At 35.9% G+C, this 72,089-nt stretch overlaps 3 protein-coding genes and 1 pseudogene across 3 annotated transcripts in view; 3 read left to right on the forward strand and 1 right to left on the reverse strand.

Moving 5' to 3' along the window:
- The first annotated feature begins 12,454 nt into the window (after nucleotides 1-12,454).
- On the forward strand, nucleotides 12,455-16,626 carry LOC137400449 (adhesion G protein-coupled receptor E2-like; annotated as a pseudogene).
- Nucleotides 16,627-18,937: 2,311 nt separating this feature from the next.
- On the reverse strand, nucleotides 18,938-48,937 carry LOC137401136 (protein O-mannosyl-transferase 2-like). The gene is made up of 19 exons (XM_068087509.1): nucleotides 48,782-48,937; nucleotides 48,309-48,393; nucleotides 47,924-48,028; nucleotides 44,444-44,552; nucleotides 43,534-43,636; nucleotides 41,047-41,112; nucleotides 35,997-36,090; nucleotides 35,731-35,837; nucleotides 35,083-35,165; nucleotides 32,678-32,781; nucleotides 31,023-31,156; nucleotides 29,798-29,882; nucleotides 27,806-27,957; nucleotides 24,795-24,892; nucleotides 23,871-24,022; nucleotides 23,065-23,215; nucleotides 22,758-22,910; nucleotides 22,041-22,146; nucleotides 18,938-19,703 (listed from the first exon to the last, which is right to left on the reverse strand). Exons 1-19 carry the CDS (start codon nucleotides 48,889-48,891, stop codon nucleotides 19,607-19,609), a joined length of 2,094 nt encoding a protein of 697 aa, XP_067943610.1. The 5' UTR covers nucleotides 48,892-48,937; the 3' UTR covers nucleotides 18,938-19,606.
- An 11,155-nt stretch (nucleotides 48,938-60,092) lies between these two features.
- Nucleotides 60,093-64,648, forward strand: LOC137401144 (DNA-directed RNA polymerase II subunit RPB9-like). Its single transcript, XM_068087518.1, has 4 exons — nucleotides 60,093-60,221; nucleotides 60,654-60,708; nucleotides 62,988-63,061; nucleotides 63,954-64,648. The coding sequence occupies exons 1-4, from the start codon at nucleotides 60,151-60,153 to the stop codon at nucleotides 64,141-64,143; spliced, it is 390 nt and encodes a 129-aa protein (XP_067943619.1). The 5' UTR covers nucleotides 60,093-60,150; the 3' UTR covers nucleotides 64,144-64,648.
- Nucleotides 64,649-69,943: 5,295 nt separating this feature from the next.
- Nucleotides 69,944-72,089, forward strand: part of LOC137401142 (homeobox protein SIX6-like) — a 7,243-nt gene continuing 5,097 nt past the window's right edge. The window contains exons 1-2 of the mRNA XM_068087516.1: nucleotides 69,944-70,028; nucleotides 70,956-71,137. Coding sequence (XP_067943617.1) covers nucleotides 69,953-70,028; nucleotides 70,956-71,137 — 258 coding nt within the window. The 5' untranslated portion in view covers nucleotides 69,944-69,952. The remainder of the gene's footprint in view (nucleotides 70,029-70,955; nucleotides 71,138-72,089) is intronic.

Here is a 72,089-nt window from a genome sequence, read left to right on the forward strand (position 1 = left end):
CAATTCGCTTCATTGATATGTTAGATACCATGGCAATAACATGGTGACCCAACTTGCCCCATTTGATTTTGGTCGGTGACCCAACTTACCCCATGTGTGGGGTAAGTTGGGCCAGGAGAAAGGTTTTCTGGTATCATTTCTGACTGATTAACTATTAGCATTGCATCAACAAGAAATTGGGCTATTGCATATAACATGTTAATCTATCTCTACAACAAAAAGTCTGAACCTCTGATACTTATTTTGGCCACAAGATTCAACAAACTAATTTTTGACCCAACTTGCCCCGTCTTCCCGTATAGAATATTTGAGTTGAACAGAGATGCTGATATTACCTGATATGAATTGCAGCACCCAGTAGACCAAATCCCGTATCCATGCAACCCCTCAGTTCCAGCTGTGTTAAGTTATCATGGGAGGAACCAGTGTTTACCAATGGAAAACTGGAGCGTTATGAGGTTAGATATATGATTCTGCTACCACTTGTAGCTACATTACTTGTAATCACTTGTCATCACTTTAGCTAGGTAGCTACTACCATCTAACAATTTTATACAGAGCATTCCAGGTATTTTCCGAAAAATTCCAGAAATGTTGGTCACAACGTGTGACAGAATGAACGTTGGCATTCATTGCAATGTGTTAATGCGCCAATGCATTAATGTGCGGACACTTTTTAACGCTACAGTAACGTTGTGCAAAACTTTCTACACACAACTTACGTACAGCATTTAGCAAATAATCTCACACAATATGTTACACAATATTCCACAAATATTCCTTCCAAGACGCGGCCTCAAAGATACTAGCTAACAGAAAACTAATAGGGTATAAATGTGTAGAAACTTTTAAACATTTTGATAACGTTTAACAGAATGTTCATTTAATGAATTGAGTACAATGTCACTATAATGTCCTGTGTATAACCTTCCCATATCATGTCTTTTTCAAGCTATGCTATTGGTAAATGCACCAATGGTAGCAGGATATAATCCCACGACCAAACAAGAGTGGAACGATTGATTGGGAGAATTATGATAAATTCACATGTGCACACAACTCCCGAAAAATTATCCGTTAACGGCCATTACCAAACCTTTGCAACGAAATCCTATTGTGCTGAAATGTGCTGTACACTATATGACTTTATTGTACCACTGCGAGTAAAGAAGTGAGTGCCTACTCATACCATAATCTCAAACAACACAAGATAGACAAAAGGGGCACAGCCAATGACATAAGAGTAAGGCTTACTGCCAGTAATGAACATATAACAAAGGCAAACCACAATTATGTAACAATGCCCCGCTACAAGTGCAAGCTGTATGTCATGACTCTCTTCTCTCACCACAGCTCCCCCTGATCCTATAGATCACAAAACTCTTTTTTCCTTTTACTCTACGTAAAAATCTGCTAGCCACTTTGGCGGCCCACGATCTCGTGTTTCACTTCTACTGGTAACTGTGTTATCTACCACTGATACTGGCGGGTGACTATTACTGCGTACGGCCAAATCACTATGCCTTTCAACATCTGCCAAATCTGCTTCTACACATTCATCATTCTGGATAATTTCAATTTCCCTGCTATCGTTGTCCTCACTTTCTCTGCAAGCGTGACGCAGATCTGCCACATGATGAGTCATCTTGTCAACTTCCACAGCAGTGTTTGATACTAGTGCAGTCACTGTACCTAACTTCCATACAGATGTGCACTTTACATTTGCTGGCTTGACATATACCTGATCACCTACTCTGAATGGGTTACAGGTCACGTCTCACTGTCGTCGCATACCATCTCCCTCTCCAACTAATCTATGCAGCCTAGGCACATACGCATACAACTTCTTTGCCGGCACCACTCCTTAGGTGAATTAGGTAAATTGTCGTAGTAGATTACCATGTCACTGATACTACCATCCGAGCGTGCAGCCATACGCTTGATTCTCCTGTGGATTCTCTCAACTATTCCATTGCCAGATGCGCGATATGCACAACTATATATGTGTTCTACTCCCCATGTTTGCAACAATGACTCAAAACGATTGCAACGAAAGCAGGGTCCATTGTCTGAAAGCACTTTGACAGGAGGCCCTCTTTCTCTAAACACGCGAGCTAGCTGTAGTGACACTGCATCTGCTGTCTCATTTTGTAGTCTTACCCATATTGAAAATCTGCTTGGACCCAAATCTATAATAGTTAGATATGGTACATTCCTGTAGTGACATATATCTGTAGCAAGCCGTTCCCAAACTCCTTCTACCTCCAAATTTCCCTTAGTCCATTGCATGGGGGCAGGATCCACCCTTTGACATGCCGGGCAATTTTCAACAATGTTTTTTACAGACTTCCTGCTCACGCGTTTACCTAACCTTTGCTCAGCAATATACAATGTTCTGTCGATCCCAAAATGGTGCAGGTCATGGGTTTTCCTCAAATCGTCATAACTAGCGGCATTATCCACTACTGCTACATTGGCCACTTTAGTAGTATTCACTAACCATTTCTGCCTCACCCTGGTTAACACGTCAGCTTTGTTGCTGGATGAGTTAACCAATTTGATGGTTAACTCCACCTCACACTTATCAATCAGCTGTGCAATTAGCCCCAACCTACGCCTCACTATCATTTCGCACAACCCGCTAACCTTCGGTCGATGACTATCCGTTATAACAGACTGCACCCATGCATAAACTGACTTGGAATCGGTTACTACAGTTAATCTTTTCAGGTTCCATTTCATGGCCAAATTTTATCCCTTTACCACAGCATCCAATTCTGCTACATTTATGTCTGCTCCATCATCCTCTTTCCTTAACCAAGACGCATCCTCAACCACAACATCACCTACTTCTATACAAACCCCAATAGCAATGCTACTAGCATCACACCGAACTGTTCCATGGCCACAGCCTGACACCGTCCATACACCTCCGGCGGGATCATGTTCCTCTATGTATTTCAATGTCTCATGAAGCATCCCTACCACATCATTTGGTATGTCGCTATCCTACTCAACTACATTTGCTGAACGCTTCATATAACTGCAGGACACGCGCAGCCAGCCCGCTACTGGATAATGGCCGATTAGTTTGCCACAAACAGAAAACAGCTTTCGTTTTGTAACTTTAGTGCCCACTGCTGGCAAGGGTCCATCTTTTGACCATCTCACTTCAGCACCATTTGTAGTCACCCTTAACCCTAATACCCGTGCATCAGACAATGGTACAGGTTCCTTTGTGACTAACCCAAAACTTGACAAATGATGCTGCACTCGCTTTGCAGACACAACAGCCTCATTAACAAAAATTTCGTCGACATAATGATCAGTACCTTTGGCCACAATTTCGTCTAACGCTAAAACTTTTTGTAGTATAACTGACATAATTTTTGGAGCCACATTTAACCCAAACCCCATTCGAGTCATGACATACTACTTACCCTTGTAGTTCACAGCCTGAAACCTATAGAGGTCTCCATGTACATGTAACTGCAGGTAAGCTTTCTTTAAATCCAAAACACATGCATTGTCACCAAGTTTGCGCCAATTCGTTAGTTTATCCTGGCACAGTGCGACATCACACCCTGAATGATTGCTAATGTAACTGTTTAATTCTTTGCTATAGTCCATCACAGGGCGAACTTTGGTTGGTTTGTTTGGCTGGGCGGCAGCCATTAGCGGTATGACTCCTGTTACCTTTTCATGTAATTTCTCATTGTGAGGCTGTAGCCATCCATTGTTAATCCATTGATCTACTTCCAGTCTACACCAAGTCTTATAATGGCATCCATACCGAGAATCATGGAACTGCCACACACCAAATACGGCGCCACGAGTTTATTTGTTCAGGCACATACATTTTTATGTTAAACGGTTCGAAATAGTTGTTCACTCAAACTTTGCTGTAAGATTTATGACTTGCCCAAAAATATGCTTAAAAATGTTTTCGAAAGCTTTTGTTTTCAGTTAACTTGTGCAGTATTCACTTGAAAAGCACCAGTTAATGTCTTCATGAAACATATTAGCTTCTTTAGTAAGTATAGACAAGTAGGATGATGAGAATACTGGCTATATTCTCGCTTTGATGCTCTATAGACATTGATCTAATATTGAAATAGCTGCACTGATATATGGGTTTACTCACACAGTACCGGTGTAGCAGAAAGACAGGTTGGATAACCACCGGAGATGAAAGCGTGAAGAGTGCGCAAGTTTGTGGTTTCAAACCAAACACATGGGTCGGATGTGTAATAAGAGCAATCAATAATGCTAAGGAGCCAGGAGATGAGTCTGTTCTCTTGGCTACCAGCACTTTATGTGATGGTAAGTTTGAGATCCTCAAGTCAAACTGTTTAACAAGTTTGAGATGTCCATTAATGATTTTGTGCGACTGCTACTGGTTGTTGACAGTTGTTTTAGTAAATAATATTTTGAAGCGTTCGCTGCTTATACTACATTAGGAACAATTTTGTTACTTTGATGAACACATCTGCAATTTGATAAATTAGTTTCTACTCTGTGGTAGTAAGCAGAGATGATCACTTGAGTTAACATGCTTGAGTCAGCCTTAATGCTCATCTCACAAATGAATTGAATTGATTCTCTCTGGTATCTTTTACTTACTGCAGAGTTGAATTGACTAGCCAGATCTTACCAGTAAGAATTGAATTGACTAGCCATATCTTACCAGTAGGAATTGAATTGACTAGCCAGATCTTACCAGTAAGAATTGAATTGACTAGCCATATCTTACCAGTAAGAATTGAATTGACTAGCCAGATCTTACCAGTAAGAACTGAATCGGCTCTTTATTGTCGCCATAGACGAATTGACTTGATTCTCGATTTTCAGTAAGCGAAATGATTCGAGTCAAAATGCACCAATGCTTTCCTTTATTATTTCTACCGTTTATGGTTATTATTGCGTTGACGAAAAGCCCATCACGAACAGTGATATTTTAAGTAAACCAATTTGTTATTTGTTGTGCACCAGAGTGACGATGTCAGTGCAGTCCAGTATATCCAGTCACTCATGTTTCCACTAGACCTCGATATCACTACCTGTATTTTTTGGTTGATAGTATGTACTACGCGCTAATATATGATAGCTCTCTGATTTACCTGCGCACTGACAATAAGCTTATTCCTGCTGTTTTTATCATGGTGTAGTAATTCTGTTATGCATACATGTGCATGCTAGTTATCCAGATAGATATGGTTTTTTACAACTATATTGTCACGCATATATTTATTGTTTTGTTTTTATGACTATTGAATACTCACCTTAACTCGTACCCTATGGAAAGTCTTTATGCCGGCTCACCTTAGCACCTAGACTAAAACACTGATCACAAAGTACAGAGTTGAAAGATTCGCCAAAAACTTTGCCACAATAGATTCCGGATGTTGGGCTATCATTTTACCAAGTAAAAATGAACCAGTTAGTTTTACCTTTACTCAGAAATCACTGCATAAAATAGCAGTTTTCAAATTTGTTATTACTGGTTTAGGATGGGTGAAAAGAACATTTTTAAACAGTGACCTAAACGTAATTCTGCTAGTGAAATTCTTCAATGCTGGACCTAAGGTATTGCTGACTACTAAATTTGTATATTAAAGGGGGGGGGTGTCTAAAGGTGTGCATGTTGGTCAAACTTTAAAGATGATAATTCTTTTTATTTGCAGCTAGTTTCACTAAACTAGAAAACATATTAAACTTTTTTATATGACAGAAACTTTAGCTTCTACAACAAAAATATCAAGTGTATGAGAGCAAAAAATTGTCGGCATGACTTAATTCCATCCAAATGAGCAATAAAGTCCGTAGTGAAAGAGATAGTATTTGTCGTACAAACAGTCAAGAGACTGAGAATATGCGTGTGGATAAGTTAGTGATTGTGGTTTGTTATTATTCTGATTTATTGTAATTTCCCTGCAATTTAAATACAGCATTTTAATAGCAATATGCATCTATTTTTTGTAAACAAAAGTGACACAAACTGCTCTGAAATAGCAAAGTTATATATTTCTAAGAATTTTGAGCTTGATTGATAATAATTATTATAAACATATTGCTTTGTACATTTATATTTTTACCATCTAATAATAAAACCGCTCGTGGTCTTACAGTAGTAAGGTAGTAGTAGGACTAGTTGTTAGTAGTAATATCCTTGGAAAAATGAACTGCAGATTGCTAGTTTTAGTTCTTATTCCTGTAGTTGAACTCCCTAAAAATGTGAAATAGGTATGTATGTACATTACACTATTTTATATTTTGATTAATACCTCTTTTTCCTCTGATAAATCGATCTCTGCAGGATTTCTTTTGAGATGTTTATGAAGCCCTGATGTGTTTGAATCTTTATAGGATACATTTCTTCCACATTTTTTACAAATAGGCTGGTTAAATTACTCATCTTCTGTTTTAAAGCCAAAATAAGACCACACCACACTTTTAGACTTTGTGGCTGGTGGTGTAACCAAAAGTGGCAAAACTTCTTCTGCAGCCATGTTTTAACAGCCGTGCGCAAGTGCTTTAGTTCTATTTCCTGTCTCGAGTTTGGAAATAGCTAGGTTGAGACGAGATCGATCCGGGACGAGACAGGTCGACACCCGAGATGTCTCGTTCCACCTCTAGAGTTGATTTTGTCTATTTAGGAAAATTAAACTGATTCATTAAAGTAAGAATAGTTAAAGAACTGATAATTGAATTGTTGTGTTTAGCAATGAATTGTGAATTGAATCAACTCTTGCATGACCTATGATGCAAGAGTATGGGGAATTGAATTTGTAATTTTTTACAATCGAATTGAAGCGAGTCATTTTTAAAGCCTTATAAACATCTCTGGTACCAAGTCTAAAGGCTACTACGAGATTCTGAAATTACCTCCCACCTAAGATTTGGCCTCGTTACTTAATCAGGCTTATAGAATTATGAATGTAAGTTTTTAAGAGCGAGCTATATTTTATTGCTTTAACTCGACACAAGGACATACAGACAAACATAATACAGACAAACACTGAGACTTACATTGTATATATGTAAACGAGAAAATGAATAATGGAGTCAAGTTTTTCAGAGTAAGCTGTACTTTAGCTTACAGTTTATTATAAAGCTGTTTGATACTTTGATAAATCTGAAGAGCTTTGTGTAATCAATGATATACAGCCCCCACAAGGATAGGCGACGGGCATCATGTAGGCGGGGCTTAATGATCGAGCTCTGTTGGGATGAACCCGAGCATGGCACGCGCACAAACAAATATGCTGAACAAAGCCCCTTGTAAATTTACAAACATTATGAACAATAGTGGTTATTTTACTGATCTGTTGGTTTCATTTTGTTGTCAAATAATTATAGTTGCCCAATATTGTCACCGTTATGATCAGTCAGTTGCCGTTCCCAAGCATTCACGATATTAATAGTCGCAATCGCAAAATAGCCCAAATTCGGTTTTATATTTAGATTTTGAGTATGAAAACTACATTCTACAGTTTTGCCTGCTGTCCCATCTTATTGGCCAGGTAAAACAATGTGACAAAGATGAAAGACTTTGTCATTTTATATTAGGGGTGACAAAATATTAGTCAAAAACTAGGAAAAAAAGGTTGTGTTCGAGTGATTTTGGGTAAATTATATTTAACTTTAAGCATATACTACGACACCTACCAATTTCAAAATTAGTAAAAGTAGATAGTTTGAAATGTTTTGTTTTCCGTGGATCCATCTTTTTAGTTAGGTGTTACCTCTACATTGTAGAAATTCAAGGTTTGCTATTGTGAATTGCGGGGTCTACTCACTGAATGAGCTAATGACACGATAACAGCAAGTCGTGTTTTCTAAAACCTAACAAGGCAACGCGACTGCCCCCCCCTGAGAATTCTGTTAGCTCCGAAATCCAGGCTATCATGATCCTAACAGAGTACGATCATTAAATCCTGCCCACATAATAGCCGTTGCCTCTCCTTTGGGGCTGTATATCATTGGTGTAACCGTAGCAGCTTGCAAATAAAAATCAAAGTAACCAGAGATGTTGATAAACTGATAAACTGTGGATCATTTGCTGCTGATAAAAGATTCTATTAAGTAAGAGATGAACCTTTTAGTTCCAGGAGCTCCTGAGAACATAACCATCAATCAGCCAACAGAAATAATATCTGCGTCTGGTAAAAGAGAATGGGAATTCATTGCGAGCTGGCAGGTATCACAGTTTACAGATCTTCAGTTCTTCATGTTGTTTGGTTTCATAGAACACATAGAAATCTGTATGTTTCTTTGTTAATGGATAGTTTTCAATATTGTAAAAAATAACTGATGAACATTACACAACTTGTTGACTTGTAGAATTCCTTTCCATGTAACTTACATGCTTTATATCATTCTACTCCTGTATATCTTATCAGAGTAGTTTGATAGATTAGAAAAAGAGCTAAAAACACCTGTGGTAGTTTGAAATTTAAGTAAGACAAAGGAAATCGAAGGAACAACAGATTTTACTACTTACAGATTTGAATGGGAAATTATTAGCTAGGTTTTGGCAATATCTATCAAGGCAACCAACACTTTAGAACATCATACAGGTTACAATTACAGATTAGATTACAGTTTGTCACTGCATCTTAACCAAGTTACAGTAGTCTCAATTGTTTTATTTCCTTCTATTCATTAGCAAATCTAAGCTGGAGTTAAACATGAGCTATTCTCTATGCTCTTGTTATAATTCTAAATTATATGTCACCTCATACTAGCATAAGAAAAACAAACCTTGGCTGTTAATATTCTAAAATTGTTACAGATTGGTTTAGGAATTTTAAAGGGTAACAAAATAGCTTGATTGTTTTACAGGCACCAAAAGCGCTAAACTGTAAATCACTCGCAGCATTGGAGCCATACAAGTACATGTTAAATGATAGAGTTTTGAATGCTGTTGCTATGAACAATGCTACTTTCAAAGTAGCTGCTGGAACCAAATTTAAGTTTTCAGTTCAAACAGTAAACGATGGGAACTTTTCATCTGTCTGGAAAAGTATGACGGAAATTTCTCCAGATGCAGGTGAGACACAGGTATCACACAATTTCTGCCTTCGCTGCACTCGTAACAAATTGGAGATTTAGATTTTTTTTTGATAAACAGATAATTATGGGTAAATGAAGTAAGCAGGCAGCAGGGCTATATCATAAGACAAGAAAAGATTTGTTTGGTCTATGACTGGTTCTAATAATATTTTTCTACCAAACTCCAGCAACTTAAAGTGCTATACGTTGTTTTAATACCACGCAATTAAAAAGCATTCAATGTAGGCCATGACGCAGATACTTTGGTCTAAGCAGTTGTAAATGTTTTGAGCTGTAAAGAAAGCGTCGTTATAGTATTCCTGAAGTGAAATACAGCAATCTTTTTGAATGCGTATAGTATAGTTAGCTATTGCGGTTTTAGCTCCAAGCAGACCTACAGCAGTAACTCTTTTAACCAGATCTCCAGAATGTGTTATATTGAAGTGGAGAAGACCTTTATACAGCAATGGTAACATTACATCATATGAGGTAAACCATATGAGGCTTATTAAGTGTTGTTATTTATGAAGAAGTGCCACTCTTGCTTGTTGCATTGGAGTTGCCTTGACTTAGTTTCGCAGCGAGTTCAGCTAGCTTACTTTGGAGAAGTACCTTGACTTTATTTTCAGTTTTAGCTGTAGCCTAATTGTTTAGTGAGAAATAGAAATACTTGTGCTAATATCTTGTAAAACAAGCAAATCAATATGAAAATTAGACCAAATGGTAAAAAGTCCCATTTAATCAACAGTACAAATGCTCTGGAACAAAAAGATGGATACAAACAACCAATTCAACTTTACACAAAGTAAAGATCTGCGGCTACCAACCGTCTTCCCAAGTGAACTGTGATGTTCGTGCAAACAACCATGCAACAGACCCTGGTGATGTCTTTAGTACTAAAGTTGTCTTCACATTTTCACGAGGTAATATTGAAGCAGGATAAGGAACGCTCATGACTTACGATACCAGTCAGCACACACGTATTGGTGACACCTTTCAGCAATTAGATAAACTTGCAGTTGAATTGTATGAGAAACACCTTTTTCATATTTCACTTTCCTTTCAAAGATTACCATTCTAAAGAATGTAAAAAAACATTACATGATTTTGAGTCATTCTGCACTGGAATTTTAGACACGCTACACCTGCTTGCAATTGCTAGACTTGTTATTGCTAAAATGAGTATAAGTGGATTTAGCATCAGAAGGCTTGACATGGTAGACTTGGTGTTGATGGTCTTGACATTGGTGGACTTGACATTGGTAAATTAGAAACTGATAAATTTAAAATGTTTAGACTTGACATTAGTGGACTTGACATTGTTACACTTGACATTAGAACTTGACATTGATAGGCTTGGCTCGGTAACTTGACATTGGTAGACTTGACACCTGTAATATTGAAATTAATAGATTTTGCATTGGCTGAATTGGCATTAGTAGATTTAAAATGTATAGACTTAATATTGGTAGGCTTGACATGATAAACTTGATGTTGATGGACTTGACATTGATGGACTTGACATTGGTAGACATTGGTAGTAGAGTGATAGAGTAGTATTGATGAACAGGTGACTTGACTTAACGCTGTTAAGTTTATGTTAGTATACTTACATTGCTCAATTTGATACTATAAAAATGACTTAAGTAAGATGCTGCTTGGTAGCTGTGCCACCTCTAACAACCACCACACACAAGATATACACAACAAGTACCCCTATGAAAGTTCATTCATCAACAAAAGCTCACAATTCTACCACTTCTGCCGTCACTCTGAGACCTTCAACCATCAAGTCACCATTTGGTATGTACGGCATGATCAGTGCACCTAGTTTTCTCTTTAAACCTAAGTTAGAAAGACCATATCATAAACAATTTAAATCTTTTAGGTAAAAACAAGCCATGCCCTGGTGATAACAGCACTTGCTCACAACATGCATATTGCATACTAGAAGACCGATATCGATGTCTATGTAAACCAGGTTTTATTGGAGATGGGCAAATGTGCAAAGGTAAGGAAATACATAATTTTAAACTCTCGACAATTAGGATGGCTACTACACAATAATATCATTCATAATTTCTGTTTTTAATTAAATTAAATGGCCAACATGCTGCCTGTAGTGGTGTATTCTATCTGGTCAGCTCTAATTAAATGTGAATTGCTCAAACTTTAAAGGTTGACTAGCAACAAAATTCACATTTCCGTTATTTGATATGAAAAGATTCACCATGTCTTACTCTGTTGTGTTGTACAGTAGGTGCAAAATATGTGGAAAGGTGATTACAAGCTCTTAAAAGCTCAAAAACGAACAGTTAATCGCAGCCACACGAGACCGCCGTAGTTTGGATTCGCTTTCCAAAACAGCTTAAATGTGATGTAGTTGTGAGAGATGGTTTCTGTTTACACTTTCATGCAACCTTATTTGTCGAAATATTTTCACAAATATACTTCACGCATTCAATAAAACTCTGTCTATTGTTCTTACGTGTCTGTTTTATTTTCATTGTAATGCTGCCACTTTTAGCACTGATATCTTATAACTTACCGTAAAAAATCGTTAAACTTTTTAACCTTAGCTCGAAGGAGTACATATCATTGTCTGATAATCATGACGAGCCTGTTGGTTACCTGTGATAGTCGAAAAGTGCTGCAAAAATTATTTCCGAAGTATTGGGTCACATGATCAGATTACGACTTGACGATTGAATAATGACAAAACAAAACTGTAAAGTAGCCAGCATCTATATTTGATACGGTGTTTTCGGTAGAACCCGAAGTGTTTGTCATAAACTAGTACTACGATAAGTTTTATATTGAGCTTTTTATTGGCCTTTCAATTCACGTGAGAACATACGTGACAAGACAATAACCAAATTTCGTGGTTACGTCATCGAAATACAGAGATTCCAATCTACGGCGGCTTTTCGTTTTTGAGCTTTTAAGAGCTTGTAATCACATTTCCACATATTTGGCACCTACAACACAACAGAGTAAGACATGGTTAATCTTATGATACCAAATAACTGTAATGTGAATTTTTTTGCAAGTCAACCTTTAACTTTATTGTGCAAGTGTCACCTTGCTTTGAGAAGTTTTCCATAAATTTCTTAAGCAGTTCATCAGTTAAACAACTGATATTACTAAAAATATAGATGTAATATAAATGTAGAACATAGTGAATAAAAAACCATAATGAAAAGATTGCAAGTAGTAATGTTTTGCACAATAAACTCTCAAAAGGCTGCAAAACATGCATGGCTTTGCATCATGGTACAAGCTGAGTGTGGTAGAAGAACCTTTGAGTTAAGAGTGAAGTCAGCACACTGGCTCTACTCAAACTTTATGACCATAACTAACTTAATTGTGAGTAAGTTTGTATAATATATTACAGATGTTGATGAGTGTGCAGCCCTTCAAGACAACTGTGACAGCAATGCTGATTGCATCAACACATTTGGTTCATTTAGATGCGTGTGTAAAAAAGGATACAGAGGGAATGGCAGAAACTGTACAGGTACGTATATAGGCTGAGGAATATAAAAGGTAGCTCAAAATGGAGTAATGGGGTTGATGACCTAGAGAGTGCTTGACCTCCTTCAATTATATGGATTTTGCAGATATAGATGAATGCCAAGAACAGGGAGACAACTGTGACGCAAATGCTCTGTGTATCAACACTCCGGGATCGTTCCAGTGCAAATGCAAACCATCTTATTCTGGAAATGGTTTGAATTGTGAAGGTGGTTAATGATCAATCTTAACAGTAGTAGGTTAAAAGAATACTTTGATCTGTGAAGTCCTTGAAAAGGGGATTATTTCTGCGTTTTAAATCAGGGCATGGCAAGTCAAACGAGCCACTAAATTACTATATCTAAACGTTTTGGTAAGCACAAAGCAAACATTTTTTACTTCACTACATTTTACATTTGGTTTGTTCTGGCTGTTTTCAATCTATAATGTGCAGAAGTTTTGAAAACAGGCTACATGGTCTTCCCTCCAATCCACTCTCACTCATTCTTTTTGCGCTATTGTCTTTCTCAACCTGTCATTGTATTATCATGCTCTCTTGTTTTGCTATCATTTTCAGTTTCTACCCTTGCTATTAGATTAAACTAGAGGGTTGCATTGTACCATCCTGAGAATTGATTTGTTAAAAATTTAATTGTATGCAAAAAATATTAATTTAGAGAAATGAGGCATTTGCGATGATCATTATCTACTGGGTTTTATGCTAAACCCATTTTTATAAGTGAATTTGGGCATAACTTTAAGAGGAAATGAATGACAATGAAATTTCTACCAGTGTCCAATGGGAGTAGTCATTATCTGCAAGTTATGCCGTCATCAAATAAATATTTTTTTAAACTTTTAAATAATTTAATAACTATTTGCAGGTTCATTCCATCACCTTCAGTATAACTTTTGTGGGTAGGGAAAAATTGCTGTTTAAGGCTGGTTGGCATTCTATCACATTGGGGTTGTCTTCTCGCCAATTATAGTCAACTATGCGTACCATAAAGCAATAAGGATGCTAAGGCAACACGGATATGTTTGGGCAAATTGCTGCTGTGAAATTTTCTCGATATTTTGCCAAGCATCCACGACAGTCTGCCCAATGTGCAGTGCTTCAACAATGGTGGTTGTTGCAGTTTGCTTGATTTATATTTCATTTCAGGATAGTTACTGCGGGAATAGTATTTTATCATTTTAGCAGTCGCATTCAGTAATGTGAACACTATATGGCAAACTTTCACCGATGTTAACCCGGACAATTTTATGATAGCGTAAATAATATTATCGCAGACAATCACTGATATATTGTGAGATTAATGCCGACATACTGGGATATAGTGTAAACCAGCTATCAGCAGCCGGTCAGTTTTCGGTGTATTGCTAACGTCATCAGGAAACTCTCTTTAACAGCTGGTCTGCCATGTGCAGGAGGTGCTTTAACATGCTCAGTCCATGCTCTGTGTGGATTCAATACTCGACTCTTCAGGTACTATTGCCGATGTAAGGATGGATTTACTGGAGATGGGAAAAGTTGTACAGGTGTGTATTCGCTATGCACTATTAATATACATATAGAATCATGTGTGCTCAATTGCAGCAACTGCCATAAACAAAAATCTTTTGAGTATGTGTCTTAGTCATATTCTTTGGGTTTCAGATATTGATGAATGCAAAGCCAAGTTAGACAACTGTCATGAAAATGCTCAATGCATCAACACGATTGGATCTTTTAGTTGCGCATGCAATCAGTTCCACTCTGGCAATGGTGTCAATTGTACAGGTATGTGTAAGGTTCAGAGAAGATCTTTCATGTGCGGGTACTCAGTCTAAGGCTAAAGAATGGTACAGCCTGTGCAGGCCCTCATCTTTTACAAAGGTCATACTTTTCGGTATGATATAACAGTATGAGAAGGTTATGTTAGTTGAATAAGAGCTTAGAAAACTAATAAATGGTGGCATCTGTAAAGATTGGTCGAAGAAAAGAGCTTAAAAGTTTATTAGCCTGTAGAAACAAACTAGCCAACAAGTTAGAGACTGTCAGAGCAGTTGTTGTTACTAGTGTGGAAGTGCTCGTGAGCACTTCTTCGAAGGTTGAATACATTGTCCGCAGAGGCTGTGTGTCTTTTTTATGAGCAACACAATATCTCTGTGATCTAGACATGTCTGAGTCCAGTTGCAAGGAGTAATTTAAGGTTGAATGCTATTTTTTTTAAATATGACCCCAACCTTGTGCTCACAGGTCAGGTGTTCTAGACCTTTAACCAGCAGCTGCTTCCTTTTATGGAAATGTCAATATAATTATTGAGGCTGAGGTAGCTGTAAGAACTATCGAAGGCTTGCACATGATGTGGCTAGGAGAGGCGTGTATAGAGCTTTAACTTTGCATTCTTTTTATATTTTCAAAAATAATCTACACTCTTGTGATTATAACCAGTCTGATACACTTTGAGTTTTCAAAAAGGAGAGCACAACTCCATGTATAGGTTAGGGTGCTAATAGAAGGTAAACTACATGTATTATTAGTTGCTAATGAGATCCTATTGTTGACAGCGCACAAGCTCCTATAGGCTAATCATACAGATATTAAATTCGAGCGCTTAAAATTAAATTCTCTTTGTGGTTGAGTAAATTTCAATTATCAATAACCAGTAAGCCCGTGATGATTCGGAAAACTTCTAAACCCTCAACAAAAATCTTGAAGGAAAAATAGTTGTACATGGTATATGCAAGCGGCAAGTTGTTGAATGCCTATCTTATAGCAGGATTAATGTATGTCTGTTGTTAGACTTCTGATATGAGATCCTCTTAGAGTGATTTGCTAATGACTCAGACCAAGTTGAGCCGGCGAACACTGTTATCCCAAGTATATTAACTTACCTTTGCCATACGGACAAATATGCTAAGCTTTACATGAACAGCAGCAACCTTCATAAAACTAAGGTTGCTAATCATTTGTTATTTTATCATATATCAGCATTTAATTGTCTGATTGTAAAATATCTATAGTTATATTTATTGTATAAAAAACAAAATGTTAAATATGCTTGCAGAATTACTTGAATTTATTGATGGTTTTATTTGCCACAAGCAATGTTGTTCATTTAATTCTTTAAATTGCCGTTAATATTTATACTTTTTCAGCATTTTGTGCAACACATCATTGGCAATAAGTTATTTGTAAACCACTTTTGGCACACCTGTAGATATATCTGCATAAAACTTAGACAGTGGAATAAACACTGAAATTTATTTATTGCATAAAGCAGATAATACATTATTTTATTCAAAACCTTTTCTAAGTTAGACATCGAGTAGCGGAACATAATGCAATATATTAGCTCGTATGAGTATTACAGAGTTGTGACTGACAAGTATTTTTTGCAGATCTACGCAAGCCCTGCCCCGGAAACACCAATCCATGCTCACCGAATGCACATTGCGTTTTGGATGGCAAACATAAATGCCAATGTAAAAGAGGTTTCTCTGGAGATGGAGTGACATGCACTGGTGAGTTAATCTTAGCTATAGCAGGCTCATTTCTTAAACATTGTTCCTAATATCTACAATATGAAAGATTATGAATCTGTTAATTTTCCAGAAGTTGGAGCCCAATTAGCGCTTATTTTCAGCAGGATGTAAAGTTAATATTTTAGCCTTTTATAACAACAGGAATAAATTATAACTTCCTTTAATTCAGCTATCAGAACCATGTGCTTGACAAACGCAAAGGTTGAAAGACTAGAGCCCGAGTTCAGTACTTACTCCAAGATGAATTCATGAGTAATTTTTAACAAGCAAGTCAGCAGAAAAAGTAAATCACTACGGTATTACATTGACTGGGTGAATGATAGGTGAATGATAGGTATAACACAGTGATAAAATGAAGCAGGTCTGTTGGCCTCTCTGCCAAGAGAGATGCTCGGTTTTACAGATGTAAATGAATGCGCCAAAGGCACAGACAACTGTGATGAGAATGCTTTCTGTACCAATACTGTTGGATCATTCACCTGCACATGCAAATTCAACTTCGCTGGAGATGGAGTGACATGCACTTAGCTTCTTTTCAATTGGTTGACAATATTGTTCAAGATGTATTGCTAATCTGTAATTTGTCTATGCAATACATTATAATCTTCAAATCTGTGTCATACTTTGACCTAATTCAGTTTGGAATACTAAACATCCCATCAGCAAATCAGTTTGTAGTGGTGTAAAGGAACAGCCCATCAGTGAACTTATCGTCTATCAGCTATAGGCTTATGATGAAGCATAGCCTAAGTTTACTTGTTCACATAAAAAGCTCAACTATCCTACGTAGATTCAACTTTACCTCAAGCGGCTCAGGATAGTTGTTTCATTTAATTTTTACTGTTCAAATTTCGACTTACACAAAAAGCTGACGAGTAGATTTCTAAATACGTTAGTTTTCAGCTACATTGGCTGAAAACACATGTTTGAGAAGTGCCAGCTAACTTTGTTACAAAACATCTTGAGTTCTTCGGCCATGCATGTACAGAGTGGTTGCAGAAAATATTTGTTATAAGCCAGATGACCGCTCTGATATTACAACTAATTGTGAATCAACTGCACTTTTTACTATGTTGGATTATTAGTGATCATTCCTTGCTCTATTACAGCCAGCCTATCTTTATCTTCATGACGACAGTGCAATCCCACCTTTGCTCTACATACACTCGCTATATGTACCTATCTCTCTGCACGCTTTATGAGAAGCATGTGCTCTCTGTGTAACACGGTAACCACTGGTCTTTCATAACTCAGACCAACCGTATCTCTCTATGCAGCTAATGTGTACCAGTTACTGACATATGTAGCTATATGTAAGAAGTAACTGCCCATGCGCTGGCTAGAGATATCACATGAGTACTGTTAAAATTTACTAACAATCTACATGTTGGGGCTCTCAAGGTCAAGTTAATCCACTACCAGTTACTATGACCATCAATACAGCTAAACGACAGGTGACTGAGCTACTTTACCTGATACCCAAGAACAATATGGGTCCTAGTCATCCCACCCGTCATGGCTTCCAGAACTCTGGATATATTGTTCATGTTACAGCTTGAACAAATAAAATTTTGATGCTTTACATGACAATGTTTATTGCAGAAAATGAAAAAACTAGGCAGTATTCAAAGTGCCATTAATTTATTTTCAACAACAATAAGTACCATAATTGATGGCCTATGAGACACACTGTTTTGCAAAGAGAATGTCCTGAAAAATTACCATTGTGTCGTATGTACACAATACGGACTCGAAATTTTGGCTGAATTTCTACAAAAAAACTGTCACACAGATATTGTAACCTAGCCTAATATTCGATGAGACTCAAACGGCTAAAGTTGAAGCATTTTTATTTACTGGATTTTATCCCTGCAAATATGGATACAGGAGACAAGAGGCAAAGTTACACTATTTGCTTCAAACTTCAAGTTATAAATTATGCTAAAGAACAGGGGAATAGAGCATCAGCAAGGTATTTGGTCGTTCTTTTACTGAAAAAATGGCATACATATGTCCTTGGTGGCTGCAGGATAATACGGGGAGCAAAGAAAGGAAACTGGAACCTTCAGTTTTAAGCTCTATGTTAGCCTGTAATTGATGAGGAAATAAAAACAGTAGTAGATAAAAGGAGGCGTTTCAAGCAGGTGAGCATGTGTGTCTAAAAGAACCATAAGGAACGACGGCAGGAAATTTACACACAAAAATGAGATTGAAAATTTTAAGGCTCAGAAGAGTGGTGTTATCGTTTTATGAACAAGGAGAGTTTGTCAATACGGACAAAAATCTTAATTGCACAAAAAACACCAGCCAACTATGATGTAGATTAGTAGACTTTGCTACAGCTGCTAGAAAAAACTCCTTTTGAACTCGGCCAAATTGGAAATATGTATAAAATTCTAACAATTCTGCTAAGCCACTAAATAAAACTTTTACTAGGTTCTGGTGGGCACGAAGACAATGAGTTTTCTGATTTTAAAAACGAGTTAAAATGGATGACCAAATATGTTATGTTTATGCTAACTTATAATGCCTTAAGTTCTGTTTTATTCTCCTAATTCTGGCACTAGTTAAGTCTCTTTATGAATAGTGTTTTCTCCTTTCTCAAATATTTTCCATAACCATTCAGAGTGAGTTATCAGGCAATGAGAAGCAGAATTCTATGATTCTGTAGTAGCTTACTAAAGTCAATATACATGTCAATGAATATTTTTCCCTCAATGTCCTGCTGAAATTGGGGTGCGTCCTATGCAGAAATTCATCTTATTAGCCATCAAATACGATACTTGACCTTGCGAGAAACGTAATGAAAACTCCTAACATACCGATGTGTTTGTGTATCTACATTCTACCTCCATAGGTATCAATCTATTCACAGATAAGACATTATATCTAGATATAAAGTGGCAAAATTGTACAAGAAAAAGTGTTCACTTGATAATGAACTTAGAAATGTGACAGGTACAATGATTCAAACAGCATACAATATCAAGTCAACAAGTTTGCTGATTTGGAGAAACTGTGGGTTTAAAAATTAAGACAAAATTAATGAATTACCTAAACAACTAAAAAAAATGGAAGTACGGTTTTAAAAACACTAAGTAAAAATATTCAAAGCATTTAGTGAGAGATTTATGCTGCCGGACAATTATTATTAGGACAAAATATTGAACAAAAACCTTGAAATTCAATCCTCAGCGCTACAATAATAAAGACAAGCCTATACAGTCAAGACTTGCTAAATAAGTGCTGTGAACACGATATAAAACAATGAGAATATCTAGCAGACGTCTCATTACACTAAAAATATAAGTAGTATATTTACATACGATTCAGTAAATACTAGTAGCTAAATGCTGCCTATTGAAGGCTGTGTAAACGCTGTAAATATACAATACTCTGATTTTTACAAAGATAAATAAATTATAGCTACTGAAACACTCGTAACGACTCTTTGGTAAGCAGACCTCGGGAGAGCTAAGAGAAGGCTAAGGATTCGATGAAGCCAGCTTTAGAAGTCCCAGTAATCATTCAGCTTGTAGAAGGTCATCGGGTTATCCTCCGCGTCGCTATCATAGCCGTAGACGATGGGAGAAAGAATGTAGAAACTGTAAAACAAACACATGCTCGGTCGAATTTTAGTTTTCTGAATTGTTCTTTCTTGATATTTTAACAGAGCAGGTAAGATAACTCCAAAACATCTCTAAAACCGATACAAAAGAGCATCGATCACACGACTTCTACAATCCTACTCATAACTCCTAATGGTGCTTAATGCAAACATGTCCTCCATAGCACAAAATAATAAAGCCGCTATGATCACAAGGGTTCAGTGCTCACTATGATCACAAGGGTTCAGTGCTCCCTATGATCACAAGGGTTCAGTGCTCCCTATGATCACAAGGGTTCAGTGCTCCCTATGATCACAAGGATTCAGTGCTCCTATGATCACAAGGGTTCAGTGCTCCCTATGATCACAAGGGTTCAGTGCTCCCTATGATCACAAGGGTTCAGTGCTCCCTATGATCACAAGGGTTCAGTGCTCCCTATGATCACAAGGGTTCAGTGCTCCCTATGATCACAAGGGTTCAGTGCTCCCTATGATCACAAGGGTTCAGTGCTCCCTATGATCACAAGAGTTCAGTGCTCCCTATGATCACAAGGGTTCAGTGCTCCCTATGATCACAAGAGTTCAGTGCTCCCTATGATCACAAGGGTTCAGTGCTCCCTATGATCACAAGGGTTCAGTGCTCCCTATGATCACAAGTGTTCAGTGCTCCCTATGATGTACAAGGGTTCAGTGCTCCCTATAATGACAAGGGTTCAGTGCTCCCTATGATGTACAAGGGTTCTGTGCTCCCTATAATGACAAGGGTTCAGTGCTCCCTATGATCACAAGGGTTCAGTGCTCCCTATGATCACAAGGGTTCAGTGCTCCCTATGATCACAAGGGTTCAGTGCTCCCTATGATCACAAGGGTTCAGTGCTCCCTATGATCACAAGGGTTCAGTGCTCCCTATGATCACAAGGGTTCAGTGCTCCCTATGATGTACAAGGGTTCAGTGCTCCCTATAATGACAAGGGTTCAGTGCTCCCTATGATCACAAGGGTTCAGTGCTCCCTATGATGTACAAGGGTTCAGTGCTCCCTATAATGACAAGGGTTCAGTGCTCCCTATGATCACAAGGGTTCAGTGCTCCCTATGATCACAAGGGTTCAGTGCTCCCTACGATCACAAGGGTTCAGTGCTCCCTATGATCACAAGGGTTCAGTGCTCCCTACGATCACAAGGGTTCAGTGCTCCCTATGATCACAAGGGTTCAGTGCTCCCTATGATCACAAGGGTTCAGTGCTCCCTATGATCACAAGGGTTCAGTGCTCCTATGATCACAAGGTTTCAGTGCTCCCTATGATCACAAGGGTTCAGTGCTCCCTATGATGTACAAGGCTAACATGAGAGGTCACAAGACATGTGTAACATTACTTTTGCTCTTGTAGCCAATGATCCCTGCATTTTCGGGGCGATGTGGAAATTATTTCTCTAAATTATTATTTTTCTATTATTTATGAAATGAATGAACTTGGTAAATCTAGCTATTTTATATATCATTAAAAAGGAAATTTTGTGCTGAAAACGATGAGATTTCAAGTTTGAAAATATACCAATTACTTCTCCAATTATAAAAGATTACGTGTTGCTGTGTCGAATTTTGAAAAAAAATTGAAAATTAATTCCCACTTTAAAGAGTTATTGAATAATAAGCTTGCTTCCACTAATAATTGTCAAAATTGTTTGATGCGAATATTTATTAGCAAAAATAGCCATAAAGCCCTTACCAAGCCCTTACAAAAGGTAAGCTAACCATAATGGTTATATTGTGCATCTGACATTCTATGATTTTCCGAGAAACACTCGTCTCTCTGGAACTGTTGGCAGTCTGAGACAAATGTTGCAGTCAAAAGTAACTAAAACCCTTCAATTTCTCAAACGAGTCATTTTTAGCTTACAAAATGTATTGTGATGTCAACTCATAGAGAAAAAAATTGCAGACAAGTAATTACGCGATGGTTAATAACTTAGTCGACCAGTTCAACCGCAGTTGAATCAGGAAATGGGGTAGTACTTTATCTCACCTGTAAAAAAAACATCTATGCACGGCTGCTAGAACGTTTTGTAGATATATTTTATTTGCAGTTGGAATATTTTTAATTGGATGAAAGCATAGTTCGTTCACACATATGAACAGTCACATGAACAGTTCAATTAACGCGTAAACACCAGTCACAAACCATTTCTTCAACGGCAAAACACTAATGCTACACACGTGCTAGTGCACATACCCCATTATGTATTCAGTTTACCTGATAAAAGAGAATCACCTATCACCTAATTATACTTTACAAACTAACGGACTGGCTGAGGAAATGTCAACAGAGTAACATACCTGAGCAAGGAAACAGAGCACAGAGTTCCATAAATAGAACAGCTCAAAACCTTGCCAATGAGAGAAGAAGCAGCCAATCTCCGGAGAAGGTGATCAACAGACATGCCTGGTAAAAACAAATGTTTACTTATTATTGGATATTTCTACAAATGGAACTGTTATAGCCTATGTAATATTTGTTTACGTAATAGACAAATAATCTATATATTTAGTTAATCTATGTAGTAGTATGTTATAATCATTATATTATTCATAATGTCTCTTAAATATAAATACTAAAAAGACACACTAGTATCCGTACCTACGAGCTGACCTCTGAAGGCCAAGCGAGTATATTACTGTAGCTCTACTAAATTTGTTGAATATCAACTAAAGTCAGCAATCTGACAACATAGCATTAGTTCCAAATATACAGTTTAGTTGGCAGCGACTGATTCTTTATCATATCATACCTTTTGAACAATGTTGTTTCCATGTGAAAACACTTTCCACTGCATATTAACTAGGAACAGTGCAAAACCATGTATTGAAGAACGCAGTAATAGCTTTTGACTAGATCTTCAAGATGCTATGAACAGCAGCACAGAGAAAAACAAGCAATGTATTAAAAAACAAGCTATTTTTCGCTTATGGTGAAAAATAGCACTGAGATGCTGATGTGAACCTGTAGCCTGCTTACTGCAACAGAGTTTATAAAGCAGCAGAGGAAACACCTACCAGTAAACATAGCACTGAAGACATAAGCTGGGAGGTAGTGGTGAGCATAAAGCACTCTTGTCATAGGATAGAATGGGAGGTAGTGCATCGCGTACCCTGATAGCAGAAATCCCAGGCTAGAGTAAGTGTTTTGTATAGCCATATCTTCAATGCCTGAAAAGTAACATGAATGATTTATCCAGAATATTCTAGTGAATGTGTTTCCCTATCAACAAAGAGCTACTCCTAACATGTAATTATTAATATCATATATAACATAAAATCCATTAAGATAATACAATTAGAGTCAAAGATAAAGAAAACATACTAGGATTTGTATGATAAGCCTTGGATCGCTGCTGCTTCACCATGTCACAGAGGAAGACTATGAACACAGGAACAGCTAAGACTAGAATCATCCAGTGTGTAGCTGGGTTCCCTAACATCAAAATATGAGGCTCGACACTGAAGAGCTGTCCCTACAAGAGCCACTTAAAACTAACATCGAGGAAAAATGCGAACTGGATAGCAAATAATATGACTGATTTTACTGGAGCAGACTTAATTACAAACACAAACCATTCTAACCTTCCTGAGCCTTAAGAGAAGCTAGTAGGAGGAACTTTCCTGAAAACACTAAAGCAAAACTGGAGCCATTAAAACAAACCTTTGTATTCTTGTTAATTAAAAAATTTTGAAGTACAAATAAAGTACTAAAATGTATTTGTGCAGATTTAAATTCAAATTGTACATTAACCAAGCTCAGTGTCAAAAGTAATTAAAGTTGGGCCACCATGTGAAAAGAAAAGTTTGTACTAGAGCTAGGATACCTATTGAACAAGTAACATCAACTAGTGAACTGCACCATATTCTCTGCCCAATACAATAACATTCTTTATTAGTCCGATGAAATGAGAGTGAGTAGAGCCCAAATCTATCAGAAATAGAAAAGTTACTAAAAAAGAAGATAACCGACATCATTATCGTCGTTTGTTGCTCTGACAATGACTGTTTCCATTTTGATCTAACGCTTTACCTGCAAACTATTTTATTTATTATCAAACTTAGTCATTGGTAAAACTGAAATACCACCAAAAATAAGAAAATAAGTCATAATTCAGTCACAATTTTTACCCTGTGAGCTATTGGCCACATCCAAGGCCTTGAAATGAATTCCGTATCAGCCTTTGGCCTGAGGTCCCGATTATTGCTGACCATCAGTGTGTGTGTCTCCATCAGCTTGAATAGAAATCCTGGCTTAGAATGCTTCCAGTCAAGCCTTATATCTACAAAAGAAATGATAGAATCAGACATCTCTGGTTGACAATAGCGTCTGCAGTTGCCGAGTCCAGCAGTTTCCAGCATCTCAGAACAAGCAAGCAGAAACGGTAAAATGATGACAGTGGTACATGTGTATGTAAATGGATCGCTTGCCTTGGTCAGATAGCAGCTTTACCAACAATTGCATAGAGCATTGTTTATGCTGAGACGCATGACTCATTACTAATCATTCTGAGAACAGCCGTGCCCTAGTGTTCGAGAACGCTTGACCTGCAGACAACAGGTGGCGGTTCAATTCCCAAAAAGGTCACTAGTGGTGACAAGAATGACATCTAACCCTAAATTGCTTTCTACAACTGGGTATGTCTCCAGTCATCGAGGTTTCCTTGCCACTGGACTCAGACATGTCCAGCCAAAATCACAGAATCAATGTTTGTGTAACGATACTCTTTAAAAATACATACATCTTCTGCATGCTGAAAGCTAAGCAGACATACTCGGTTTCGAGGGATTGCCCACATACATACTACTCATTTGTTGGAGCCATTTGGCTGATCAACCAAAGTGGCTGGTGGTGATGATCAGCCATTGGACCGAATTGCTGGTTAGTAGAAGTATTTGAGCAGCTGGCAACCATTGGAATGTCTTTTCAGAACTTACCATTGCCAAACTATGAAACGGACATATTTAAAGTTTCCTGTGTCAAACTATAGAGAGGAAAGAGGAGCCTGGAGGACTATAGGAGAAACCTGACAATCTCACAAAGGTTAGACTTACTAGGCAACCGTGAATCAAATACTTCCTCCACATTCCACTGCGAGCTAGAAGTGACAATCTTATCAGGGTTGCAAGTCACCTCTTTTTGCTCTTGACCCCTACAACCAATCTAATCACAAATTACATATGCTACAACCGACCGGTTACATCCTGTATTCACATTTTTCAAAAGTACTATCCAATATTTTCAGCAAAAAATCATCATTGTTTATTGCTCATATATTTTAACTAGGTGAATGCCCGGCGTTGCACAGATGATAAAGTTGAGCTACTAACTTATAGCAAGGGCCGTGAAGCCAGCTTGAGGTAACAGCATGTCACGGTGTTACGCATCGGTTACGCTAGTAGTTTGCAAGCACTGCATAAATATGTGTCTAATTACAGGGGAACCTCGGTTTTCGAACGACTCGCAGTTCGAACAAATCGGAGTCCGAACAAAAAATTCAAGAAGTTTTTGCTTCGTAGTTCGAACAAAAATCGGAGTTCGAACACCGGTACAACGCGCGAGTGCGTACGTTAGGGTGGGATGCTGAGCGGCGTACGGGTGTAGATCGCTATCTCCGTGACCAACTGTTGTCGCATTGTCCGAGATTAAACAAATGTGTAGCAAATGGGCCGAGTTACAGAATCTCGTCGAATTCCACCACCCCGATAAAGCTGCAGTCACCAGAGTCATCAATGACTTTAACGACACTATCATGAACCACTTCCGAAAAGTGCTAAAAAGAAGGCAGAAGCAAGTGTCATTGGATAGATATTTTAAGAGAAAAGAACATCCTGTAGCCGAGTAAAAAATCCTATTCATAATTCTTTTCTTTATCCTTTTTTATTTTTACACATTCATGTTAGCGTAATCTTTCGTATGGAAGATTACGACAACGCGAATGTACGATTAGCCTGGGTTACATTTATGTTTATGTTTTTTGTGTCTTTGCCATTTTGCTTAACATTTTCTGAGATATACATTGCTTTTTATGTGTTGGTCAGCATTTTAATGGGCAATTTCATGCATAAAATAATGTATAAATTACTAAAAAGGTAAACATTCAGGGTGTTGGGAACGGATTAAAACTTATATAAATTAATTCTAATGGGAAAACCTGTTTCGGATCTCAAACAACTCGGTTTTCGACCAACCTTCTGGAATGGATTGTGTTTGAGAACCGAGGTTGCACTGTATTACTTAGTATTGCAAATTTATCGCTATAACTAAGCATCTGGACGACACATCACAAACTCTAACGACAAACACTGCGATTTATATATATATATATATATATATATATATAGATGCAGTGAGTGATTTACTACAACTACATGGTATATGAAACAGTCAATTATTATTCAAATAGTATTCATGATATTAGAAGAAGATTTTACCTTAGCCATACAGATAGAAGCGCATGGAAAAACTATGGCATGTACTTAGCGCATGCTGATATAACTACATAAGATCCCTATGGCATATATATATATACTCAGTATTATCCCAGAAGGAATTCAACCAAACAGGGAAGACAAGAACTAAAACCACTCCGAGCCACTTTTAGTTTTTTGCCTTTTAGCAACTTACAGAGTCGGCTTCATATAATCTCTATTTATGGTAGATTTGATCTCATCATAGCATAAAGTAAGGTTCTTATAGAAAGCAAGAGTTTACAGTATGATGACAGAAATTTGGTCAGCTACTATGAACATGGCTCATGTAGCACAACCAAGCTCATATTTCAATGTATCCGCTGCTTCCTAGAGCTGTTTACCAGAGAACGAATTGTTATTGTCGCAATTGGCCTTACGGCTAAAAAAATTTATTTTCTAGCTACTGATGTACTTCGTGTTTCACGTCATGACATGCAGTATGTCATGACGAAAGTTCTTAAAAACTGTTAAAATACATATGCATTGCTCATTCCTATTTAAGTGTTGCAAATAGTTTTGCCACTAAGGTGATAGACTGGCTCTGATAGACCATTGAAGATGCCTGAGATAGGGAGAAATTCAACACCCTTAAGAAGATTACGTGAAGCAGAAGAAATACTACAGCTCCCATTACAAACAGCCATCGAGTAGACAACTTGAAAAAAAACTAAAAAATTCTTACAAGTGCTAGTGTCATAAAAAAGATACTTTTTACCGCGAGTACTCCTGTGAAATAGTTTACCATCACATGTACGAGTGCCAGAAATGGTTCTAGTCTCTCAATATTTACTTAAAACGTGAACAGAGGTCAAGTATGATAAGCGAAGGCTGGATTTAGGTATCTGAAACATATTACTATAGGAGGACTGACCTTGTTCATCAACTGATTAACAGGTTGCACAATTTTTCAAATGACTGATAAATTTTGAGTTGAATGGTGCTATAACTGCTGACGCAACAGTAGTTCTCATGCTGGATGAACAAAGTAATTGAAAAAAGTTCTCATATTCGAACATAGAAAATTAAGGACAGCCCAACCTGGACGTTAGCAACAATCTGTTCCACAAAACTGTTCCGAAACGATTTTGTTCATCAAAAATAATGTAAATAATTTAAACCTATTACAAGATAACAAAATGACTTCCGTAAACATTTTGACATTATTTTTCACCATAAGTAAAAACTCTCTTAATTAACAGACAGAGCTAGTTGAAGGTTCTATTTCCTTATCAGTAGCAGCTCGTAGGGCCTACTGTCACGTAGGGCCTACTGGAACCCCAGTCTCTGTATTTTAAGTTAAATAAAAGAGTAAAAAAGTGTTTCATTGTAGTAGAGAATAAAAACTACACGAAATAAAGTCAGTATTTTAGAACGCGTCTGCATACAACGATTCAACGCTAAAGACAACAAGAGAGCATCAGCTGCCAACTGAATCCTGTCATTGAGTTTCCTCGGCTTATCTTCAGGTCTTTAAGTTTCGAAGCCAAAGGTCTAGAATTCTTTTTTGTGAATCATGATTGTTTTAATATTTGAGACGCTTGAAAACAGAGGCTGGACAGTAATGCATTGAGAGATGAAGTGAATAACTATACCAAGCTGGCAATTTTTTGCCTCTGCTCTCAAGAGAACAATCCTGAGTCTGGTGGACCAGCTGCAGTACAGTATGTATTGGAGTTATCCGACCCTCATCTTGTAGCCCAGATGTGACCTTTATACGGAACAAATTGTTTTCATCAGGACTAACCTGCAAGTATTGTTAGTCATGCATCACTCATGACAACTACAGACGAGGCGTCTAATAAAATAATCTGCAAACTCAAATCAAACCGTTCTATTGCCTTTTTTTGTTGTTATATGATCTTTAGATGGCATAATTAGGAAAAACTTTGTCTGAAATGAAATTATTGCCAATGAAGTAAGATATATATAAATATATATACCATTGTATATATTATTATAATGATTATATATTATATATAGTGATTACCAACAGCTAAGTCCTTTCCATATTATACTATACAAATATATATATATAAATATGCATATAAATATATGGATAAATATATGTATAAATATATATAAATATGTATGCAAGTATATGTATAAATATATATAAATATATATGTATATACCATATTTTTATCGTAGTTTATAAAAGTTAATTTAAATTGTTAAAGTCTGAGAGTGTTGTGTAATTGAGAATAGCCCCTATAACTAATTTAGGCATCAATATAATTATGTAGTCTCCTACAAAATTTAGCTATTTCTGTTAAAGTTGGGCACAAAAATAATTAATTACATTAAGTTATTATTGATAAGAGCTTTCAACATAAAAAATTAGTGCAAAAACTTTACATACTCAATTTCACAAAACTTTAAAACAGCATTAACAAGGCTTTAAACTGTATTTCTAAGGAGAATAACAAGTAGAAATAAAATAAAAGTTACTGAATGTAATTATTGTATAATATTGTGGAAGGTAAAGCATACAGCAACAATATGCAATCAACCATTGATTTACCATCACATCAGCATACATATTTCTCGACCCACCATGTAAAATTTAGGCAGATATTTGATGTGATATCGAACATAACTTCGGACACCCAAATTTTCACAAACAATTACATTTAGTATATCAGTAAATGTATGTAAGCAGCTCTATGTATTCCAACAGTTTCATTCTAGGATGATTCAAGGATGATTCTAGGATGATTCTAAGATGAATCTAGGATGAATCTAGGATGATTCTAAGGTGATTCTAGGATGATTCTAGGATGATTCTAGCATGATTCTAGGATGATTCTAGGATGATTCTAGGATGATTCTAAGATGATTCTAGGATGATTCTAGGATGACTCTAGGATGATTCAAGGACGATTCTAGGAAGATTCTAGGAAGATTCTAGGATGATTCTAGGATGATTCTAGGATGCTCGAATAATGTTACGCAGTACTTTGTACTGGCCTCTCATGGCTATAAAGTGATGGATTCCAAACTAGTGAAGTGGTAGTAGAGCTGAAAAAGGAACCGATTTCCTTAGAATTAAATCAACGAAGCAGCAATGAGAAGCAGGAGCAAACATTCTCAAGTAAATTGTTTAAAAAGTTTCAAATACTGATTGAAGCCATCTAGTGGTTATCGGAAAGAAGTGAAAGTGATATAAAGAAAAGAAAGCTTTAAATAAAAAAACAACATCAAATATAAACTAAAAAATATAAGTAACTTACGGCAATTTACAGTTCACACAATAAACCTTACTCAGAGTTTCTATTTTACTTCAACATGTGCACTGCCTTTCTTCAGTATCCAAGGCTATTCCTATGTTTGCAGAGGCAACTGACAATGAAGCCTTTTTTTTACAGATTAACACTTTATAAACTTCGTAATTTAAGGAACAAATCATATGAAATACTGTGAACGCTTATAAGAATCTTTGCTCGGATCATGCAAGAGTTTCGAAAAGGAAACGAAGCAGATCAGCTTACTACATTGATGTTACTCAGTACATGCAACTTTTTCACAGATAAACACCTGACATGCTCACATGTAAAATTTATTACCACATCTAACTAAACACTCACCTGACTAGCGCTGTAGGCTCCAACCTCATTGTGAATCTTTGTCATCGCTGATGATTTGTCATCACTATGCAAGTACTTATGAGTTCTTGAAATCAAAGGGAAAATAACTCAACATATGATAAGAACAAGAACTCAACATATGGGTCATGATCACAGAAACCATGGTTAAGTCGGGATTGTAAGATTTGGAGTTATTAGCATTAGCAAAAGGAAAAAATTCTCACAGTTATTTTGCAAAAAAAATTTTGATTCTAGCTTAATTACAGCAGATTTTATGGTCAATAAACTGAATGCGCGTTTACCATTAGTGCGAAAACATAGTTCCGAGAAAACTGGTGTTAAAGTTTGAGAAACGAAAACCACTGCCCAATTTTGTTCACATTTCAAAACGTCATAGCAACCAATATCAAGAGGTTGTGATATTCATCTAAATTTCTGTTTTTCTATTCAAAAATTATGCTGAATTCAAAAATCTAAACAGATTTTAGCTAGTTGTCACAGAAATAGCTGTATATTTATAAGAAAATGTATTACCTAATTTTGTAGATATTTAAAACGCTTGGCAGTACCGCGATATCGGGCACAGCCAAATCATAAGCAAAATCTTTAAAAAAGTAACAACAGTAACATATTGCACACGATCGGTCATACTAATACTCTGATCTGGAGAATTCAAATAATTATTCTTATAATTAAATATGATAATAATCCTATAAAATCGAATAATTGTTCTTATGATTAAATAATATAATAATCTTTTAAGAATTGTTAAATTATCATCGTAATTCCCTTTACTTTTACTGTTTTTGACATCAGTTGGAATACCACAGTGCTGTTTATAAGTGTCCAAAATGTCAGAGTTATCTTTAAAATCAGCAAAAAAGAAACGATTATATTTATCGGACGCCATTTTTCAGTACTTCCTGTTTAGCTTAGCAACGGTTTTAAGAGGGTTTTTCCGAGGGTTGAAGACTTCTATTGGCTAAACTGACTTCAGATTCAGAAAGATCACTTTTTGATTGGTCCAGATGCACGTGTTACAAAAATCGTGACCAATATTATAAATTCAGTTAGTGCAACTTCAAAGTCGGATAAGTCAACTTCGTGAGTTGCGACTTAACCATGGTTTCTGTGACCGCGACACATATAATACTTATACATTGTAGATTATAAAATATATTATGGTACTTTATGGCTACTGGAGCCAAGGTAAGTTTTAACCTACTGAGTGTGCTTGAGTCTGATCAGGTCTCCATCTTTGACAAAGACAACTGAACTCCTCTCTGTCGTCCAATCCTCACTATCCTCAGGCACAACTATCCAGCGATTGTTTAAATCCCTTAGTCCATAGGTTGTCACCTGCAGAAGAGAAATGTTTAAGACCTGTAGATCCATCTGCAGCTTTACCAAGGAAAGTTACCATCCTAATTCGAATGACCTCGTATATAATGAGACAGGTTTAAACCTTTGTCTTATGAAACCATAAAATATAAGACCTTTGAACATTTACACAGTTCAATTAAAAGTTGAGTCGCACACAGAGCAAGACCATTTAGTGTGAACTCTTTGAGATTCTGGTAAACAGTATTATCCAATACCTAGTTTCTGCATCAATCTGAAACGATTGGTTCCATAATTCTAACAACAAAATCTAGCACCCGATCTCCAAAAAACTGGAGAGTAAATTTTGAGTGAGGAACTACACATATTGAACTGCTTTTAAAACAAAGATTTCAAGCTACCAGTAACCTGTAGCTCCATGATATACAGTGAAACACGGATAACTCAAACTTCAAGGGACCGAGCAAAAGTTTTCGAGTTATTAGAGCGTTCAAGTTATCAGAACAGTCATAAGTGCACGTATTTATCAGTAGATACATGTACATATACAAACTATATATCAATCAAAAGCATAGATTGCTTGTTGCAAGTTAAAGGGTCTGTCGTGTGAAGTTTTAAACATTTTTAATCAGAAAGTATAGACATTTTTCTATCACTTGAGATTTGTTTGTTGTTTTAGGTGATGTGACTGCCAGGACGTTCTCAGATTAAAATTGGCAAAACTTGATCGCGATTAAAACGCTCAGAAAAAATACATACGTATATTTCTACCGAGCATTTTAACCAAGATAAATTTTGCAGTAAGTCAGTTATCACAAAACTGCTTTACTATTAAAAACCCATTATCAATTTTGCCGATATTACTTTAAAGTTATCCAAATTTTACCTCGCTTTCTTGCTTTCGGAGGGCTTATCGCTAGGCGGATGTTTGGTAAAATTTGATTTTTGCAATCCTTTAGAAAAGTCGTTAATGAAAATATTTGCCGATGTTGGTAATAACGAGGCCTAAAAACTACTAAAAGTCGATGTTTATCTCTATGGCTTGGAATAAAGTGATATTCTAAAGCGATAGTAACAACCATCTCGGTAGCCGTTTGGCAAAAAACTGTTCGAGTTAACGGAGTTTCGGTCGAGTTATCTAAAGCCATTTATTATTGCGTGGGAACGGACCAAGCAAATCCATTCGAATTAACCATGTGTTCGATATATCCGAGAGGGATTTATCCGAGTTTCACTGTACATTAGAATCAAACTTCAATGATCTGTTGTTTTAGCTTACTTGTTCCACAGCATCTGTAACTGCACATTTTTTTTTGAGCAAGTCTGGAAGGTGTAGAGATTAATTTTAGACAATCATATTATTAAAAATTTAACCGAAAATGGCACTCGAAGACAGTTTAAGCGGCTCTATTTAAACATTATGTAACGCTGCCGCAATCATGTAGAAATTAGAGTTTTGTTTAGACAGCATCTGTCATGACCGCAAATGTTGTAAACATCCGTGTAGAATATACCAAAAATACTGACATACTACAGTACCTGCTGAATGGCGGTGTTATGGGGGTACATAAAAGGATGGGAGTGCAGGTACCCGCCATTTGGTCTATAATTCTTCAAGGTTATTTCTGAGCCGTAAGCTATATCTACACGAGAAAATACAAAAGGAATGTGATCGTATATGTGAGCTTAATCACACACATTGTTTACTCTACGTATGCGTGTTCATAGCACATGAAATTGGCAAGGTGTTTCAGGAAGTGAAATGCACTATACACTCAATGTATAGCTATACTATTTACAACACCGTTTACACTCAAATAAATATACACTGAATTCATACAAACAGTCAAACCTAATTCAGACAGTCAAACCTAATTCAGACAGTCAAACCTAATTCAGACAGTCAAACCTAATTCAGGCAGTCAAACCTAATTCAGACAGTCAAACCTAATTCAGACAGTCAAACCTAATTCAGACAGTCAAACCTAATTCAGACAGTCAAACCTAGTTCAGACAGTCAAACCTAATTCAGACAGTCAAACCTAATTCAGACAGTCAATCCTAATTCAGACAGTCAAACCTAATTCAGACAGTCAAACCTAGTTCAGACAGTCAAACCTAATTCAGACAGTCAAACCTAAACTAACAGCTTAACCAAAAACTAACCATTGTTCTTCTCAGGGATATATATTGGATTCTCAGGGATATATATTGGATTCTCAGGGATATATATTGGATTCTCAGGGATATATATTGGATTCTCAGGGATATATATTGGATTCTCAGGGATATATATTGGATTCTCAGGGATATATATTGGATTCTCAGGGATATATATTGGATTCTCAGGGATATATATTGGATTCTCAGGGATATATATTGGATTCTCAGGGATATATATTGGATTCTCAGGGATATATATTGGATTCTCAGGGATATACATGTATATTGGACTCTAAGGGATATATATAGGACTCTAAGAGATATATATTGGACTCTAAGGGATATATATTGGATTCACAGGAATATACAGTATATTGAATTCTCCTCAGGGATATATATTGGATTCTCAGGGATATATATTGGATTCTCCTCAGGGATATATATTGGATTCTCAGGGATATATATTGGACTGTAAGGGATATATATTGGATTCTCAGGGATATATATTGGACTGTAAGGGATATATATTGGATTCTAAGGTAAAACTCGTGAATAAACTAAGGTCAAATATATTAGTATGTTAGCTAAACCTTTTCAACTTGCAAAAAATATTAATTATAACTTGTGACAGAATAAAATATAGAGAGCAATGCAGCAGGTCATGAAGAGGTTTGGTGAAGTTTACATTACTGAAAAAGAGGGCTTTTCCAATGCCTAAGTCTGAATTAAACTAGCCTGGGGTTTGAAGAATCAAATGCGTCTTAAACAGGTTATAAAAAAGGTAAATGTGTTCTCAGTTGATTGAGAAATCTAGAGTGCCGACTTGTCAGCGCTCTAGTGAATTGAAACAAACAAACTCCTTTTGAGTATGCTGCCACAGCTCAACACACAAATATAGTTCACATCGATATTTACTTTGTATGTTGAAATCATGCTCGCATATATTTTATAGGAATAAATTTTGTTTTATTTATTCAATAGCTCAAACTTGATAAATGCTTCAGATAATTACAGAAAGTATTAAAGCAAATGCAAGATATATAAAAATCACATAAAAATTGAATGAGAAAAGCAAAATTGTATATAAGGCAAATATAGTAAACGTAAATTAATAAAAAAATTAATTTATGGTCACTTTGTTTTTACCTTAAACACAGGTGAGTTGAGGTGAAGCCATGGTGAGACCAGAAGTGGCTGTTGCCCAGGTAACAATGACAATAGACATAGCAAGCTAATCTGAGGTATACCATGCTGACATTAAATTGCTTTTAAGTTGTTAATTAAATTAGTCAAGATGTGTTTTTTTGGTTTCATATTTAATAGATTTTACCAGGTTCAAGGATCTACTTTTCAGCACCACTTGCACCTTCACAATAGTTGTTATAAATCTTTGAAGACTTTTAGATAATTGATATAACAATGTTTGCTCATGATTTTTGATAATTTTTAGTTTCAATCCTAAAAAGGATCGTATCCTTTTAATTTTCATCACTGCATTTAATCATACTAATAGTCATGCTGTCTATGCTTTTAAAATTGAAAGCTACCTTGTGCTGTTTAATATTATTTGAGCGGCATCAAACTAGGCTCTGCCACAGAGGACTCCTTATATGTGCACCAATTTAAAAATATGCATTATTTAGAGACCCTCCCGGCATTATATGTAGGGAAATGTTTTGTATTATGGAACAAGTATGCGTTTTATATGACAACTAGTAGCTAAAATTTGATATCAGATGTCAAGAAGGTTGCGTGTAGATGACTATAGAGCTGGTTCTTACATTGGGGGATGTTGATGTGGTACAGAGGGTTGCCATCAATGGTGCTTTGGAAGGCCGAACTGTGGAATCCATCACCAACCCCACTGAAAATAAGCGGCTAACAGGGTATTTCGTTTTACCTTATATCACAGCTAGAGACCTTTACATATACCAAGAGACACTACAACTCTGATTGATTTTGGATCTCCTATGTATAACAGGTATGCTATGGGCTACGCGTATGCCATGAGGATTAAAATTATGTAGTCCTAACAATTGTAAAAATCTACCATAGACCTTGATTGAATTGAGTTCCCCATAGTCTACGACAACTGAGGCACAAAGCTGTTGTATGCCTCTCCATCTATCACTAAAAAACTAGCCCAAGATCTTTACAGACAGCTAATGTTTGTAAGCAACAATAACTGAGCCTTTACCATATAATAGATGTATTTAGTGAGCGCTCTCCTGTTATCATCCAATCCATAGATTAATTGCTAGATATCGCGCATCATTGTAAGTGCTATGGATAAGATAACTCCAAGTTTATGGATACAAACAGTTTGTACCCGAACATCAATGAGAGGAATATGCATAAACAATCTGGAAAGGAAACAATAATTGTTGTTACGCTCGTGTGTCATGATTGCAAGCAAAAGACGCACAAACCTTTTCCGGAGTGTGACAAAATGAATGACGAAGATGATGCAGTAGACGAAGATAGGGACGCATATCAAGGTGTATATCCTAGCCACTACATGCTGTACAAATTTCTCCTACAAGATGTAGCACTGTACATAAATTGTATAGGAAGAACATACGCTGGGAGTTAAAGACTCCTTGCTCAATGACCCCTTAACATCAAGAAGGCACAAATAAGTTGAATGGAAAGAAAGCAATGAAAAAGTGAAAACTACCAGAGGTTAAAAACTTACCAATGGTATCTCCTTCTGGTTGGCCATAGCCCAAAGTCGTTTGATCACACAAAGTCCTATATGAGCTATCACAAATACTCCCACAAGCTTCACCCTTAAAAAGTAAAGCACACAGGCTACTAAGACGCAGACAAAACAACTTACCAAGTATGATTTTATTAAATGTCAATTTTTTAGGTCTGGGTTGAATGCAAAATGACTACAGGACCATGTCTTTACTTAAAGGTTGACTTGCAACAAAATTCACATTACAGTTATTTGGTATCAAAAGATTCGCCATGTCTTACTTTGTTGTGTGGTAGGTGCCAAATATGTGGAAATGTGATTAAAAGCTCTTAAAAGCTCGAAAACAAAAAGCCGCCGTTTATTGGAATCTCTTGATTTCGATGACGTATCCGCGGATTTTGGTTATTGTCTTGTCACGTGATGTTCTCGCGTGAATTGAAAGGCCAATACAAAGCTCAATTTCAAACTTATCATAGCAATAGTGTAGGACAAACACTTCGGGTTTTACCTAAGACCCCGTATCAAATATAGATGCTCGCTACTTTACAGTTTCAGCTTGGCCATTCCGTCTGACATTCAACATAAGCGTACATGTCCGAGTTGCGATCATAAAAAATGTCAAATTCTGAAGAGTTAAGACCCTGGCGTTTCGAGCCTGACGCTCTATCTGAAGAAGATCCTCAACAGAATCAAACCTCCCAGCAAGTAAGCACCGCCACTAGCCAGCTTTTATGTGCCAAGCTAGCTAGTAGTAATAGTTTTAGCTTGAGAGTGATAGAACGAATATTATTATTATATACATGATTTTAATGATAATTATCGCTTCATATTGCGAAAAAATAATTACAGAATTTTTTCGAATGACAACATTAACAATTTTAATATTTAAATCTAGTGCTGCACTGATATACTGTTGGATAACATCGATCTGATGTATTAGCTATGGTTGCATAGACATATCTGTTCATTTCTTTAGGAGCTAATACCATCGGCTACAGAGTGGTGTGTCCGCAAGCGCTGTTAAGACATGCCATCTCTTCCTGAATGTTTGTGCTGCCATGATGCTGAGTTTGCGCATCGTCTCCATGACCCCGGGGAGCATGAATGCCTGTGTATGCATCCTGGTGTGGACGAACTTGTGGCGCCTGCACCCTTTGAGTTGGGGTGAAATAATTACCTGCGATATCATAGTGAGTTGGATTTTCATTTAATGCCAACAACACCAAAGCTATGCTAATGTGTCAAGCATTATCTACAATTCTTGTGTTACACATTTAATGCATCGGTTGAACACACATATTTTGAACTCGTGGAACACAAGGAGAACTGTTATATTTCGCTTGTACACTTACTACAGTATAGAGTGTATTAGTTTTATGATTTTATTATATAAAGATCGAGATTATTTTGATGATCAGCAATTATTGTTTTTCAATAATTGTTTTGGTAGATAATCTATTCCCATTTGGAGAGCCATCCCCAAATGCTCGGAAAAGGTTGTGTGCATACCGCAATCTTGTGTTTTGGCTTATGCCGCAAATTCGTCGTGGTGAGCGACGGCCTCTACCTGCCTGCTTGGTGTCTAAGATTCGGGCTCTTTTCCCACCAACGGATGATGAAGAAGAGTTTGCAGACTACGTCTTTAAGGGTTTCTGCTATGGCGATGAAGAGACTCAACGACTTTGGTAAGCGGTGAAACCAATATGCGTTCCTCTATGTATTTGTTTTTATTTTATAAAATCAGTGATGGCAGATTTATGCACATTAATCATGTGATTTTAAATATGGAAGCAATGTAACAGCAATTTACTAAAAAAAATTAGTTTGTTAGCTACATGGTGTGTAGTCACCATGTGGCTTAGCCTGAATAAAAGTAAAATAATAAAATGACAATGCAATAAAAATGAGTACTACCTATGATATAGAGTTGATCTAGAATTCTCAATCAAAGTCGTTGAGTCTCTTCATCGCCATAGCAGAAGCCCTTGAACACATAGTCTGCAAACTCTTCTTCATCATCTGTTGGTGGGAAAAGAGCCCGAATCTTAGACACCAAGCAGGCAGGTAGAGGCCGCCGCTCACCGCGACGAATTTGTGGCATAAGCCAAAACACAAGCTTGCGGTATGCACACAACCTCTGTAACAACATCCGTTGTAATGGACCTCACTCTCAGGCCGTGGGAAATTAGATCGGACTGGCATCGCTTGAAGCCTTCCAGCTCCATGGCGTTGGAGCTGGTGGTCTCCGCTGACTGCAAAGTAAAGAAAGTTACGACCAAAAATCACTTTCACATTATTTGAATGAATTATTTAGCTAGATCAGCAACTTCGTGTTTATGTATTGATAACTACTAAAAAATTTGGGTTTGTGTCAGGCGGTGAAGTAAAAACTATCAAAGTTTTACCTTGACAAGATGGCTGCTGACTATTAAACCGCAGCTCTGATCCATCATAGTGTAGGCCCCGTATAGTGCGCAATGCCCCGGACTATCGCATCTACCGTCACCTGTCAAATCAAGCTCCTAATCGATTGCTGCCATCAATCCCTCGTTATGCAGGGTGTACTGCTCAGCAATACACTGTAAAATATTGTAAAACTTCATTATACAAGATTAATTTGTATCATTATCATTAGTCTAAGAATGTAGAATCCTTTTCCCCCTTTTTGTGCTATATTATGATGATGAATCAGAATTTTAAATTATAATATATTTCGCTTGAAGAATGACATATTTTCATTTCAAGAAAAAAATTGTTTCTAAATGTCGTTATTCAATTAGTTTGCCAAGCTTTTACTCACATTTTCCAAGTTTATGGGTAAATATTAACACTCACACCATGTAAGTATTCTCTTTGTTGGTAGAGGCAAACACTGTGGCTTGGTATCGCGATGTTCAGGAGTGACAGAAAACGGAGGTTCTGCGTAAGGCATCCGCCAGAAAAGAGTGATGCAGCTGCCAACAGGAGGTTGATGACATGAGCTCTGTTCACCCTGGCAGTTGTTTCCCAAGTGTACGATCGGTGACAGGAGGCACATGTAATCTTAAACTCTATCCATCCGCCTTCTCGCACCATCGTGAATGAGCAGGGGAGGGCTCAGGCGTGGCAGTGAAATAGTCGCTGGAGTACTGTCACACTTACTATTATTTTCTCCACTTTGAAGGAGGATTCGGGTCTGAAATCACAACACAATAGTTGACTTGCAATAAGATTTGTACAACATCATTTCCTGTTATTATATCATATTTGCTTGATCAGAAAAAGAATAAATTTATAGCCATGCAATCATGACACAGATTTTACAGAACCTTATCAGAATCCATGATATTGTAAACATAAAAATGTGAGTAATAACTCTATGGATATTCTTTATATTTTGCAAAGTTTGGTTAAGTTCAGCTCTATCTGACATGTAATTGGAGAGCGTTTGACACTGGTCAACATAGCGCTCAAACTCTTCCTAGTCTTCAGTGGTTGGCACAAACTCTTCATCATCTAATACTAATAATATAATAATATTAATATGCTGTTAACGATGATACCAGAAAATGACAATAACTATTTTATATAACATATCTATAAGTGAGTGGGGTTAAGAAATTTGGCGAAATTAATCGTGAAACAACATTATTTTATCAATTATAGATTAATATACTACGTTTTACAGATAGATATGCAGTATGAATTAGTTTTGTTATTATAATAAAAATAATACACGTAATTAAGAAGATAAAATACTAATAATATCATATTACAATTAAATGACATTAATATTGTAATATTAAATATAGATTAATACAGTAGTATTAGAAGAATACTAAAAAATAACCCGAGTTACTACTACTAATACAAATGGTTCATAAAATAAATTACTCACGTGCTTTGGTGACATGGAGTATGCAAACAGGTTAGAAAACATGTCGTCTTTGAAATGGCGAAAACAAAGGTAAGAGTAAGCAGGCAAATAAATAAAGTTTTTCACATCCAGCTTCACCCAGTTGCTCCACGCCCGGTGAAGGTCTGGTCTTTTCTCTGCTCTTGGCCAAAAAAAGGTGCTTCTCAGCTTGCCAGCTGCACAAACACGATGTGGCCCGTTAGAGATTATGACGAATTGAAATTAACAAGTTTAATACGAGAAAGCGTGTCTGTTATTTGCGATAGATCAAACTTGAACTGAAACTAACATTATCTCATCATGTGACTTACAATTCCCGCCATATGGCGCGAACAACTTCTACAGCCTTTTTCGACCATCATAGCGGACCAAAAGGCTCATCATTTTTATCAGAGGATGATATGCAATCGTTCAAGCTAAGTTAAAAAAATTAAACATATTTGTATGCTATGTTTTGAGATATCAGTGCTCAAAGTTGCAGCATTACGATGCCGATAAAATAGACGCGTAAGAACAATAGACATAGTTTTTATCGCAAGCGTGAAGTATATTTGGGAAAATAGTTCGACGAATAAGGATGCATGAGAGTGTAAACGTAAACCATCTCCCACACATACGTCACATTTTAGCCGTTTTAAAAAATGAATCCAAACTAGGGCGGTCTCGTGTCGCTGCGATTTTCTGTTCGTTTTTGAGCTTTTAAGAGCTTTTAATCACATTCCCACATATTTGGCACCTACTACACAACAGAGTAAGACATGGTGAATCTTTTGATACCAAATAACTGTAATGTGAATTTTGTTGCAAGCCAACCTTTAAGTCAGTGTCTGAGAGAGTTACAATATATGGGTATCTTTTTCAGTCATTGAGTATTGTAAATCTGGTATTTGTAGGAGCTGAGGAATTCTGCTTCAAAGATGGCGAACTATATTACAAATAGAAATAACATATACATTTGTATTTATCGTAGAACAATATTATTTTATGCCTATAATAGTGCTCAATAGATATGAATAACAGAGAATGCAATGTCTACATTTAGTTTTGATCATAAGAACTGAAGCTGTGATTCAGTTCTGAGAAAAACACTCGCCAACATTTGCCATACAAGACTCATCGGTTTCTATAAGCATAAAGTAGCCCACCTACCCAAGAGAACAAGCAAGAGCGACTCCACATCCACAAAGATACAGCCACCACTGCCTCTCAAATGCTCTAAAACAACAACCAAAGAGCTCTACCATCAGCAGCCCAAATAACATCACATAGTCTGTTAAACACTACAATGCTTGGGACCACCGGCTACGTAAAGAGAAGGAGTAAAACAGATTGAAAACATGAGTGTATAATAAAGACTTAAATGTTTTGCTCTACAGAAACATATCATTATCAACGCAGGATATATAGTTGAATCACATAAAATTTTATCGCACCTTGGACACATGTGACAATTGAACCACAGACAAAAGACGTACAGCTAAAAAGCAGACAGCATTAACTATAGGAAACATTAGCATCTCACTTTGGTCACGTATGAAACTAGTGTTCATATCAATAGTATGTTTTAGGATGCAATTCTTTTGTCGGGCAAATTTTATTTTATGCTTAAAATCCAAAAGATTTAACTAGTGGTGTTCTACAAAAAAAGAAAATTAAATAATACCGTGTATCCCTGCATATAAGCTAATTCTAGAATGCAAAAAAATTTCCAAACTAAGAGGTCTGGCTTATATCCGAGTAACTCAAATTGAAAGCAAAGGAAATGGAATTATGCTAACTTAATTTCGACAACTACAACTCGAATTTCAAGGATTCTAAGACGTTTTTTAATATTATTAATAAAAAATAAAACAACAACAATAGTTACCACTATCATTAAATAAATTTTTTTACAAAAAAAATTAGATATTGAGTAAAACCAAACGTTTGACATTGGTACATATAATTTGGTATAACCTTTGACCAAATTAATTAGCACAAAATTTTACATCATATGCCATAAAAAGGCCAAAAATGTGTTGCACAATGAGTTCGGACATTTTTCAGTCTTCTTCATACTACCCTGGTTGACAAGCTGAGCATGTTCCGAGTCAGACGAGTTACTACTATTACTATAGCTTACAGCATTATTTATACTATTAAAAATACTCACTGTCACTACTGCTATTGCCCAATAGATAATCATCAGAAATCCATTGATCTACAATTCGTGAAACCTACTTAGCTGTCATGCTTCTGATCAGTCCGAAGAAGAAATAGCTATAAAAAAGTGTTTTTGCAAAGAGAAACTAGGAAAATGTGTGAGATGCAGAAACTGTGCATTCTGCTAACAACTCCTCATCAAAATCGTAAACGATTTGGTTCCCCAAAATAGTTAATGCGACTTCAACCGTAAATATCCAAGTCTTTCGAGTAACAATACTAGCAAACAAAATTTGAAGTTGGTCTGATTTGTGAACAAATGTGGCCTCAAACACTCACTAAAATAGGAAAACTAAAAGAGAGAGAGAGGCAATAGACAGCACCTTGATTTAAGAAAAACCTTTAAGCAAAAACCACATGAATTGAGTGCTGAAAAGCTGCAAACCCTCTAATTTTAAACATCATATTTTTACCAAAGGTAGTCGATGGAATTTCTAAAGAACTCAATTGCTTAGCGCATGTTTAATGAAACTCTAATACTGTCATACCTGAACATACGAGTGCCCCAACATATGACTGTCCCAACATACGAGTGTCTCATCATACGAGTGTCTCAACATACAAGAAAACCGAAATACGAGCAAATTGGCAAGCGAGTCACTGTCATGAGATACGAGAAACCTTTGAGATACAACCATACGAGCCAGTTCTTGATAGCCAATACATGGCCCACTATGTGAGAGACCTCTGTCAATAACCGCTCAGCCTTTCTCCTTAGATCAGTTTGAAATTTTTTTTAGAAAGGTTAAATAAAAGTTATACTGAAAGCGAGGCAAAAAACGCCAGAATCATAATAAGAATTTAAAACGATGAAAAAATTAATGTTATTTATTAAAATATTAAAACTTAGCTTCAAGTGTGTGTTTAGTAATATTTAGATAAATTCATTTAAATTAAATACAAAGTTTATGTTGTGTTATGTGGCGCCGCAACAGTCTAGAGTACCGAACGCATTGCCGTCATGTCTCTCTCTCTCCACCGCTCTTAGCCATTATGTCTATCTCGAAGACAAGAACTCCATACAGTACTTTATATACTAACGCTACACTTTATTACGGACCATAACCATTAAATAGGTAATTGTTCCGCTTTATGAGCGTAGGTACTTACAGTAATTAAAAATGTGTTTTTTCTTCATAATATCCTGTTTTAGTTGGTTTTTTCGTAATATGGGAACGGATTAATTTGTATTTAGTGATTTTATATAGAAAATATTGCATTGAGATACGAGCACATTGACATATGAGCTCAGTCTCAGAAGGCATTAAATTCGTATGTCTAGGTATGACTGTACTGTAAATTATTACATCTGTGTTTTTAATACCTTGACAAATGAAGAATATGAACGACACTTTAATGCTGCTCTGGCATGCCGCAGGAACGTACAGACACAACTAAAAAGAGTGAAAAACATTGCATCCAGGATGTACTCACGGAGACTTGCTGTGCTTGACATAAAGGTAGCAAGAGAGGAAAATAAAGAAAAGAAGGAAGGAGTCCAGGAGGATGAACCGAGACATGACAGTCAGAGCTGTGTCTACAATATGATAACCTGGAGTTCATCACAAGAGAACATAAATGCTGGACAGATGAAGATGTATATATCAGGTGTATATATATATATATATATATATATATATATATATATATATATATATATATAAGGTATATATATATATATCAGGTGTATATATATATATAAATATCAGGTATATATATCAGGTATATATATATATAAATATCAGGTATATATATCAGGTATATATATATATAAATATCAGGTATATATATCAGGTATATATATATATATATATATATATATATATATATATATATATATATATATATATATATATATATATATATGTATATGTATGTATATGTATGTATATGTATGTATATACGTATATACCCCACTGATATATACCACAGATGAACATATAATAATTATTCCTCAGCAAACCTCTCTGTTCATCCAATGGTCTGTGTACGCTATAAAATTCAGTCATAGGGAAAAATAAACTTAAAACTTTGGTTGGAATAAATTTAAATGAGCTGCCCATCATATCTAATTATATACTATCATAACATGCATTAGAATAGGTTGTCTGCTCCTACAAATAGAACATATTGAAATCGGTGACAGGAAAAAACCAGTGACTTACTTGTAATTTTTTTATTATCCCTCTAGCCTGAAAAAGTCTAGCCTCTAGCAAGGAAACACTTTTATATATGTACTTAGTGGACATTGACCTTTGAAGAGTTTGAATTAAAATTTTAAAGATCACAAACTAGACACTCTGATAATTGTTAGATCATGGAATTATAGATGTTGCAAATCTACCTGACATGACCAGAACACTGGTAAGGAGCATGGCAGTTAGAGAGGAAGACAATTCCCAAACTATCGCAGACGAAAGTGGTACGACGGCTGCACCAAATAGAGCGGAAGCCTACAATGATAGCATTAGTCAGCATGGCCAATGTTACAACCACAGAAGTTTCCCTTGAAAATATGAACACATGTAATAAATGGTGTTACTGAAGGATACAGCTCTTCGTAGACCTCGACACTGAAAAATTTGAAGCAACTTTATTTCAAATAAATTTGCTTTTAAATAAAGTATTTTGTTTAAAATACTTAAAAAAATTTGAAATCGTAAAATATTCCAAAAGTATTTTAAATAAAACATTATTTCAAAATTTTCTATTATATACATGTATATTATAATAAAATATATATTACATATATTATATTTTATTTTTCTGAAATTAAATATTATTATAAATGGACATTTTCCTCGAAATGTGGCTAGGCCTCACCTCAGCTTTCATTTTCAAGTATTTCAAAAATAACAGAATAAACCCATTATGAAAACTTTCATGAAAACGGACACAATGTTTCAACAACTGCAGTTGCTGCAACTCAATCCTACCAGCTTAAATATGTGAAACACAAACCTTGCATAATACTTTCCAGCATGAGATTATTGTGTTAGAGTTAAAAATGACAATTTTTCTGCTGATCTTGGCCATTCCCTTTCTAAATAGCGCAAACTTTTCTATGAACTAGAAAAGTTCAACACTCAGCTGATTTGAATAATTGATGACGTTAATTAAGTGTGTGATTGATGACGTTAGGTGTGTGGTCATGTACAGCGTAACGTCTTTATGTCAAGCAGGGTGCTGTTTATCAGTGTTTGATAGTAAACAATAAAATCTCATGGTTTTTGAAAAGTCTTTGCTTTTCCACATCACATTATCATGGTTAGGATTTTCTGGGAAAAAAAATCAACACTTCCCGGATGGCCGTACAAAACAGGACTTTTGTGGGGAAACATTGTGACTTACTGGAAAAATCGACAGAAACTGCAATTCATAAAAATTCTTTTTTCTGCTGTTAAGTAAAATAAAATTTCTTTTACAGCTTGGTGGAATTACTTAGAGAGCCAAAATATTGCTGCAAAGTCCGCTAGGAATAAATAAGGCTGCAAAGTTGGTAATGCGGGCCACGGATGTACTGTAAGAGGGTGGGGCTTTATATCAGATATTAATACAAACTGCATTTTATATCAGCTGAAATATCACTGCTGTTATGTCATAGGGATCAAGGATTAAACAAGGGATCAAGGATTAAAGAAGGGATCAAGGATTAAACAAGGGATCAAGGATTAAACAAACAGAATTCAGTGAATGAGAGTCAAAATGAAAGGATGTGTCAAAATTTTCGGACTTTTCCAATTTTAATTTGTCCCTCTATATTTTTCCTACCCGAATTTCACGACGACTTTTGCAGTGGTAATTCCAGTGGTAATTACTGGGCTAGAAATTATATATCAACAACCCTACATATCACACATTTTTGGTACATGAAATTTTGTATTTAAAATTCATTTAAATATTTATTTATGTTTATGAATTAATATTTAATAAATATGTTTCAATATATAAAATTTAATATTGCACACACTCAAAGTCACTGACAGCCAGCATAAGTTGTTAGCGATATGAAGTAATTTGCCTCATAAATACTTATTAGAAGTTTGGGGGACTTCAGTAGCAAAGTTACGTTAATAGTTCACAGCAATATTGTGCAATATAATATGGAGTAAAATACATGTGCCATGCTCCATGTACAATATTGTATGTACAATATCACATGGAATAAAATACATGTGCCATTTCCATGTACAATATTGTATGCACAATATAACATGGAGTAAAATACATGTGCCATGCTCCATGTACAATATTGTATGTACAATATCACATGGAATAAAATACATGTGCCATTTCCATGTACAATATTGTATGCACAATATAACATGGAGTAAAATACATGTGCCATGCTCCATGTACAATATTGTATGTACAATATCACATGGAATAAAATACATGTGCCATTTCCATGTACAATATTGTATGCACAATATAACATGGAGTAAAATACATGTGCCATGCTCCATGTACAATATTGTATGTACAATATCACATGGAATAAAATACATGTGCCATTTCCATGTACAATATTGTATGCACAATATAACATGGAGTAAAATACATCCGCCATATTCGATGAGTAATAGAACAGTCAGAAGAGAAGCATTATGACAGCTCTAAAATAGGCTCTAAAATTAATTAGTTCCACTCACTTTACAAACAGCGGCAGCTATCTATACTATTCATACTGGCAGCTATCTATACTATTCATGTCAATTAACAAAATAGTTTTGGTTTTGAAGTTGTTACAAGCAGAGAATTAGCATAATTTCTCCAACCATCACCCCAAAACATTTACCGTAACTGAAGACAGCAAATATCTGAGCTCTGCGCCTCTAATAGTAAATAACAAAGTGAACAGTAAACACAATATGCTCAGTTTTATTACTAAGGTTACCAAATATAGACAAACAGCATTGATTCAAGAATAGGTACATACGCTTAATAGATGCATTTAATAGATGTATTTAATAGATGTATTTAGTAGATGTATTTAATAGATTATTTAATAGATGTATTTAGCATATGTATTTAATAGATGTATTTAATAGATGTATTTAATAGATTACTTAATAGATGTATTTAGTAGATGTATTTAATAGATTATTTAATAGATGTATTTAACATATGTATTCAATAGATGTATTTAATAGATGTATTTAATATATCTAAATGTATGTATGTGTTATGAAAATCAGAAAGGCTCGCAGTGCAACTGATCAAAAGACATACACATACTACCAGATTTTTTAAACAGGTTTCTCTATCGAGTTGAGATATTTTATAGACTTGATATTTTATGGTGTTTGTACACTCTTTGGGGATTGCTAATGCTCAGTATCCCAGCTACTTAGATATAAATAGAATGCTTTAAATCAAGTATGCCAGGTTTTATGCTTTAACGCTTACTATAGGTTGGTACATGTTTATATAAAATTTCATCGGTTAAAAAATGGCTATGTGCTCGCCTATCCACTGCATCAGGACACTACACCAAAATAATAATTTGCTGAAAAACCAACATACTTCACCCACATAAATTGTCCCTGTAGTGTATTGATACCTTACAACACGCTTCATGCTAACATAACGCATCTACCTCAAAATGTAGTCATACAAGACAGAGTTTCCTCACCGGTCTCGGCAAAATAACACACCTGCCGCATCATGTCATTAAGAGCATGCATACAAAGCTAACTCACCTTTTTCTTACTAACATCATGCAGCTGCTCCAGAGTGTCACAGTAGAAAACATGACACGCATGACTGCTACATTATTTGAATGTACCAGAGTGTAACTATAGAAGGCTGACTACTCGCTCACCTGTCTCATGCCAACATAATGTACCCGCTCCAGTGAATCTCCAGGTTTATTAAAAGGAAATTTTCCATCATAACCAGTCATTCTGCCAACGAAAGCCAATATTATCTGCATAGAAAACACAAATGCATGTAATACAGCGGGTGAGGCGCACACCTAACTTCGCAAATGTCCGATTTCCACATGCAGATAGATTTGAGGTCTCATTCCAGTGATAATTCTAGCAACAACTACCACTAGGTTACTTTATCCACAATAGAGATACAACTCCTTAAAAACTACAGTCAAAACCTTGAAGAAATTAGCAAGATATAACAAAGATTATAAAGGTGGGAAAATCCTACTTGAGCATAAATATATATATAACCAGCTGCAGAAGTAAGCTTACCTTTCCGAGGGGTGGATGAACATCGAAGAAGAGTGTCTTATTTATGTAATATGATGCATATTTGCCAAAGTGTACCTCATCCCAGCTGCAACAAAACCAAATCATGCCGTAAGTAACATTTGGCTAGACCATAATCATTAGTCTATAAGATTTCCCTCATATGTATGATAATATCATTGTAAGGTTTCATACGGAATTACAATAACATGACAGAAAGATTTGATATCCATGTTTCAAATTGCTGGTATGAGTAACAATTAGAAGAACAAGCAATACAAAACAACTGCAAATGCTATAACCAAACACACAAAACTAGTGAGTGAGCTTTAATAACATCACAAACAACAGCAAAGCCACCGCAACAACTGATACGAAAGACAAAACAACATAGCTACCTAACTTTCCCCACAGATAATCAAAAGATAACCTTATCAGTTGTGTGTTAGAGTTTATCAAGTTATGAGCTAACTAACCAGACATGCTGAGGAGAATCTATTTGATGGAGGCGCAATCCCAAGGAGACGGCTGCGATTGTCACAAGAATGAGATTGTGAGGGAGGTTGTCCACGCTAGAAAGACTCATGGTTTATTTCACCTTCTTCAGCTTATCAGTGAACGAGTCCTTATTGCATAGCTGGCAAAAGGTGTATAAATCTATACAATTAAAACTTCATCCAAATAGATATTTTCTAGCCAGCAATCTGGGCAATAACTTGAAGGTGAATGAAAAGCAGAGAAAATTTTTTCTCTGACTGAAAGAGAACCTGTTAATTTATTAAAACAGCAAAAAATTATAGGCATTTTTTGTGAATACCATATACCATAAGTACATAGATTTTGTTTTTGAACAGGTTCACAGATTAATGAAAACTTTCGATACTTAAACAGTAACCTGCTTAAACAATAACAGGCTGAGTCAGGTAGTATTAAAAAGACACAATTAGTTATTGCAAACCGTATTGAGCCATAATATAAAGCCACTTAAAATGTAAACAAAAAGTAAATGGTATAGGTGGTTGGTAGTAAGAAAAAGAAAATTAGATAAACCATTACTAAGCATTGAATGCAGACTAGTAAGCCACTAGTACAAAAATAAACTACTACTCAGCGTTATAAGAAACTTATGAAAATTTGCTGCTTTGAAATGTCTGGTGAGACCGTGAGAGTGACATGGTTGATAAATGTTGACCTATATATCATGGTTGAAAGCATAGATTATTTAGATCTCTCATGTGAAATGTGTAAAAGGGTAGCAAGCCAATACATAAGTATAAATGTAGCAAAATGGTGGTTAATTTGCCCAAATAGTTTATTGCGATTACAATCGAACCGCATTGTATGAAATAAATCTGCTCTGTTAATTGCTTCTAGAAACACAAAATGGGAGACAACAATGGAAAACTCTTGTACTGAATACTGAACTAGCTGAGTGAGTTTTAACACTAGCCCTGCTGACTTGGGAACCAAAACCCAACTGGTTGATTTGAACTGGCATGACTAAATTTGTGTCGAAGACTAGTTTGGTTAAGTTGTCATCGAAAACTGGCCTGGCAAGCTTGGAGCGAAAGCTGGTCCAGCTGATGAGAAGTGAAGGCTTGTCCTGCAAACTGGCCACTGAGAGCGATTCCTACCGACTTAGACCAAAGGCTGGGCTAGATCAAAAGCTGGCTTGGCTGACAAAGACTTGTTGTTAAAAACCTTTTATGGTGACTAGGCCAATCACAAAAATGAACTCTTGTGGCAAGTATGGGTATCTTCACTGGGCCCAAGCTATGGGATTAGTTGAACATCATATAAAAGTTGTGTTACTACTTTTTTTCAACAAACTTGTTGAGTGGGGTTTGTACAATTGTGTGAATATGAATATAGTTCACTGCCTGATAGCATGTAGATGTGGTCTAGAGATGTGGATTAATCAAGCTAGCTTGTTGACTGGAGAAACCTCATTTAGCTGCAGCTCCGAGACTCTGCTCTATGCCATATTATACAAAAACAACTGGAGAAGATATAACTAATGTTCAATAATCAATAGACAATCGAGGAATTTACTCTGAGTTTAGTAGCATCAAACCCAGCAAACAGCAACAACAGAGTTTTCAAAACAACAGATTCATACTAATGACGGGTTAGAGCAAATGGAGTCCAACGACATGGCTAGTTAACACTTTAAGACCTAAGCCTGAGAAATTCGAGAAGTTGTTTTCTCATCAGATTTTAAAGCTGATAAAACTTGCCTGCATAGTTTTGCTTTGTTTTCCTCCATCTTATTCAAATTTGGCATTCGGTGTGCTTATTACATAAATAATAAGATAACAAAGACGCCAAAATTCTGTTCGCCAAAAACATTTTCACAAGCCTTAAAAAGAAACGATGACCGATTTCTCTCAGTTCAGTAATTCTCATGCGTAAAACGGTAAAATTTTCCTTTTAAATCAATAGCAAATTTGGAGTTGCAATCCCTTCCAACAGCAGTTCAGTGGTCAGACAACTTATCTTAACCTGCTAACAAAAATTCCCTTTATTACGAAAACATCGTTCAGACTTTTTGCCGATTTAGGTTAAAAAAGGTTTGAATGAGATTGGCTAGAATTATACTGAAATCAAAGCCAGAAACTACTAAACGTTAAAATTTTAGTAATAAACAGTTGAAGTTCAATAAATAGCTAGAAATACATAATAAAAGTTAGCTGTAAGTGAGTGTTTAGTAAGCTAAATTTGTTTAAAGTGAATTCAAAGTTTATGTTATACACATACCTCTGTATTAAAGGTAAGAACTTTCTACGGTACGTGATGGTGCTGTGCATTGAGCATTGCAATGTACCATTTAATGCAGATCATAACCAATAAATACACTAAATATACTTAAGTTACTGTAAGTAAATACAGTTACTAAGGTTAATATACTACTTTGTTTCTAATTTTTAATATGTACAGTACTTGTATAAAACTTTGATGATTTTCACCAGGGTATGTTTGCATTATATAATTACTATGGTTTATATACCCTTCCTTACCATTTTTTTTACAATCCGATGCCAAATAGAGTGCTAGAATTACAAAAATTTGGCAAATTTTCTGTGTGATATGTTTTTAGTATAATTGTGAAGTTGCAAGTCGATTGGACAACTAATTCTTGAAATATAATTAAAATACTGAGGGCATTTCACACTAGATGAGAAATGAAAAATGGCCGCTGACAGGACACTAGTTTTAAATGATATACTGATTGAAGTTTTTGGTAACGAAGATTCAGAAATAGACAAAACTAGAAAGCTTCTCATCCGCAACAAGAGCTTGCCGCTAAAGCCAGTTGTCTTTTAATGATAAAAACATACATCATTTATCAGATTCAGTTTACCGCCATAATTGTTTCGACATTTACCTCTAAAACATAACTTTTTAAAGAGAGTGTGAAATATGGACTATTTACTTTCTTTGATGTTTGGTTTTTCATTGTTTTCTACAAGCTTGAAGCATCAAAATGATATTTAGCCCAAAAGGGCTTGTACTTTCTAGGTGCTTCGACAGTTGATGGAAAATCTATAATTTGGTCAACGATCAGAGGACCAGCTTGTTTTTACAAGACAAGGCTTTAAAGTGCTAAGCACACATTACATGATAATAAAAATTATGAAACAAAAGTGAAACACAAATCAATAGAGTTACACTATAAATAGTTGATACTGAAAGAGCTAGTCTATGCTACCCAATTGAACAAATGATAGCTTTAGTACACACACTTATTGCCTATAAATACTGCACATTTACTTTTTAGATCACAGTACTATACTCCATAAAATATTTTTACAGACAAGTGTTCTCCATGATCTGAAAAAAGACTTTTCAAGCAGTGCTCGACTCCCTTCACAAGATGCGATGAAGGACCACTCAAAAACTATAGTGTGTCAAAATTAGGCTTCTGTAGTCATGACCCAATCATCACAAATGTTTTACCAGAGGCTACTAGAACCACTTCTTGCCAAAAGTACAGCATTCTGTCAAAACAGTTTTTTCATCAGGATGGGGAATACCCTCACAGAAATGTACCACTTATATGACAACCTATATAGCAGCCCACAAGAAGTCACAGACCAAAATGGCAAGTGGCTTGTCAATGACTAGGGGATAGCTTTACAAATGGCTTAGCCGAATGAGTGGTAAGAAAATTAATAGAAAACTTATGTGGTATGAAATACTCGATAAAAGGGTTAATGGATGCATTTGGGACGTGTATCAAATCAACAAAAGGATTAAACCTATTATTATTACCTCAGATGAGGTAGAACTTCCTAGCAATTTAATTTAAATCTAAAGGGAAGCCTCTATTTATTGGGTTTGTTTTGAGTCAGGGTATAATTTGGAGAGCAGCACAGTGCTGCTTAGGATTATTGAGTTTTGGTTGTGGGCCCTTTGATGTCTCGAATTGTTCGAGGCAAAAAGCTATTGTGGTAGATATTTTTGTTTGTTGTTACAGAGTCAAGTTCTCCCCTGGAGGCTCTACTTGTTGTTATTGTCATATTTTCTGTCTTGGTTGATTTCATCATATGCCTCAGAGAGGGAATGGTGTTTTTCTTCATTCTGAAGAATTCTAATGAGCAGACAGAGTTGGTGGCTTTTTCGCCTGTCTTCCAGTGATTTTATACCTAGCTGGTTTCTTGCTTCCGAAACACTTTCCCCACGCCCTTTCATGTTACTTATGAACCGTATAGCATCATTTTGTACTAGCTCTATGCATGCGTTGGATTGTGTTTTTATTGGTTGGGTCCCAGACTGCATCTGCATATTCTAGAATTGGTCTACATAGATTTGTGTATGCGAGTAGTTTAGCCTCGTTTGGGGCGCTATACGTCAGATGTTTAATACCCCCAGTATCTTCCTTGATTTACTTCATTTGCTCTTTATGTGTTGATCGAATTTCAGATCCGACTGGATGATCACACCTAGATATTTTGTGTCCGTTGTCCAGACAAGAGGCAAGTTTCCTAGGTTATACGTAAACTGCTTGCTCATTGTACCAAAGCATATTGCTTGGCACTTTTTCTCATTAAATGGCATTTTCCATTTTTTTGACCAGTTGTACATTTCATTAATGTTATTTTGGAATATTTTGGCATCCCTGAACTATTAACTACTTGGTAAATTAGTGTGTCATCAGCGTAAAGACGAACATTGCAGAATAAATTCTCAGGTCAATCGTTAATGTAGCATAGGAAAAGGGTAGGTCCCAGTACCGAGCCCTGTGGTACTCCAGATGTTACAGCACATTTCTGAGAACTCTTTCCGTTGAGTACTACAGACTGTTCCCTGTCAGATAGGAAATCGTGGATCCAGTTAATGAGTTGTGTGTTTATCCCTGGTATGTTTTGTAGTTTTTCAAGGAGCAGTAGATGTGGAACTTTGTCAAAAGTCTTTTTTGAAGTCCATGATGATGGCGTGAGTGGTATGGCCATCGTCTGCTGCTTTTGCCAGTCCGTTGTATGTGGCACCGAGCTGAATTTCACAGGACATTCCCCTCCTAAAGCCATGTTGTCGGTGATGAAGTACATCATCAAGTGTCTTGTTTAGATAATGCAACACTATGTGTTTCATCATTTTACAGGGTATGCTTGTGAGTGATATTGGCCTAAAGTTATTAGGTAACTCTAGGTCTCCCCCTTTATGTACAGGGGTTACATTGGCATATTTCCACTGATCAAGAAGTTTTCCAGATTTTAGAGAAACTTTGTAAATAAGGGCTAATGCTTTCGCAGTGGTTGGCAGGTCTATTAGCATATCAGGTTTCTTAATTCCATCAGATCCTGGTGATTTTCCATTTGGCAAGTCATATATGAGTTTCGCCACTCCATCAGTTGTTATGTTTAGACTGTCATCATCACTCTCTATCCTTTTAAAATCCCTGGCTAAATAACCATCTTGGAACTGGCTGTGGAAGAAAATGTTCAGTAGTTCAGCACATTGCTCAGGGTCTTCTGTGAGGATATTCTGACCATCCCTAAGTGTTAGCTGGCTAGATCTTTGGTTCTTGTCTGCACCAAGGAGTTTGAAAAAGGGCTTTGAGTTTCCTTTTTTTAGTGGTTGATATATTCTATTTGTATAATATGCTTTTCGAATAGCGTCTAGCTCCTTTTTAGTTTCTCTTCGTGTTTGTCTGTATTTGAATCTGTCAAATTCTGTACCAGTGTCTTTAGACCTTATATATGCCTTTCATTGTATATACTGAAGTTTTAGTGCCTGCTTGCTGAACCATTCTGGTGTAGATGAGTGTCTCGGTTTTATCTCCCCTGTTGGTACATACTGTTCAATACTTCTGGTTAGATTTTTAGTAAAGATATCCCACATTAGGCCAGGGTCAGTCAATTGAGCAAGTTCCTCATTTGTGTTTTGCATATCTATTTGAAATGCTTCCTCGTCTGCTTTGTTGTACTGTTTGATAGTATGTGGTCTAGGGAAAGCAGATATGATTTTTTGTTGAAGATACACAGTGATAAAAGAGTGATCACTTAGTCCTGGTGCTACAACTTCAGTATTATGAATGTAGGTTGGGTGATTGGTACACACTAAATCTAGAGTATTACCTAGTACATGTGTAGGGCCAGTTATTAATTGTTTTATCCTGTGGCTGTGTAACACATCAAGAAAGGCTTGCTGCACTCTTCTGAATGGAACTAATGTTTTGACCTTCTCTCCTGTCCAGTCAATACCTGGAAAGTTCATATCCCAACAAATAGTATATTGTGTCCCTGGAACTCTCTTTCTAACCCTCCAAGAATATCATCAATTAAATCTGTGTTCTGTAGTTGGACATGGGGTCGGTAGTAGCAGCATACAACTGTTTTTGGTTGTATTTTTACTGCGATGATTTCTTCATCACATTTACTCAGATCTACGAGCTTGGGTTTCAGTTGCTCACATGTAGCAATCAGGACTCCCCCACCGTGAATATTCCGGTCTCATCTGAATATAGTTCGGTGTTCCATAGGTACAATATTACTGTTGGGTATTGTATGGTCCAGGTGTGTTTCGGTGAGGCATATGATGCCAGATTTCGTAGTTAGAAATTGCAATTTTGTTGTTTTTCTTTTGGCAGATCTGATATTAGAAAGAAATAATTTTACAGTTCAGTAGTCTTCTTTTGTTGAGCTTGTTTCATCACTTTCCATTCCCCGATTCCTGTTTCTCTTGTATTTGCATGTTTCTTACTCTGTATTCCTTGCTTTCATTATTTTCCCTGAGCTTTTTCATTTCCCATCGTGGCTAAAACTGCTGGTTTCTAATAGCTTGACTTTCATCAAGCTTGCACTAGATTTTTTTTTCTCTCAGTGTGTGGTTGTTAAACCTACGAACATCTGATTGGGTCGGACTAATAAAAGGATTGGTGCAATGAAGCCAAAATTGTTCAGCCATCATAGAAATGCTACTAGTTATAACCCAACGGCTTGGTATAAACAATTATTTTAACAATGAGAAATATGGCATCCAACCGCTGCCACTAATGAGATGGAACTCGCAAGGGTCAGGGGCAAATCATGCGCACTTTAGTAACTGGGTCTTTGTCACAGTCATTAGTTAGTTATTCAAATTGTCTTCCAAGTCCACTTTAAAGATTCCATAAAAAGAGATTCCATAGCAATAACATACAATAATGCAGCAGGTGAGATTCAATCGATATCAATTATTGCAACAAGCACACCAAAAATCGAAATGCGACGTTAGACTGAGCACTTGCTGTGGTATCAGTGAAAAGCAAAGCAGATATTCTACCGTAAAGAAAACCGCACACACATCTTGCCAGGCAAAAATCTTGAACCAGGCAGCTATATCGCACAATAAAATTGCATATTATCGGTCCTGGCTTTTAGAAGAGACTTTTCTTTAAAAAGCTAGTCTTAGCGCAAAATTAGACGACTGCGAGAACAGGGTAACCATTCATCCAGTAGTTTTGGGACCACGGCAAGTAAATAAGAAAACTTAAATTGATTGACTCGCTACATAGAATCTATGGGTGCCAGAGATTACGCCTACAAGTGATTTTGCCTACAGGAGATTACGTCTACAAGTGATTTTGCCTACAGGAGATTACGTCTACAAGTGATTTTGCCTACAGGAGATTACGTCTACAAGCTGATAGACTATGCCTACGATCTAGGATATTGCCCCTACTTTAATTCTGTGAATTGTGATGCAGAAAATTACGAATGGCACGATGAATGCATGTTATGAACGTGTGTTGATGTATTTTATCATGTAAATTATTTTTTATATCAAATCCTATAATCATCCATATATCAAATCCTCGCAAATATATAAATTTAATTCGAGTTGATTATTGGGAACCATGTTTATTTAACAGCCATTTATTTGAAATAAACCGTGTTATTGAAGTTAAAACCACATTTTTATTGAATTATTAAGCAAAAAACAAGCGTATGTATTTTTGAAGTTGTTACTCTTATACATACAGACACATGTCAATAACTGAGTATTTCTATGTTATCAGCAGCCCATCACTAAAAGTGATCAATGGTTATTGGTAAATATATCATTTCATAACTTTGGAGTTGTTTTTTATCTCCTATTGCATACCATTATGCTTCACTTTTACATGGAGCCTCCCTCACAGCCGGTTGAGATCACCCTTGGGTACATATGCATATATACAGAGTAAATTACAAATACAAGTTATATGATTTACAATAGTGTCATCCATCATAAATGAGCAAAAGAAGGCTCTCATAAAAATTTGATTTTTCTGCATATAACCTGTTATTTCACTTTGATACAAAAGAAATTATTTACTAAACAATATTGTTTTAGCAAGAGAAAATATGATATATAAAGAGCCAACTCTAAATTAACAAAAAGACCACAAAACAATTAAGCAGGTTTGATAAAATTATGCTAGAGTGGCCATAGCTTCAACCACATTGTAATGCTGTAATAAATATCTTTGAAATGAAGTAAAAACCCATTTCTCAATCTCCTTGCATGGCTACTATAACTGCTCTTTCTCTTTAGCTTTCCTATATAATAAGCATACATTAAAAGACTATTTCGAAGTGAATATCATTTATACTTATACAAAATTACTCACTTTTGTATAATTTGGAGGAATTGGGCTACTTTTGTACACACAACAGTTCATATGCTAAGTACACATTCTTGCAGTATTTTTACTTGCTGAAGTTTTCCTATTTCATCAATTGAATCAATAGATAGATTATAAGTTTAGGATTGATTCTGCAAAAAAATACAATCATCCAGTTACAGATTTATTTGCTCCATTTTCTCATTCATCACATATAAGCACCATCATGTCAGTGATACATCTTGAAATGGTAGTATCTGTACTTGTACTAGTATTTGTTCAATAACGTATGTATTGTCATAGCACCCTATCTTCTGACTGTCATCATTCTTTCTCAATCGACTTTCAATGTTCTACAAAGTAGAGTAGAAGGTCATGAAAAAGCAATATGTTTTTTGAGAATATTAGAAAGTATGATAATGCAATTTACTTTCTCTAGCTCGATACATCAGAAACCCAACACTGAGCGGATAAGAAAATTTGCACAGAGATCAAATGCAAGATTTTTGCAAGATACAGAACAAATCAACTTAAGCTAGGTTATAGGTATAATATTCTAAAATGTTCAAACAGTAATATAATGATTAAACTTTTGCTTAATTTTTGTGAGCCAAAAGCCCTGCTAATCATTGTATGAGCTAGTTTAGCCTGTTTAGACTAGCTTTAGGAAAGGAGTCGTGTGTTCAACAACAGCAAAACTCTAACAGACAACTCCCAAATCGCTTGTTGAGAGAGTCTAGAGCTATTTTTGTGCCTGCTACATATTGCATAAAACGATGCTTGGTAGGCTAAGAAACGAGGTATTAAAGGACTCCATGCGAGTGCCGAGAAAGTGGCCGAAGATGAACTGACAACTTAGCTGATAACACAAAGCCTCAACAGCTACACAAGACAAAGCTCCCATGCTGCAACAAGATTTATGCTCTCTTGAATCTTGAGCCAAAATTTGGCACATGAAATTTAATCCACAAAAGTATTACCATCTTTCTATTGGCAGTCGTCTTTGCCGATGGATACAAATAACTTTCTCATCTTATATGATCACCATCTTCAAAGTGTGACTTCTAATCCTTATTTTGTGGTAGAGTTGCAGAATGATCTGAAATTTAATCAACATATTTTTAAAATTGAATCCAAGAGCAATTAATCGGCATGCTTACAATGGTTCTGAAAGATGCAGATCAAAAGACAAGAAAGATAGCTGATACTTCACGAGTTAGACCTGGTCCTGAGTATGGCTGCATGGTTTGGGACCTTTACCTTACAAAGGATATTACTTTACTAAAGTGAACTCAAAACGCTGCACTGAGATTTTTGTATAGACAAAAAAGCAGAGTTAGTTTTCTTCAACTATGAGAAATTAATTATTTTGAAACCTTGAAAGACAGATGAGTTAAACTTTGTCTTAATGTTTTTAGTAAAATTCTGGGTGGTGATATTGACTTATTGATCAGGACCAATATCAATATACCAATATTGACATTGGTCCCATTTGCTACCTGGGACTTGTAATTTAGATGTTGCATACAAAGCTACATACATGGAAAATGGTAGCGTACACCCTGCTACACGGTATTGGCGTTTCATAATTTACAGTTTTAGACTAATTGTACTGCTCAGAGGATGAAATTTTTAATGTAATGTTACTTATCACAATTAGCCATTCCAAGACAAACAGTTTTAACTCATGATTCAACCTTTCGATCAATCAACCTTGCTTGCAACACAAAATAATAAAACCACTACATAATTATATGTAATATATATTATGTATATGGTATAATATACCAAAGATATAATATTACTACTATGTATATATTAGCAATGCATAAGACATTGCTAAAACAATGTTTTACAAAGCAAGCTAAAACAAGGCAATGCGTAAAACATTAAAAGTGACCAGAAGAATGGAACAATTTAGTTATAAAACAACTATTTATTTTTTTGTTATTTATTCGCAAACAATCATATTATTTTGTCTCATTCATTTACCTACACTCGTTTGACTAGTAAATTACTATAATCAGACAGACCAACGCCCAATATATCGAAGTATTAATACTAGTTCACCGTTAGTTGCAGACTATTAATTAATTACAAACTATCAATAAATAATAATTCGTAGTACAACGAATGGTACTACCACCCTAAGGTGGTGATGATTTTATCAGACTCAAAGCATCTACCAAAGCTTTGAGATTTTAAGCACACATCTTAGCGTTCTTGTGGCTCCGAACAGCCACCAGTAGTAATAGTAGCAGTGGTAGTAATCGTTAAGAAAGCCAAGAAAGGAAAGGAGATAATAAATTGTTTTTATTTGACACTTCCACGATTTTCGTTCTGATTGATAGATGACTTTAATCAATAGTATGTTTTTCAATCAATGTAAAGTAAAAACACTATTATTGCATTACTTTTTACCATTTTTCTTACATTTTTTCTTCAACAATCATTTCTTCAACAATGGTATGCACCATCTCCATAACTGTAGACGTAACCTCCAGGAAGTGTAGACGTAACCTCCAGGAAGTGTAGGCGAAACCTCTTATAGCCGAATCCTCTTGTAGGCGTAATCTCTGTAACCCGAATCTATCAGTGTTCAGTACATGTATCGGCATCAGTACCATTTTAGCAAAACCACCATAAATCAATTTATCATTATAAGTCTATGATTAAATCTAAATCAAGGTTAATTTCCGGTCATGTTGCGCCATAGACAGATCATTTTTTCAGCGTTTTGTTTATTCTCGTACTAAAATGGATTCTTATTTGGAACAGCCAAAGGAAGAAGGCCCTGGATTTGTAGGAATAAAGTTTTGTCAAGAATGGTAGGAAATGAGTACATCTACGATAAAACTACCGGTTTTCTTAGAAATTGTAATGGGTCGTTTTTGCTCGCTACTTACTAGTTCATTTTGGTTTTTATTCAGGACTTGATTTTTTTATGTTCTTGTGTATCTATTTGTTTCAATGCAACTTTGTATTTAATTTTCTAAACCAATGAAAAATAGCGCATTCCTTGCGATATTTGTAATAAATTCAGACAAACGTTTAGTAGCCAAAGGGTCTGCATCAACTTTTATGGCGGTTAAATGCTTTTTGTTTGTGTTGGCTGTGTTGGTGTTATTTTGCAAGTGGGGGTGCGCCTACAAAACATGCGCTTGTTGATGTTCGCCTATCAACCGTTTTATTACTTGACCAGCCACATTAGAAATCTTTGAAGCTGTTTTTATTGTTATTGTATTGTTTTATACTTTCAGTAACAACATGCTCTATCCGAAGGAAGATAAACAGAACAAAGTTCTACTTTATTCCGTAAGCTATATTTATGGTAGTCGGCTAGATAGCTTCAGCAATTGTTTTTATATGTTAAGAGTAACTTCTCCATTTTCTGTTTGGAGACCCATGTAGGCTCATAGTATGTAAACGTAAACGTAAACTTTTCAATTGCATGTTTATCATTGGAAATTTTAGAAACTGGGTGCGTGTTTTCTAACAGTAGTTTGCAAAAACTTTGATTTCATATCACCAACTATTTATCTATGATAAACATTAATGGGCAGCTCTAAGGTATTGAGTCTTATACTAATGATTATATGTAGGTTAAATTCGCTTTCAGTTTCAATCTTTTGCCGTATAGGTCTATTTAAGAATTTGTGCTGCTGGTTTATGCCAGTCATCTGCATAATCAGAGTTTTGCTACATTTGTTCTCTTAGTGATTGCAATAGATTAATTTTGCAATTTATTCCTCTTTTTGCTTAACTGCAAAAAATAGGCCTACTTTGTCTGATTGACATTGATAAATGATTACTTTATTAAAAACGTTTTCAAGTTTTGACTGATTTGCCTTAGGAAATTTACTAGATAACTGGATAATACTGTATATATATAGCTTTCATCATTGAGTAATTTCATGCACAAGCATCTACTATCCTGCAAGTTAAAAGAGGAGTTTGGTACAAACAGAGGTGATGAAGTGTTTAACTTGTAAAACTTCTTGTTTGAAAAAATGGCTTGAGATATCCTGAACATGATTAAAAACTGGCGGGCAGAAGAATTAAAAAAATCATATTTTTTCGAGTTTTAGGATTTTTTTATAATCGATTTTTTAACTCATGTCCGTGTTATTGCATAACACATCAAAATGCTTTTAAACCTACTTTTTAGTATTAAGGACAAGCTTTAATTTAACAATTTCTTGTATTTCTTTCATTCAGTCATTTAAAATTATAATGTGCAAAATATATCTAAGCTCCAGTTTTTCAGTACCTGGCTGGTTTTTTATTTTTTAATATTTAGTCCCATAAAACCTCTATTTGAACGTTACATGTATTTGAACGTCACTTTTAGTAGAACGCCACTATAGAAGAGGGTTGAAAAATACAGCGCCACACTTTAATCGAACGTCAACCCTATTTGACAGCCACTTTCACATGTTTTGATCTTTGCGACTTCATGGTAGAAAGTGATCAGTAGGAAAGTGTCCACAAAATGGTACTAACAATTTTAGAATAACTATAACAATGCTTGCAATAATTATAATAATACTAATAGTGTTACATCAGTAATGATTAATTCTTTCGTCGTTGCCGTAGCGGTTTCCATAATTTTAGTGTCGGTGTACCTGAGAAGATCAATCGTCGCAATCATCAGAACTAACTACACTCGGATTTGAAGTTACTAAGGTCTAAATCATATCCATTGTTTTCAGATTTGTCCATAATGTGGTTTACGATCTGACATGAAGACGAGTGTTTTTGTGATCAATTAAAATGTTCTTCAGGAACACCATATGACGTAATAGCAACCATTGTTGATATGTCTGTGTTATATTTAGTAGCAACGATTAAATGTAGTCATTTGAAGGCATAATTTATTTTATAACTATATTTAACGATGTTGCTTTAAAGCTCATAACATTCATTAATATTTTTGCTACAGTTGGCAGTCAAAACTGGCTTTTTATGTGAAATAGGAGAGTTATGAGTGTCGTTCCATCGAAAGTCGTGTTTACATAATGGCAATGATGCTATTAAATAATATGCTTTAAACCTGCAAATTTATAAGATGTAATAATAATAATTTATCAAATGCTACAAATATATATTCAAAAGCAAGTGACATGAACAAACAATATTAATAATACATGCAGAAATATAAATTAACATTTTCTGAGCAAAAGTATTTGCATCGTTTGCTCAACCAGTTGCATTCTGTTTGTTGCTTTTGTTTGGACTCATTTTCTTCTGGCTTCTCAATATCTTCCACAATGTCTTCTTACTTGAACTCTTCTTTTTCTGGCTGAACTAGTCGATATTAGCGTCTTAACAATTTTTTAACAGAGGAAAACTTACGTGTTGCCATTTAGAATACATATACTTTTCACATAAATAAACAGAAACTCATAGTCACATATATCATTCAATATTAGGAGTTTTCTGGTCAAAGTGCGATCAAGGCAGATTTTCTCATTAGGTTTAGAAATGTGTATAGAAAAAAGGATTGAATGATGTTTAAATGGATACTCTATCGTACCGATGTAATATTGCCATATAGTTATTGTATAAGATAAGATATTACGTTTGTATTTCAGTGCAGAAATTGTGACTACAGACAGGAGGCTGAGAACCCATGTATATATGTAAATAAGATCACACACGAAGTTGAGTGAGTTCTCATCACATTGTCTTCTCCTTTGTCTCTGTCACTGATCGATAATCACTAGTAAAAAAAATAGACGATCTCGTCAATCGTTTAAGAGTAGAAAGTTAGAGTGATACCTAAGAGTTCGGATGGCTTATATCTGGTAGCTATCAGTTTAAACTTGATGCAGGTCTTGTAGACTAGAGTTTTTGTCACATCTAAATAACCTTTGGGTGTTTATCAGTTTTTAGTCAAATACTTTACTTTTGTTTCAAATTTTTGGAGTTTTCCCTTCTTTGGTTTTTACTATATTGATGGTGCCGACAACTCTCAGGTTTAGTTAAGACTTCTTGTTTCTAAGATTTGCAAGCGCTTTGCTGACTGTAGCTAAGAGACTGTGAGATTTTATCAGGAGGGTTGGGTGTAGGCTTCTCTTTTGGGTCTCTACCCTTTACTTTTAGCTGTATGGATGTAGTCAGTAGGTCTGGGTTTACCATAGCACAGAGAAGCATATTAGCCTGGGTGTGTTGGTAGCATCATACCCAGTTGTGATGTTAAGTGTAACATTGTACCTTCCAGGGGCTAGCTATAACTTCATACTAGCCAGTGGTGTTATGTGTAATATTATACAAGTCTGGGGCTAGCTATAACTCTAGATTAGCATGTGATGTTATGTGTAGCATTATGTAAATCTGGGGCTAGCTATAACTCCATACTAAATTGTGGTGTTAGGTGTAACATTATATAAACCTGAGGCTAGCTTTAACTTTAAGCTAGCTTACGGGCTAGTTGTGACGTGTTTTCAGCTGTAACATGGTAATCTCTCAGGCTAACTACAGGGATGTACTAGGATAAGTTTCATCAACCTTACTACATATATTCTATCTAACGGCAGACATTTTCTGTATGTTTGCAGTGAGTTGACATGCATAGTAGCAGATGTGATATCAGACCCAACTTTACCAAGAACACTCGATCATCCATGCCCTGTTTGCAAGCACCAGGAGGCAGTGTATTTCCAGTCACAGACACGGCGAGCTGAGGAGGGCATGAGACTCTACTATGTCTGTACCAACCAGGTCTGCACCCATAGATGGACCGAGTAGCGGGTGTGATTTATCTTTTATTCATTGGATGTGATGGGAAGGTCATCTTTTAGCCGACGGACTTCGGTCAAAAATCTTTTTTTCTTTATCATCGTATGCTAGTTAAGTTAGCTGTGCACTTCTTAAACTGCTATTTTATTCAGTGTGTTGTCTTCTCTTGATATCTTGTTTCATTTTTTTTCACATATACTTGCTTCAGCTACAAGTATGTATGCAATAATATGCTTATTATTCCATTATAAGCTTTAAATAAAGTTTATAATATATGCAACTTTGAATACGTCTAAATTTGCTGATTTGAAATTATAAAAACTATTTGATGAAAATTGTTGTGTAAGACCAGTTGCTAGTTGCTGCCTTATAAGTAATACCAAATGTGTTTCGGTGATGTTGTCTCGGTACCGCTAAAAGAAAAGGATGCCCTCTTATGTTTGTGAGTTGTCTTTTCTTTCTGTTTCATGATAAACTCTAGTATATGCATCTAATAAAACCAGTATGCCTTTGACTGCTTGGTTGGCTACCTGCTGATGTTTTTAATGCTGTTACAGTCAGTCATAAGAACTTTAAAGTACTTGGAGAACAATAATAGAATGTTCTACAAGCTTAGCTGCTGCTTTTTTTGACTTTCTCGTTCAATAGGAAGACAAAAACATTTCAGGCTGCATAGAATCTAAAAGATGACAACATTTGCTTTATACACCATTGCTTAAATCATTGCTTTGAGATTTGTGTTCTCACAAACTATAGCTACGCTAGAATTGTACATCCTTGAAGGCTCTCTTTTTGTAAAGGTGTGAGCATTGTTATACATACTGGTATATAAACTAGTATGCTTGGCAGGAGTGTGCACCATGAGAGATCATCATGAGTATGTCCCTGATTACTCCATGAAGGTGCAATGTGACTGAGGGGTGTAGCGGTTAGTGCGGTAGACTATAAATCAAAATACCAGGGTTCAGTTTTTGAGGGATGCATCTTCTTTTAACGCTTGTAGTGTGACTTCAAACAGATGGACATAGCTCTATTATAGGAAAGATTACTTTAGTTTAGCTCACTCTGATGACCTGAAAGGATTTTTTATACTTGTGACACCATCTGAACAAAAATGTAAATGTTTTTCTAGAAAGAGGCTGCCAGTAGCCGGCTGTGAGTGATATTTTCATGCATCTATGCGCCTCAGAATCTTGATATGTTTGGGTGGTGTTATCTCTATTAAAAAGTATTTTTCGCTTCTACAATTATGTTACAGTTGCGTGCCTGGGATTTTAATCACTTCTATGTCTTCCTCTCGCACTGCTTACAACACCTGAATTAGTTTAGAGTCATTCTTTATGAATCACATGTAGATATATTCACTGGTTGTTCTGTTTTCATCTGCCTTGGAGTAGTGGCTAATCATAAAAATATCACTTACAGTAGTATGAAATAGTCGCTATTCATAGAAATAACGTTTAGTGTGGTTTAGTGGCTATTCATAGAAATATCATGTAGTACGGCTTAGTGGCTATTCATAGAAATATCATTTAGTATGGGTTTGTGGCTATTCATAGAAATATCATTTAGTATGAAATAGTGGCTATTCATAGAAATATTATTTAGTATGGGTTAGGGGTTATTCATAGAAATATCATTTAGTATGAAATAGTGGCTAATCATAGAAATATTATTTAGAATGGGTTTGTGGCTATTCATAGAAATATCATTTAGTATGAAATAGTGGCTATTCATAGAAATATTATTTAGTATGGGTTAGGGGCTATTCATAGAAATATTATTTAGTATGGGTTAGTGGCTATTCATAGAAATATCATTTAGTATGAAATAGTGGCTAATCATAAAAATATCACTTAGTATGAAATAGTCGCTATTCATAGAAATATCATGTAGTTTTGGCTTAGTGGTTATTCATAGAAATATCATTTAGTATGGGTTTGTGGCTATTCATAGAAATATCATTTAGTATGAAATAGTGGCTATTCATAGAAATATTATTTAGATTGGGTTTGTGGCTATTCATAGAAATATCATTTAGTATGAAATAGTGGCTATTCATAGAAATATTATTTAGAATGGGTTTGTGGCCATTCATAGAAATATCATTTAGTATGAAATAGTGGCTATTCATAGAAATATTATTTAGTATGGGTTAGTGGCTATTCATAGAAATATTATTTAGTATGGGTTAGTGGCTAATCATAAAAATATTATTTAGTATTGGTTAGTGGCTATTCATAGAAATATTATTTAGTAGGGGTTCGTGGCTAGTCATAGAAATATAATTTATTATGAAATAGTGGCTATTCATAGAAATATCATTTAGTATTAAATAGTGGCTATTCATAAAAATATCATTTAGTATGAAATAGTGGCTATTCATAGAAATATCATTTAGTATGGTTAGTTTCAGGTTGTCATATAGCTGACTACGATGTGTGTACTAGTGGCTGATCCAGTAAATCAAAATTGAAGTCAACTTTCCAAGGATGTTTCTAAAAGCCCTCCTGTTACCGAATGCGTAGTCAGAGGTAGATCAATGCTAAAGTTGAGTATCTCTAGATAGAGGTTCCACACTCTGACCGAGCAGCAATCATAACTGGTTTACTTGGTATGAAATGCCCCTTTGTTGACCTGACTAACGCAACACCGCAAACAATTTGTCATTGAAAGACAACATACAATCGCTTCACAAACACTTGCCGCCTTTTCCATGGTTACCGCTCGCACCAGGCTGTGGTGAAGCATTTCCCTTTGTTGCTCTCGTTTGAACCGCAATTGAGAATGCAACTAACCAGCGCCGCTGAAAATACTCAAGTGTCTTAGAGACATTGTTATGGTAAAGATCTTAAAACTGAACTGTTTGCTGAAAGTTTGGTTGTTATGTTCAGCTCAGGCAAACTAAACTACATGCTACTATGTCCGCAAAAGCTTTTCTCAAAGTTTTGTTTTGTCTTTTATAAATCGCTGACTATAAAAGCTGAAGGCATTTCCGACAGCACAATACATCAAACCCGATTCTTAAATTCCTGTCTAAGTCTCCCACAATCTTCTTCCCGTGCAGGCCATTGCAGGGTGGATTTCCAGCAAGCCATTTTTTGGAATGAACTCCCTAAGTTTATTAAAGGCATAGATAAGGCGACCAGTTTCAAGAGAGAACTCATGTTGTATCTTTTAACATGTGAATAAAACCGATGACGACAAGCCCAACGCCACGACTAGCTATGCTATTGCGTATTATAGGCTTCATCACTCTTCCAGCTTTTTTCTTTTGCTCAACTAATTTTGTTGATGAAAATAAATCATAAATCAGCAACTATCTAAAACATAGCCAAGCTCCTCCATAATATTAAAGTCAGTCTTTTGTAGGAGTAATAATGGTTATTTTTAGTTTGTGTCAAACTAGGGTTGCGAGATTAATGAGTGGGTCAAAGCTCTTTTAAAGAGACATTCATGATATGAGCACAAATAAAAGGATGTTGTTATCTGTTTGTTAAATGCGAATATTATAAATTCGAGATGCTGAGTTTCACACAATCTTTGATCAGAGGTCGGTGAATATGCTTTGTCGTCAATAAATAGAGCTGTTTCACTGCGCAGAGGTTATGATACCCAGTTTTGTTTAGTAATAAATTCCTAGGCATTCATACGCATTGCACACAATTATCAGAGAAATAACAACAAAAGACGGTCGGCGTCATGGTTGGTGTTTTCTCAGCCCTCTAAAGAAAACTGATTTGTATATTACAAAATTTACATCATGCATCATTCCTATGGCTTGACACAAAACGCTTTATACGAGGTTAACTAAAAATCACAAGGCCTCTTTGAAACTCTTCACAAAAGGGGTAGCGTCAGGTGAAGGCTGAGGCGCCGCAGTGCTTTTATATCGTCCCCTCTATCTATTGTCATCTCTCTTACTCGCTTATGAGCTCTGAGGTAACAGGTCAGCCTATGAGCTAGTTGTATTCTAACTCCAAATACTGCGAAACTTACACATCGTTATACAAGGCTTTGGGTACGCGCCAGCATAGGCTACACTCTTTATTATAGCCTGAGAAGTTGACAAGTTTGTGTTTTCAGATATAAATATATAACTGTTAGTTTATTAGCTATTTGACCACAATTTTGAAGGTTTGGTCGAAATACGATTGTTTCCTAGTTTAGGTGTCCGACCACTCACTTCATAGCTACACTCCACAAACAGAAACCACCGAGCACACCAGACCAACAACTAACCCATCCTACATCTAGAGCATCCTTACATCATAAGCATTTCATTTTTAAAACTAGTGGTTTATCATGTCGTTATTTTATTTGTTTTTTCTACATGGCCTGAGTTGCTTTTGTCAGCATTGGTCTGGGAAATAAATTCAAAGATCAAATAAAAATGCAATATGGTCGCATCAACATATTTTAAGGCGTTCTGCTAACACTTTCTTTTAAGGCCATAGTTTAGGGCCTTAATTTACTAGTTTAAATTCATGGAAGAATGTTATAAAGTTACTATTCAAATTGCTGCCAGATTTGCTATCACTAATATTTGTAATGAGACTATTTATTATTTATTTTATTGATACTATTATTGATAGTTCACTTTTGTACGCTCAATAGTTCAGACCTCAGAAGGATGCTTTGCATGTTTTTCATAGTGCCAATTGTGCCAGTAAGTTGAACAATGCATTCCTCCCGTGTCTCTTGTGTATAATACAGATTGGTATCAGGGCAGGTCGGCTCGTCTCTTTGGTGCCTTTTCATTGCTTTTGAATATATTTACTCATTCCCATCATGGCTCACTAACCATTTTAAAAAATAAATTCGAAAACTTAAAAATCAAAAATTGCAAAAGCGTATACTGGCATTCCATCGTGTTATTTCTCTCTCGGCCACAAAAAGTGCCGCTGGCAATAATATTTGTTATTGTCTTTATATTTGTAAAGATTAAGATGCAAGTTTTATAATGGTATCAAATGACATGCCCATAGACTAGGTTCGTGGAATTGTAAGGAGGATGTTTTCGTCCGGTCAACAAAGGAAACACACTCTATTGTGCTTATCTATGCGGAACTAGCAAATGTGGTCAATGGTTTTATAAAAATGGAAATGAATATACATATCCTAGAAATGCTCATACAGGACATACACCTGCCAAAAAATTCTGAAAATAAACTTCCTGAAGTCTATGCTAGAATATTCTCCCCCTGTTTACTGATTAAAAATATATGGAGTAATCACTTTCAAAGGTTTTTTGCTTTTTCCCTTGGCATGTAATGAAAAACATTATTTTTCTGATGATTCCCAATGACGTAACAAGGTTATATCTACATACAAAGCCTTTTTGTTATTACGCGAGCTGCTAATTTGTATGAATTTCTTGTATATGAGGGTTTGACAAAATCTATCTCCATGTTTGTTTCAAATTCATCATTGCTAAATATTTGTTCCACGAGTTAAGAAAAAAGAAATTTTCGTAAAACCTTTCAAAGTTTTAAAAAGGTTTTCTTTTGTAAAACTTGTAAAAAGATCATACGGTGTGAGAAGCTACTTCACTATTCTTGAAGGAGCTGCCAATTGTCACTTCTATATACAAATAACGTTCGCTTTATTTAGCCTTCTGTAGCGTGTAGCCAATAGTATCCTATTGAGTTTATCCACTCACGTGTCAAGTACCCGAACATTGTCCACTCGTCTTTCAACCACAATCAAAGTGAAACCCGTCTTATCAAAGTGAAAACACTTCATCGAGGTGATATCAGCAAGGTATAAAAAGCGATTGTACTAGTTTAAGACAATCAGAAAAGAGAAAGGTCGCAAAATGCCCTTATCCACCAATAGTTGCAGCGATGAAAGTAACATCGGTAGTCCACTGCTGAAGAGCCCCAAGCTTGAAGGTCAGTATAAGATTATTTACATTCTCTCATCACTCTTTACTTTGCCAAATAGCTCTCAATATGTTTCTTTTCCTCTGTTTACCTTATGTCTATCTCTCAATTCTTCTCCTGCTCACACGTCATTGTTTTTATATTGGACTCCAGCTTAGCAATCAAAAACATTTTTAATGTTATTTGTGTCATTTTTACTATTATACCTACCACAGGTGCCCTTTTTAAACAACTCCTATTTGGCCTGTACTTCAACGATTTGTTATAAAACCTTTTCACATCGATATCTTTAGCATCTTGCTAATGGTGATATATTTTTCGCAACACATTCTAATTTATCCATTTAAACATGAATGTTCTGGAAAGCTGTATTAAGCATAAAATACCACTATTTGCTACAATGAGTCTCAGTGGCAACAGCTCTACTAGTCTGCAATGACATATAGCTAGTCATCAGATGCTTATCTCACTTTTCAAAGTGCAAGTTGCAAGTGCAAGTGCAAGTGCAAGTGCAAGTTAGCAAAGTTTCTATTACACGCAACGTCTGAAGTGAGGGCTGTCAAACTCACCCTCATCCGCTTATGCTACAGCTAGCGATATAATCTACACAAGCTTGTAAAAATTTGCTGCTGAATCATCTATGATACAATTTACAAACTTCACAACTTTTCTAAACTTTTATGTTTGCTTTTGTTTCTGATAGATGTCACATCTCTGTTTCATTGATCCAGATCATTGATCATTGTGTATTGAACTATTTCAATACACACCACAGGTTTTCTGGTTGACATTCTTAATCTGGTCTATTTTGGGCTCACATTTTATTGAGAGTTCAATTTTATTATCTTTCCGTTACTGTCCAAACAGAAGTTCGGTTTGTTGAATGATCGTTTTCCTTTCGCTATAATCTCAGCACAGTAATTATATTTTATGTAGATCCTGTCGGTAGAGTACCACAAGACGGAGAGCCAGTATGTTTTTCACCTGAGCAGATAGCCTGCGTCTGCGAGGCCCTCCAACAGTCCGGTGACGTGGAAAGATTGAGTCGCTTCCTCTGGTCTCTGCCACCGAGTGAACTTTTGAGAAGTAATGAATCTGTACTGAAAGCTAGAGCCGTAGTGAGTAACTTCTCTATCCGTCTGAACTATTCAGAAAGACTTCTCGATTCTGCCTTTGTTAGAAGTTATGCTTTTTGAATCATGTATAGTAGAGAGGAAGCAACTGCATTTGTGTTAGTTTTTTGAACAGTTTTTCATTAAAATAGTTGATTTTCATGTAAAATATTACATTTATTAGACTTTGAACAAATCCAGTTGTGGCATGTCTTCAGATGAGTATGAGCTCATTGATTGTCATTTTCCAACAATTTATGTTACTGCCATCGACCACCCAGCCATTACAATCATGTCAAAATGTCATGCGGTGTCATGGAGGGCAGCTGGTGCAGTCATATGACATATGAATTGATGAGCACAGCTTGTAAAGAAATTTTTTATGCTTCGCCACCATCTTGGGATGGATCATGAATTATCTAAGTAGCAAGTAATTTATAAAAATGAGAATAAATTCTTTAATAAAAATAATAAACTAACTACGTACTCAAAAAAGGGATAGTTAACATAGATGTAATATTGAAAAACCACGGTGTTTTTCGATTAGATTAATTGACGGCATGAAACCATGGAAATACAGAAAACTTGTGACATGAGCGTATTTGTTTCTATTTAATAGTCAGGGGCCTGAAGCGGTACCAAATATTAGCCATTTTAGTGAAAGTGACATCATGCGCTAAAAGCTTTCTGGGGGGTTCTTTATAAAACTGCTGATCATCTGTTTGTCCTTCCCATGGCACTATTCTCTCTCGGATGTTTGCTGCTCCTCGGTCGGTAACCAACAGCGGTGTCACTAGGTTGACAGTTACTGAGTGCTTTTGTCAATTCTGCTATTAAGTAAATACCCATTAGTTGAACAATTAAGTCGATACACTAGGCAAGGCGACTGGGCAAATAGTAAAGAAAAAATAGCAGTCATTTGTATTCAAGCGTTAAGACCAATTTCATATGTTTGTAG

Source organism: Watersipora subatra, chromosome 7 (genome assembly GCF_963576615.1).
Source record: "Watersipora subatra chromosome 7, tzWatSuba1.1, whole genome shotgun sequence".
In the NCBI taxonomy this organism is placed as follows: domain Eukaryota; kingdom Metazoa; phylum Bryozoa; class Gymnolaemata; order Cheilostomatida; family Watersiporidae; genus Watersipora; species Watersipora subatra.

What these genes read in the sequence shown, in the direction of transcription:
- LOC137401136 (XM_068087509.1), bottom strand. Translation starts at nt 48,891, where the DNA reads ATGAGTCTTTCTAGCGTGGACAACCTCCCTCACAATCTCATTCTTGTG. An exon ending in ATTATGTTGGCATGAGACAG is followed by an intron (nt 44,553 to 47,923) that starts GTGAGCGAGTAG and finishes CTATCATTGTAG; the next exon opens with GCTTCCGCTCTATTTGGTGC. An exon ending in CAGTGTTCTGGTCATGTCAG is followed by an intron (nt 43,637 to 44,443) that starts GTAGATTTGCAA and finishes ATCATATTGTAG; the next exon opens with ACACAGCTCTGACTGTCATG.
- LOC137401144 (XM_068087518.1), top strand. Translation starts at nt 60,151, where the DNA reads ATGGATTCTTATTTGGAACAGCCAAAGGAAGAAGGCCCTGGATTTGTA. An exon ending in ACAAAGTTCTACTTTATTCC is followed by an intron (nt 60,709 to 62,987) that starts GTAAGCTATATT and finishes TTTGTATTTCAG; the next exon opens with TGCAGAAATTGTGACTACAG. An exon ending in AAGATCACACACGAAGTTGA is followed by an intron (nt 63,062 to 63,953) that starts GTGAGTTCTCAT and finishes GTATGTTTGCAG; the next exon opens with TGAGTTGACATGCATAGTAG.